At 36.9% G+C, this 72,089-nt stretch overlaps 1 protein-coding gene and 1 non-coding gene across 13 annotated transcripts; both read left to right on the forward strand.

Annotated features, from left to right (window-relative positions):
- Positions 1–28,346: 28,346 nt before the first annotated feature.
- LOC107622751 (mitogen-activated protein kinase kinase kinase 1) lies at positions 28,347–38,587 on the forward strand. 12 transcript variants are annotated; one of them, XM_088508698.1, is made up of 9 exons: positions 28,347–29,930; positions 30,633–30,717; positions 30,923–30,985; positions 31,965–32,122; positions 32,876–32,948; positions 33,079–33,138; positions 36,718–36,828; positions 37,077–37,322; positions 37,789–38,587. In XM_088508698.1, the coding sequence occupies exons 1-8, from the start codon at positions 28,756–28,758 to the stop codon at positions 37,287–37,289; spliced, it is 1,938 nt and encodes a 645-aa protein (XP_088364824.1). In that variant the 5' UTR covers positions 28,347–28,755; the 3' UTR covers positions 37,290–37,322; positions 37,789–38,587. The 12 variants fall into 12 exon arrangements, with proteins under 12 accessions (XP_088364824.1, XP_088364816.1, XP_088364822.1 ...); XM_088508690.1 differs by having other exon boundaries at positions 28,348–29,930; positions 38,106–38,587; XM_088508696.1 differs by having other exon boundaries at positions 28,367–29,930; positions 37,786–38,587.
- Positions 38,588–55,119: 16,532 nt separating this feature from the next.
- Positions 55,120–55,223, forward strand: LOC148580624 (small nucleolar RNA R71). The gene has a single exon (XR_015895960.1). It is a non-coding gene; the product is annotated as a small nucleolar RNA R71 (small nucleolar RNA).
- The last annotated feature ends 16,866 nt before the right edge of the window (positions 55,224–72,089 follow it).

Consider the following 72,089-nt stretch of genomic DNA (forward strand, 5'->3'; position numbering starts at 1 on the left):
TATTGGGATCAGTTGACTACATCTATCGGGCAGCTGACGTCGTCTATTGACCAGCTGAGGATAAAGCACTAGAATCACTCTACCCTCCTTCATCAGCTAGTGGAGGAGCAGCAGAGCTAGAGGTAAGAGTTGGAAGAGCTGAAGCTCTAGAGAGGATTCCCAGAAGGGAACAGCAACCAGGATTGATGTGGTTGGGTTTCATTATCTGTTGCTTTATTTATTTTCTATTTTTCAATATTTTATCATATTTTCTGTTATCTATTTAAGAGCCTTTGCATGATTATTAGTAGTATTTTATTTTTTTCGAGCTTAGTTGTTTAATTTAGTATTTATGTTTATTTTGAAAATCTTCTCATGTATTTCTCATTGAGCTTGAAAAATCAAAAGAAAAAGAAAAAAAGTAGTAAAATGCATGAAACTTGAGTTATATATTATGAGTTACTATGGTTACTTTGATGTGGTGGTATTATCTCTGATTTTGAATGTATGAACTAAATAGTGCATAATTGATTTTGAAGTCAAGAATGTTGATTCTTGAGTTACAAGAACTTAGAGAAATATTATGGATTCTATAAATTGAGTAAGACATTGATCCTTGAAGAAAATAAAAAGTAAGGTCTAAGACTATGAGCATCAATGGTTGGGAAGGTCAAATATGATTAAAAAATCAAAGAGTTGTTTTCCTAACCATATGCTTATGGTGTGAATGTGTCAAGTAACCCTTGAACAAAGCACTAAGAGTCGAGACCAAGTACAATTGTAGAGTACGCCAAAGGCTCTGAGCACCACTAACTGAGAGAAACTAAAAGAAAAAAGTCAAAACTCAAAGAGTCTCCCAATTAAGTGCTTGTGGTGTTTATGTGCCAAGTTAAGCTTGAGGACAAAACACTAAGAGTCACGGCTAGGCTCAAGGTGTAAAGCACCAAAGAAAAGATAAGAAGAAGCTGTGTTCAAGGATTAATTAGAGCTTAAAAAGAAAAAGAATTCATAATATCCTCCGGGTTCTAGTTCTGAGGGATATCAACATTTCTGAGCTTCAAAGGATAGTGAGATGCCAAACCTATTCAGAATCACAGTGTCATTGACCCCACTTAGTAATTGGACACGAACTTAAATAAACACTCAAGTTTTGGGCAATTTCTCTTTTCAGCCTTATACTGTTTTTAGTTGCTTGAGGACAAGCAATAGTTCAAGTTTGGTGTTATGTTGCGTGAGCATTTTTTCCTTATTTTCTGTTTATTTTAAGTTAGAATTTAATGAGTATTAATCCTATTTTAGTGTTTGAAACCTCTTCGGATGATACTTTGACTTGCTTTGGTGTTATAATTATTTTTGGTAAAGTTCAGATCAGTTTGGCAAAGTTTGTGTGCAAGAAAAGAGAAGAATTGAAAGCTGCCAAGCTGGCGCTAAACGCGGACTTGGGCGTTTAGCGCCAGCAGCTCAAAAGAACGAGAGAGCTCTCTGCCCCCTAGGGCGTTAAACGCCAAGACTGGCGATTAGCGCCAGCAAGCCAAAGATGAATAGGAGCTTTTTTCCCACATGGACGCTAAATGCTGAATCCGGCATTTAGTGCCAAAGATGCGGATCACACTTCATAAAAAGAGCATCTTTAGTTAGATTTAGCTTTTAATTATTGCATTTTAATTTATTTTAGTTATTTTTAATTACAAACAAAATCTTTTAAGTTTAAAATTTATTATTTTTATTTTAGTTTCAAATCAAATTAGGTTAGATATAAAAGGAAAAAGATTTAGACCTTCGGAGAATCTGCTCTCTTTAGCACTTTCACCTTTTCTGAACCCTAGTTTTCTTTCTGAGTCATGAGCCACTAAACCTCCTTGGTTAAGGTTAGGAGCTCTGTTTATTTCTATGGTTTAAGACTATTACTGTTCTATTTTAATTAATGTATTGATTCAGTTTCAAGGATTACTTTCGTTCTTCATCTTATAAATCTAGGTAGATCGGAAGAATAACCCTTATTCTATATACGTTCTTGTGATTCTTGGAAGAGTTATCTCACTTGAACACTAGCTTGAAAGTAAATTCCTCCTAAATTTCTAATTACTTGGATTTAACGGGATATGTGACATATAATCCTCTTATATTTTGGTAATTAGGAATTTTGTGGCTAATAAACTAGAATTGAACCTATCCCTCTAATCTATATTAAGTGACCATGACATTGGTGATTGATTAGGTTAGAGGAGACTAAATCACTAAGGAATTAGGGTTTAGTCAATTACAGTTTGCTATGAAATGAATCATGCATGATTAAAATAGTTGGTAAGAAAACTTAATTCGGAAGAATAAATAACTCTGAAACCTTAATTGTTTTCTCATATATATTTCACACAAATTCTACTGTTTGTTTTCTCACACTCTAAATTACTGTTTAATGCTTTTGAACCCCAAAACACAACCTTCTGCTTGCCTGATTAAGTGAGTCATTTGACTATTATTGCTCAGTCCATCAATCCTCGTGAGATTGACCCTCACTCACTTGAGGTATTACTTGGTACAACTCGGGACACTTGCCGGTTCAGTTATGAACATTCGAAATCCGCAACACACTCCTTGTTGATTCTTGATTATGAATTTATTGCTTCCTAATTATGAATTTCTTAAATTTGTTGAATTTTTAGTATGAATCTGTTTAGGTTAATTTCTTGAATTTCTTGAATTTGTTGAGTATGAATCTGTTTGTTGAATTTCTTGAATTTCTTGAATTTGTTGAATTTTTATGTCTTTTTTCTGATTATTAGTGTTTATAGTTGTTTTTGTTGATGTTGTTGTGAATTTAGGGTTGTTGAGTATGGAATAAGGAATAGGGAATAGTTGTTGTTTAATATCATTGCTATTCCATATTGTTTTAGAATGACTTCAGCGAATACACCATCAGAAACAACATTCTCGCAAGAACAAGGATTAAATTCTGATGCATCAATTAGAACCCCAAAAAAACAATAATAGAGCAAAAATCGATCTTGCATGGGGCCATTGTAAATAAGTTGTGGAATTTGAAAAAATCATTCTGTTATATATATATATATATATATATATATATCGTGAGAAACTTATTAGGGGTAGAGGAATTCATCGGTTTAAGCTTCATTTGGTCGGAAAAAGAGAAGATATTGAGTCATGTCGAAAGGTGCCAGCTGTAGCGAGATACCAATTCGATCAAAGCATTGAAGAGCTTCGAAGCAAGAAAAGAAAAACTCAAGAACAATATACAGAAAGTTATAATACTTGTGATAAAGTTAAAAGAGAATTTGACGAGATCAAACGTAATGGAATGCGACAACAACAAAAATCTAGAGTTCCAACACCTAGCACTAGAAAAGAAAAACAAGTCAAAGAATTACAATCCTTTTTTCCATCAGCAACAACACTCGGAGCTCAACCAACTATCAAAAGTGTTCTCCAAAGCAAAGAAACTGTGATATTGCTATTGCAAAATGGATGATGGATACCTTTGTGCCATTTAATGTGGTTAATTCAGCTTATTATTAGCCAATGATTGATGCTATTGCAAGCATGGGTGCAGGGTATAAAGGGCCAAAAAAAAAATCCAAGAGTCTGTGGGTATTTGTTAAGCAAATTGGTTGAGGATGTGAGGAAAATGATTGATGGTTATCGTGAGATTTGGAAACAAACTGGATGTACTATCGTGGCCGATTGATGGACTGATCATTGTAGACGTACTTTAATTAATTTTTTAGTTTATTGTCCTAAAGAAACTATTTTTCTAAAGTCATTTGATGCTTCTAACGTCTCGAAAACTGCTGATGCTTTGTTTAAGTTATTTAGGGATGTTGTATTGTTTGTTAGTCCTGAAAATGTTGTGCATATTATAACGGATAATGTTGTAAATTATGTTGTTGCTAAAAGGTTGTTGGAGTTTGAGTTTTCTAAATTGTATTGGTCCCCTTGTATAGCTCATTATGTTAATCTAATGTTTCAAGATATTGGGAAGTTACAAGAAGTGAGTGAAACTGTGTCATAAGCTTTAGTGATCACCAAGTATATCTATAATCATTGCTATCCGATGTTCTTGATGAGAAAATTTACAGGTGGATGGAAAATACTTCGTCCAGCTCCAACTCGGTTTGTCACTAATTTCATTGCTTTGCAAAGTATTTTGGCTCAAAAGGCTCCTTTGAGAGATATGGTGACCCCTAAAGAATGGACAAGCTCAGCTTACTCCAAAGAAGCAAAGCTAAAATATTTGTGGATCAAGTCTTGAATTCTAAATTTTGGATTCAATACGCTGATATTGTTAAGCTTACTGAGCTACTTGTTCGTGTTTTCCGTATTGTGGATAGTGAAGACAGAGCTGCAATGGGTTTTCTTTCTCAAGCTATTTATAAGGCTAGAGGAGAAATGGTGAAGAGGTTTCCAAAAAAAGAAGGTTGTTAGTCCTTATTTAAAGATTTTAGATACGCGTTGGAATTCACAACTTCGGAAAAATCTTCACGCCGTTGGTTATTGGTTAAATCTAGCTTTTCGATTTAATGCTGAAGAATTTGAAAAGCATAGGCAAACGACTTTTGGCCTGCTAGATGTCATTGGGAAATATGCTTATGGTGATCCAGATTTTGAATTCTAAGCTAACAAGTGAGATGAAGATCTTTGAGAATGCTAAACAAGATTTTAAAAGACCGTCTGCAATACTTGAACGAAGCACTGTTATGCCAAGTAATTTTTTTCATAAAATTAGTCTTTTATGATTGTGAAGTATTTATGATTTGATATTTATGATTGTGATATATTATTCTTTTTTTATGTTAAGATCAATGGCAGGAATCTTATGGTTGTGGAGCGTCAAATTTGCAAAAGTTGGCAATTCGTATTTTAAGTCAAACTTGTAGTTCTTCAGGTTGTAAGTATAACCGGAGTATTTTTGAACACACTCACTCAAAGAAGAGAAGACGGTTAGAGCATAAAAAATTTAATAATCTTATTTATATTCATTACAACTTAAGGTTACAACAAAAATACTTTTTTAATTATTGAAGTTGAAAGCATTATTTTAAAATTTTAATCATCATAAGAGTAACGAAGTATATTGATAACATAGGAACCAAATGAGAAAGCAAGTTTATGATCTAATTTGTCTTGATGCATTTGATGATCATTCGGAACAAATATTGAAAGATTCACCACTGGTGCACGAATTGTGAATCACACTTTTCACAATGCGTACCACTAACCAGCAAGTGCACTGGGTCGTCCAAGTAATACCTTACGTGAGTAAGGGTCGAATCCCACGGAGATTGTTGGTTTGAAGCAATCTATGGTTATTTTGTAAATCTTAGTCAGGAAGTCAATTATGTTTATCAATTGAATTGTGAGTAACCAGTAGAGCATAAATTAAAAGTTACTTGTTGTACAGTAATGGAGAATATGTTGGAGTTTTGGAGATGCTTTGTCTTCTGAATCTCTGCTTTCCTCTGTCTTCTGATTCACGCACACACGTCCTCCTATGGCAAGCTGTGTGTTGGTGGATCACCGTTGTCAATGGCTACCTTCCATCCTTCCAGTGAAAACTACGCTCACGCGCTCTGTCACAGCACGGCTAATCACTGGTTGGTTCTCGATCCGGTTGGAATAGGATTTACTATCCTTTTGCATCTGTCACTAACGCCCAGCCTTCAGGAGTTTGAAGCTCGTCACAGTCATTCAATCCTTGAATCCTACTGGTGCATGAAATTGTGATCTCCAGGCTCGAACAATCCCTGGTAATGGCTCCAAAGCTTGGTGCTTTGATCTTAATTCATAATTGTCACAACTCCGTTCAACTAACCAGCAAGTGTACTGGGTCGTCCAAGTAATAAACCTTACGTGAGTAAGGGTCGATCCCACAGAGATTGTTGGTATGAAGCAAGCTATGGTCACCTTGCAAATCTCAGTCAGGCGGATTTAAGCATGATATTTTATTAGATTAAAATAAACAAAAAAAAGGGATAGAGATACTTATGTAGATTTATTGGCAGGAATTTCAGATAAGCGAATGGAGATGCTTTTCGTTCCTCTGAACCTCTGCTTTCCTGCTATCTTCATCCAATCAGTCTTACTCCTTTACATGGCTGGCTTTATGTGATACATCACCACTGTCAATGGCTACTTTCGGTCATCTCTCGGGAAAATGATCCAATGCCCTGTCACGGCACGGCTAATCGTCTGGAGGCATCACCTTTGTCAATGGCTTCATCTTATCCTCTCAGTGAATAATCTGCTCATGCACCCTGTCACGGCACGGATATTCATCTGTCGGTTCTCGATCATGCTGGAATAGGATTTACTATCCTTTTGCGTCTGTCACTAACGCTCTGCAATCGCGAGTTCGGAGCTCGTCACAGTCATTCAATCATTGAATCCTACTCGGAATACCACAGACAAGGTTTAGACCTTCCGGATTCTCTTGAATGCCGCCATCATTCTAGCTTACGCCACGAAGATTCTGGTTAGGAGATCTAAGAGATACTCATTCTAGCTTAATTCATGTAGAACAGAAGTGTTTGTCAGGCACGCGTTCATAAGGGAGAAGGATGATGAACGTCACACATAATCATCACCTTCATCACGTTCTTGGGTGCGAATGGATATCTTAGAAGAGAAATAAGAAGAATTGAATAGAAAACAGTAGTACTTTGCATTAATCTTTGAGGAACAGCAGAGCTCCACACCTTAATCTATGGAGTGTAGAAACTCTACCGTATGAAAATACATAAGTGAAGGTCCAGGCATGGCCGTGATGGCCAGCCCCCTAAACGAGATCAATAGTCTCCTAAGATGAACAATGGAATAAAACTGAGACCAAAGATGATCAAAAGATGCCTAATACAATAGTAAAAGGTCCTATTTATAATAAACTAGTCACTAGGGTTTACATGAGTAAGTATTTGATGCATAAATCCACTTCCGGGGCCCACTTGGTGTGTGTTTGGGCTGAGCTTAAGTGTAGCACGTGCAGAGGCCATTTGTGGAGTTGAACGCCAGTTTCTGTGCCAGTTTGGGCGTTCAACTCTGGTTTTGGATCCTTTTCTGGCGCTGGACGCCAGGTTTGGGCAGAAGGCTGGCGTTGAACGCCAGTTTACATCGTCAATTCTTGGCCAAAGTATGGACTATTATATATTGCTGGAAAGCCCTGGATGTCTACTTTCCAACGCAATTGGAAGCGCGCCATTTCGAGTTCTGTAGCTCCAGAAAATCCACTTTGAGTGCAGGGAGGTCAGAATCCAACAGCATCAGCAGTCCTTTTTCAACCTCTGAATCTGATTTCTGCTCAAGTCCCTCAATTTCAGCCAGAAGATACCTGAAATCACAGAAAAACACACAAACTCATAGTAAAGTCCAGAAATGTGAATTTAACACAAAATCTATTAAAAACATCCCTAAAAGTAACTAGATCCTACTAAAAACATACTAAAAACAATGTCAAAAAGCGTATAAATTATCCGCTCATCACAACACCAAGCTTAAATTGTTGCTTGTCCCCAAGCAACTAAAAATCAAAATAGGATAAAAAGAATAGAATATACTATAAATTCCAAACTATCAATGAAACATAGCTTCAATCATATGAGCGGGATTTATAGCTTTTTGCCTCTTGAATAGTTTTGGTATCTCACTTTATCCATTGAGGTTCAGAATGATTAGCATCTATAGGAACTTCAGATTTCGAATAGTGTTATTGACTCTCCTAGTTCAGTATGATGATTCTTGAACACAGCTTCTTTATGAGTCTTGGCCGTGGCCCTAAGCATTTTGTTTTCCAGTATTACCACCGGATACATAAATGCCACAGACGCATAATTGGGTGAACCTTTTCAGATTGTGACTCAGCTTTGCTAAAGTCCCCAATTAGAGGTGTCCAGGGTTCTTAAGCACACTCTTTTTTTTTTTTGCTTTGGACCTTGACTTTAACCGCTCAGTCTCAAGTTTTCACTTGACACCTACACGCCACAAGCACATGGTTAGGGACAGCTTGGTTTAGCCGCTTAGACCAGGATTTTATTCCTTTAGGCCCTCCTATCCACTGATGCTCAAAGCCTTGGGATCCTTTTTATTTGCCCTTGCCTTTTGGTTTTAAGGGTTATTGGCTTTTTCTGCTTGCTTTTTCTTTTTCTTTCTATTTTTTTCTTTTTTTCGCCTATTTTGTTCTTTTTTTTTTTCTGCAAGCTTTGTTCTTTGCTGCTTTTTCTTGCTTCAAGAATCATTTTTATGATTTTTCAGATTATCAAATAACCTGTTTCCTAGTCATCATTCTTTCAAGAGCCAACATATTTAACATTCTTAAACAACAACTTCAAAAGATATATGCACTGTTCAAGCATACATTCAGAAAACAAGAAGCATTGTCACCACATCAATATAATTAAACTAAGTTCAAGGATAAATTCGAAATTCATGTACTTCTTGTTCTTTTGAATTAAAACAGTTTTTATTTAAGAGAGGTGATGGATTCATAGGACATTCATATCTTTAAGACAAAGTTACTAACTACTAATGATCATGTAATGAAGACACAAACACAGATAAGCACATAGAAAACGAAAAAAACAGAGAAAGTAAGAACAAGGAATGAGTCCACCTTGGTGATGTCCTTGAGCTCTTCTATGTCTCTTCCTTGTCTTTGCTGCTCCTCCTTCATTGCTTTTAGATCTTCTCTGATTTCATGAAGGATGATGGAGTGCTCTTGATGTTCCACCCTTAGTTGCTTCCAATAATTGTGTGGAAGAAAATGTATCCCCTGAGGTATCTCAGGGATCTCTTGATTTGCAGTCAAATGTTCTACCACTGAGCTATAGACCCTTGATGGAAGCTTTTGTCTTCCCTTTCCTCTTTCTAGAGGCTTCTCTGGCCTTAGGTGCCATCAATAGTTATGGAAAAAACAAAAAAGCTATGCTTTTACCACACCAAACTTAGAATGTTGCTCGCCCTCGAGCAAAAGAAGAAAGAATAGATGAAGAAGAAGATGTGGAAATAAAAACTAGGATTATGAGGAGGTAAAGTGGGGATCCTGTGGGGTCCACAGATCCTGAGATGATCCTGTGGTGTCCACAGATCCTGAGGTGTCAAGGCATTTACATCCCTGCACCATTAGGCATGTAAAAATGCCTTTGTACCCAACTCTGGGCGTTCAGCGCCAGGTTGGTGGCCATTTTGGGCGTTCAACGCCCATCAGTGTGCCATTTCTGGCGTTGAACGCCAGAACCATGCTTGTTCTGGGCGTTCAGCGCCAGGATGCTCCCATTCTGGGCGTTCAGCGCCAGAACTATGCTCTGTTCTGGCGTTTGAACGCCAGACAGATGCTCCTCCAGGGTGTGATTTTTCTTCTGCTGTTTTTGATTCCGTTTTCAATTTTTATTTTTATTTTGTGACTCCACATGATCATGAACCTAAGAAAACATGAAAAATAAGAATTAGATAAGCATTGGGTTGCCTCCCAACAAGCGCTTCTTTAATGTCAATAGCTTGACAGTGGGCTCTCATGGAGCCTCACAGATGTGCAGAGCTTTGTTGAGACTCTCCAATACCAAACTTAGAGTTTGGATATGGGAGTTCAACACCAAACTTAGAGTTTGGTTGTGGCCTCCCAACACCAAACTTAGAGTTTAACTGTGGGGGCTCTGGTTGACTCTGCTTTGAGAAAAGCTTTTTCTGCTTCCTCTCCATGGTTGCAGAAGGAGATCCTTGAGTTTTGAATACAAGGGAGTTCTCATTCCATTGAAGGGCTATTTCACCTCTGTCAACATCAATCACAGCTCTTGCTGTGGCCAGGAAAGGTCTTCCTAGGATGATGGATTCATCCTCTTCCTTTCCAGTATCCAGGACTATGAAATCAGTAGGTATGTAAAGGCCCTCAACCTTTACTAATACATCTTCTACTTGTCCATAAGCCTGTCTTCTTGAGCTGTCTGCCATCTCTAGTGAGATTTTAGCAGCTTGCACCCCATAGATTCCCAGTTTCTCTATTACAGAGAGGGGCATGAGGTTTATTCCTGAACCAAGGTCACACAAAGCCTTAAAGATCATGGTGCCTATGGTACAGGGTATTATGAACTTTCCAGGATCCTGTCTCTTCTGAGGCAATGTCAGTTGATCCAGATCACTTAGTTCATTGATGAACAAGGGAGGTTCAACTTCCCAAGCATCAATGCCAAATAATTTGGCATTCAGTTTCATGATTGCACCAAGAAACTTGGCAGTTTGCTCTTCAGTGACATCCTCATTCTCTTCAGAAGAGGAATACTCATCAGAGCTCATGAAGGGCATAAGGAGGTTCAATGGGATCTCTATAGTCTCTAGATGAGCCTCAGAGTCCTTTGATTCCCCAGAGGGAAGCTCCTTATTGATCACTGGACATCCCAGGAGGTCTTCCTCCTTGGGATTCACGTCCTCTCCTTTCCTCACAGGTTCGGCCATGGCGCTTATGTCAATGGCCTTGCACTCTCCTTTTGGGTTCTGTTCTGTATTGCTTGGGAGAGTACTAGGAGGGATTTCAGTGATCCTTTTACTCAGCTGGCCCACTTGTGCTTCCAGATTTCTAATGGAAGACCTTGTTTCATTCATGAAACTTACAGTGGCCTTAGATAGATCAGAGACTAGATTTGCTAAATTAGAAGCATTTTGTTCAGAGTTCTCTGTCTGTTGCTGAGTTGATGATGGAAAAGGTTTGCTATTGCTAAACCTGTTTCTTCCACCATTATTAAAGCCTTGTTGAGGCTTTTGATCCTTCCATGAGAAATTTGGATGATTTCTCCATGTTGAGTTATAGGTGTTTCCATAAGGTTCACCTAAGTAATTTACCTCTGCTATTGCAGGGTTCTCAGGATCATAGGCTTCTTCTTCAGAAGATGCCTCTTGAGTACTGTTGGATGCAGCTTGCATTCCATGCAGACTCTGAGAAATCATATTGACTTGCTGAGTCAATATTTTATTCTGAGCCAATATGGCATTCAGAGTATCAACCTCAAGAACTCCCTTCTTCATAGGCGTCCCATTATTCACAGGATTCCTTTCAGAAGTGTACATGAACTGGTTATTAGCAACCATGTCAATGAGTTCTTGAGCTTCTGCAGGCGTTTTCTTTAGGTGAATGGATCCACCTGCAGAAGTGTCCAGTGACATCTTTGATAGCTCAGATAAACCATCATAGAATATATCCAGGATGGTCCATTCTGAAAGCATGTCAGAAGGACACTTTTTGGTCAACTGTTTGTATCTTTCCCAAGCTTCATAGAGAGATTCACCTTCTTTTTGTCTGAAGGTTTGAACATCAGCTCTAAGCTTGCTCAGCTTTTGAGGAGGAAAGTACTTGGCTAAGAAAGCCGTGACCAGCTTATCCCAAGAGTTCAGGCTGTCTTTGGGTTGAAAATCCAACCATAATCTAGCTCTGTCTCTTACAGCAAAAGGGAAAAGCATGAGCCTGTAGACTTCAGGATCTACTCCATTAGTCTTAACAGTATCACATATCTGCAAGAATTCAGTTAAGAACTGAAAAGGATCTTCAGATGGAAGTCCATGAAACATGCAGTTCTGCTGCATCAGAGAAACTAATTGAGGTTTCAGCTCAAAGTTGTTTGCTCCAATGGCAGGAATGGAGATGCTTCTTCCATGTAAATTGGAATTAGGTGCAGTAAAGTCACCAAGCATCCTCCTTGCATTATTATTATTTTCGGCTGCCATCTCCTCTGCCTGTTCGAAAATTTCTGAAAGGTTATCTCTGGATTGTTGTATTTTACCTTCTCTTAATTTTCTCTTCAGAGTCCTTTCAGGTTCTGGATCTGCTTCCACAAGAATGTTCTTATCCTTGCTCCTGCTCATATGACAAGGAAGAATGGCCAGAAAAATGATAATAATAATAGAGATCCTTTATACCACAGTATAGGGATCCCTTTGTAAGTAGAAGAAGAGGGGAAGATAAAGGATGTGATGTAAAGGAAGAAACACAACTGTGAGGATTGGAATGTGAGATGAGATGTTAGGACATGAATGAATAAATAGAATGAGATGGGGGAGGAATAATTTTCGAAAATTATTTTGAAAAAGAGTTAGTGATTTTTGAAAATGGTTTTTGAAAAATGTTAGTAATTTTCGAAAATTTTTGAAATCAAAAATAAAAAATAAAAATAATTAGTTAATTAAAAAGAAATTTTTGAAAAAGGGAGAGATATTTTCGAAAATTAGAGAGAGAGAGTTAGTTAGGTAGTTTTGAAAAAGTTAAGAAACAAACAAAAAGTTAGTTAGTTAGTTAAAACAAGTTTTGAAAAGATAAGAAGTTAGGAAGTTAGAAAAGATATTTTGAAAAGATATTTTTGAAAAAGATAAGATAAGAAGATATTTTTGAAAAGATATGATAAAATTAGTTTTGAAAAATATTTGATTTTTAAAATCACAATTAATGACTTGATTCATAAGAAATCATAAGATATGATTCTAGAACTTAAAGTTTGCATCTTTCTTAACAAGCAAGTAGCAAACTTCAAATTTTTGAATCAAATCATTAATTGTTTATGTTATTTTCGAAAATTATGATATAAAATAAGAAAAAGATTTTTGAAAATTATTTTTGGAATTTTCGAAAATAACCATGAATTTTGAAAAAGATTTGATTTTTGAAAAAGATTTTGAAAAAGATAAGATTTTCAAATTGAAAATTTGATTTGACTCATTGGCAACAACTTTGATTTTTTTTTTAAAATTTTTGAAAAAGTCAATCCAAATTTTCGAATTTGATGAGAGAAAAAGGGAAAGATATTTTTTTTTATTTTTGAAATTTTTATGAAAAACATGAAAATTATGCAATGCATGAAATTTTTAGATCAAAACAATGAATGCATGAAAGAATGCTATGAATGTTAAGATGAACACCAAGAACACTATGAAGATCATGATGAACATCAAGAACACATTTTTGAAAAATTTTTAATGCAAAGAAAACATGCAAGACACCAAACTTAGAATTCTTTAATGCTTACGCACTAAGAATTCAAAAATGCATATGATAAATATGAAAAGACACAAAACAAAAATTCATCAAGATCAAACAAGAAGACTTACCAAGAACAACTTGAAGATCATGAAGAACACTATGAATGCATGATATTTTCGAAAAAATGCAAGATGCATATGCAATTGACACCAAACTTATAACATGACTCAAGACTCAAACAAGAAACAGAAAATATTTTTGATTTTTATGATTTTCTAATTTTTTTTTGGATTTTTATTTATATTTTTCGAAAATTTAAAAGAAAAAATAAGGATTCCAAAATTTTTAATATGAATTCCAGGAATCTTGCCATGTTAGTCTAAAGCTTCAGTCCAGGAATTAGACATGGCTCACTAGCCAGCCAAGCTTTCAAAGAAAGCTCCAGTCCAAAACACTAGACATGGCCAATGGCCAGCCAAGCTTCAGCAGGTGATCGTGGATCAACAGCGGGTAGATCAGGAACAGTAGCAGGTGGATTAGCTCCAACTAGCTTGCTCTTGATAACCAATTGCAAGCCTCAGTCCAAATGAATTTAGACATGGCTTTACAGCCAGCCAGGCTGCAACATATAATTACATGGGCTGGAGTGATTAGTTGAATACCAATCCCAAAGTAGTTTGGGTATGGCTTTACAGCCAGATATGATTCAACATATTTCATGAAACACTAGAATTCATTCTTAAAAATTTTTGAAGCCATAGAATAATTTATTTTTGAAAACATTTTTATAAATTTTCGAAAACAGATGAGAAAATTTTAGAAATTTTTTTTGAAAAATTTTTGAAAATAAAATAAAAAGAAAATTACCTAATCTGAGCAACAAGATGAACCGTCAGTTGTCCAAACTCAAACAATCCCCGGCAACGGCGCCAAAAACTTGGTGTTGTTGCTGGATCAAAAGGGAATCTGGTACTGATGTTACCGGACCAAAAGCTTGCCGAAAACTCAAACAATCCCCGGCAACGGTGCCAAAAACTTGGTGCACGAAATTGTGATCTCCAGGCTCGAACAATCCCTGGTAATGGCTCCAAAGCTTGGTGCTTTGATCTTAATTCATAATTGTCACAACTCCGTTCAACTAACCAGCAAGTGTATTGGGTCGTCCAAGTAATAAACCTTACGTGAGTAAGGGTCGATCCCACAGAGATTGTTGGTATGAAGCAAGCTATGGTCACCTTGCAAATCTCAGTCAGGCGGATTTAAGCATGATATTTTATTAGATTAAAATAAACAAAAAAAAGGGATAGAGATACTTATGTAGATTTATTGGCAGGAATTTCAGATAAGCGAATGGAGATGCTTTTCGTTCCTCTGAACCTCTGCTTTCCTGCTATCTTCATCCAATCAGTCTTACTCCTTTCCATGGCTGGCTTTATGTGATACATCACCACTGTCAATGGCTACTTTCGGTCATCTCTCGGGAAAATGATCCAATGCCCTGTCACGGCACGGCTAATCGTCTGGAGGCATCACCTTTGTCAATGGCTTCATCTTATCCTCTCAGTGAATAATCTGCTCACGCACCCTGTCACGGCACGGATATTCATCTGTCGGTTCTCGATCATGCTGGAATAGGATTTACTATTCTTTTGCGTCTGTCACTAACGCCCTGCAATCGCGAGTTCGGAGCTCGTCACAGTCATTCAATCATTGAATCCTACTCGGAATACCACAGACAAGGTTTAGACCTTCCGGATTCTCTTGAATGCCGCCATCATTCTAGCTTACGCCACGAAGATTCTGGTTAGGAGATCTAAGAGATACTCATTCTAGCTTAATTCATGTAGAACAGAAGTGTTTGTCAGGCACGCGTTCATAAGGGAGAAGGATGATGAGCGTCACACATAATCATCACCTTCATCACGTTCTTGGGTGCGAATGGATATCTTAGAAGAGAAATAAGAAGAATTGAATAGAAAACAGTAGTACTTTGCATTAATCTTTGAGGAACAGCAGAGCTCCACACCTTAATCTATGGAGTGTAGAAACTCTACCGTATCAAAATACATAAGTGAAGGTCCAGGCATGGCCGTGATGGCAAGCCCCCTAAACGAGATCAATAGTCTCCTAAGATGAACAATGGAATAAAACTGAGACCAAAGATGATCAAAAGATGCCTAATACAATAGTAAAAGGTCCTATTTATAATAAACTAGTCACTAGGGTTTACATGAGTAAGTATTTGATGCATAAATCCACTTCCGGGGCCCACTTGGTGTGTGTTTGGGCTGAGCTTAAGTGTAGCACGTGCAGAGGCCATTTGTGGAGTTGAACGCCAGTTTCTGTGCCAGTTTGGGCGTTCAACTCTGGTTTTGGATCCTTTTCTGGCGCTGGACGCCAAGTTTGGGCAGAAGGCTGGCGTTGAACGCCAGTTTACGTCGTCAATTCTTGGCCAAAGTATGGACTATTATATATTGCTGGAAAGCCCTGGATGTCTACTTTCCAACGCAATTGGAAGCGCGCCATTTCGAGTTCTGTAGCTCCAGAAAATCCACTTTGAGTGCAGGGAGGTCAGAATCCAACAACATCAGCAGTCCTTTTTCAACCTCTGAATCTGATTTCTGCTCAAGTCCCTCAATTTCAGCCAGAAGATACCTGAAATCACAGAAAAATACACAAACTCATAGTAAAGTCCAGAAATGTGAATTTAACACAAAATCTATTAAAAACATCCCTAAAAGTAACTAGATCCTACTAAAAACATACTAAAAACAATGTCAAAAAGCGTATAAATTATCCGCTCATCACCTACTCAGAATACCACAGACAAGGTTTAGACTTTCCGGATTCTCATGAATGCCGCCATCAGTTCTAGCTTATACCACGGAGATTCTGATTAAGAGATCTCAGAGATACTCATTCAATCGGATATAGAACGGAGGTGGTTGTCAGGCACACGTTCATGGTTTGAGGAAGGTGATGAATGTCACTGATCATCACCTTCATCACAGTTAAGCGCGGATGAACATCTTAGATAGGAACAAGCGTGTTTGAATAGAAAACAGAAATACTTGCATTAATTCATCGAGACATAGCAGAGCTCCTCACCCCCAACAATGGGGTTTAGAGACTCATGCCGTCAGAGAATACAAAGTTTAGATCTGAAATGTCATGAGATACAAAATAAGTCTCTAAAAGTTGTTTAAATACTAAACCAGTAGCCTAGATTTACAAAATATGAGTGGACTATGATGGATGATGCAGAGATCCACTTCTGGGGCCCACTTGGTGTGCTGGGGCCCACTTGGTGTGTGCTGGGGCTGAGACTTTAAGCAATTCACGTGCAGAGGCCATTTGTGGAGTTGAACGCCAGTTTTTGTGCCAGTTTGGGCATTCAACTCCAGTTTTTTATCCTTTTCTGGCGCTGGACGCCAGAATTGGGCAGAGGACTGGCGTTGAACGCCAGTTTACGTCATTTATCCTTGTGCAAAGTATGGACTATTATATATTTCTGGAAAGCCCTGGATGTCTACTTTCCAATGCAATTGGAAGCATGCCATTTCGAGTTCTGTAGCTCCAGAAAATCCAATTTGAGTGCAGGGAGGTCAGAATCCAACAGCATCAGCAGTCCTTTTTCAGCCTGAATCAGATTTTTGCTCAGCTCCTTCAATTTCAGCCAGAAAAATACCTGAAATTACAGAAAAACACACAACTCATAGTAAAGTCCAGAAATATGAATTTTTCCTAACTACTACTAGAAATAGACTAAAAACTAATTAAAACATACTCTAAACTATATGAAATTATCCCCAAAAATCGTATAAAATATTCGCTCATCACAACACCAAACTTAAACTGTTGCTTGTCCTCAAGCAACTAGACAAATAAAATAGAAGACTAATAGGTTGAGAGGCAATAATATCTCAGAGTTTTTGAATGAAGCTCAGATTCTAATTAGATGAGCGGGACTAGTAGCTTTTTGCTTCTGAACAGTTTTGGCATCTCACTTTATCCATTGAAGCTCAGAGTGATTGGCATCTATAGGAACTCAGAATTCAGATAGTGTTATTGATTCTCTTAGTTCAGTGTGATGATTCTTGAACACAGCTTCTTTATGAGTCTTGGCCGTGGCCCTAAGCACTTTGTTTTCCAGTATTACTACCGGATACATAAATGCCACAGACACATAATTGGGTGAACCTTTTCAGATTGTGACTCAGCTTTGCTAAAGTCCCCAATTAGAGGTGTCCAGAGTTCTTAAGCACACTCTTCTTTTTGCTTTGGACCTTGACTTTAACCGCTCAGTCTCAAGTTTTCACTTGACACCTGCACGCCACAAGCACATGGTTAGGGACAGCTTGGTTTAGCCGCTTAGACCAGGATTTCAGTCCTTTAGGCCCTCCTATCCACTGATGCTCAAAGCCTTGGGATCCTTTTTAGTTGCCCTTGCCTTTTGGTTTTAAGGGTTATTGGCTTTTTCTGCTTGCTTTTTTTTTTTTTTCTGCAAGCTTTGTTCTTTGCTGCTTTTTCTTGCTTCAAGAATCATTTTTATGATTTTTCAGATTATCAATAACATGTCTCATGTTCATCATTCTTTCAAGAGCCAACATATTTAACAGTCTTAAACAACAAATTCAAAAGACATATGCACTGTTCAAGCATTCATTCAGAAGACAGAAAGCATTGCCACCACATTTAACTAATTAGAATTTCTCTTATTAAACTCGAAATTTTATTGCCTCTTATTCAAAAGATCTACTATTTTATTCATGTTTGCTGATGATGAGAAAAATAGACTATAACTTAATTGGGGATAAAATCAAACTAGACACTAATTACTACTAATGATCATGTAATGAAGACACAGACATAGATAAGCACTTATCATAGAGAAAACGAAAAACAGAGAAAGTAAGAACAAGGAATGAGTCCACCTTAGTGATGATGGCATTTCCTTCTTGAGGCACCAATGATGTTCTTGAGCTCTTTTATGTCTCTTCCTTGCCTTTGTGGCTTGATTCCTAGTGATTTTTGGTATTTCTATCCTCAGTTGCTTCCAATAATTATGTGGAGGGAAGTGCATCCTCTGAGGTATCTCTTGATTTGCAGCCACATGTTCTACCACTGAGCTATAGATCCTTTACATAATTGTTTTACCACACCAAACTTAGAATGTTGCTCGCCCTCGAGCAAAAGAAGAGGGAATTGCACACAACTCTGGGCGTTCAGCGCCAGGTTGGTGCCCATTTTGGGCGTTCAACGCTCATTTACTAGCCATTTCTGGCGTTGAACGCCAGAATCATGCTCTGTTCTGGCGTTGAACGCCAGACAGGTGCTTCCTCCAGGGTGTGATTTTTCTTCTGCTGTTTTTGATTCCGTTTTCATTTTTTAATATTTATTTTGTGACTCCACATGATCATGAACCTAATAAAACATGAAAAATCATGAGAATAAATAAAAATTGGGTTGCCTCCTAACAAGCGCTTCTTTACTGTCCTTAGCTGGACTTTGCTGAGCTTTTAATCTAGCTTCAGCCTTGAGCATTCTTGCTCAGTGTTGCCTTCAAGATAATGCTTGATTCTCTGTCCATTGACAATGAACTTCTTATCAGAATCAATATCTTGAAGCTCCACATAACCATATGGTGATACACTTGTAATCACGTATGGTCCCCTCCACCGGGATTTCAGTTTCCCGGGGAATAGCCTGAGTCTAGAGTTAAACAACAGAACCTTCTGTCCTGGTTCAAAGATTCTAGATGACAGCTTTCTGTCATGCCACTTTTTTGATTTTTCTTTATATAGCTTGGCATTTTCGAAAGCTGTGAATCTGAACTCCTCTAGCTCATTTAGCTGGAGCAATCATTTTTCTCCTGCTAATTTGGCATCTAAGTTTAGGAATCTGATTGCCCAGTAGGCCTTATGTTCCAGTTCCACGGGCAAGTGGCATGCCTTACCATACACGAGTTGGTATGGAGAGGTCCCTATAGGGGTCTTGAATGCTGTTCTGTAAGCCCACAGAGCATCATCCAAGCTCCTTGCCCAATCCTTTCTACGGGTATTTACTGTCCGTTCCAGGATTCTCTTTAATTCTCTGTTAGAGACTTCAGCTTGCCCGTTGGTTTATGGATGATATGGAGTGGCCACTTTGTGGCGAATTCCATACCGAACCATGGCAGAGTAAAGCTGTTTATTGCAGAAGTGAGTGCCCCCATCACTGATTAACACTCTAGGGACACCAAACCTGCTAAAGATATGTTTCTGGAGGAACTTCAGCACTGTTTTAGTATCATTGGTGGGTGTGGCAATAGCCTCAACCCATTTTGATACATAGTCAACTGCCACCAGAATATAAGTGTTTGAGTATGATGGTGGGAAAGGTCCCATGAAGTCAATTCCCCATACATCAAACAACTCTATTTCCAAGATTCCTTGTTGAGGCATGGCGTAACCATGAGGCAGATTACCAGCTCTTTGGCAACTGTCACAATTACGTACAAACTCTCGGGAATCTTTATAGAGTGTGGGCCAATAGAAGCCACATTGGAGAACCTTGGTGGCTGTTCGCTCACCTCCGAAATGGCCTCCATATTGAGATCCATGGCAATGCCATAGGATTCTCTGTGCTTCCTCTCTGGGGACACACCTACGGATAATTCCATCTGCACATCTCTTAAAGAGATAGGGCTCATCCCACAAGTAGTACTTTGCATCAGTAATTAGTTTCTTTTTTTGTATTTTATTGTACTCCTTGGGTATGAACCTTGCAGCTTTATAGTTTGCAATATCGGCAAACCATGGTGCTTCCTGAATGGCAAATAGATGCTCATCAGGGAACGTCTCAGAGATCTCAAGGAAGGGGAGGGACGTCCCTTCCACTGGCTCTATCCGGGACAGATGATCAGCTACTTGGTTCTCTGTCCCTTTTCTGTCTCTTATTTCTATATCAAACTCTTGCAGAAGCAATACCCATCTGATGAGCCTGGGTTTTGAATCCTGCTTTGTGAGTAGATACTTAAGAGCAGTATGGTCAGTGTACACAATCACCTTTGATCCTACTAAGTAGGATCTGAACTTGTCAATGGCGTAAACCACTGCAAGTAATTCCTTTTCTGTGGTTGTGTAATTTTTCTGGGCATCATTTAAAACGCGACTGGCATAATAAATGACATGCAGAAGCTTGTCATGCCTCTGTCCCAATACTGCACCAATGGCATGATCACTGGCATCACACATTAGCTCAAATGGTAATGTCCAGTCTGGTGCAGAAATGACTGGTGCTGTGACCAGCTTAGCTTTCAGCGTTTCAAACGCCTGCAGGCACTCTGTGTCAAACACAAATGGCGTGTCAGCAGCTAGCAGATTGCTTAGAGGTTTTGCGATTTTTGAAAAATCCTTTATAAACCTCCTATAGAATCCTGCATGCCCCAGAAAGCTTCTGATTGCCTTAACATTGGCAGGTGGTGGTAATTTTTCAATTACCTCTATTTTTGCTTGATCCACCTCTATTCCCTTGTTTGAGATTTTATGCCCAAGAACAATTCCTTCAGTCACCATGAAGTGACACTTTTCCCAGTTTAAAACTAGGTTGGTTTCTTGGCATCTTTTCAGAACAAGTTTTAGGTGATCAAGACAGGAGCTGAATGAGTCTCCATATACTGAGAAGTCATCCATGAAGACTTCCAGAAATTTTTCCACCATATCAGAGAAAATAGAGAGCATGCATCTCTGGAAGGTTGCAGGTGCATTGCATAGCCCAAAGGGCATCCTTCTATAAGCAAACACTCCGGATGGACATGTGAATGCTGTTTTCTCTTGATCCTGGGGATCTACTGCAATCTGGTTATAGCCTGAGTAGCCATCCAAAAAGCAGTAATAATCATGACCTGCTAGTCTCTCTAGCATCTGGTCTATGAATGGTAAAGGAAAATGATCCTTTCTGGTGGCTGTATTGAGCCTTCTGTAGTCAATACACATGCGCCACCCTGTAACTGTTCTTGTAGGAACCAGTTCATTTTTTTCATTATGAATCACTGTCATGCCTCCCTTTTTTGGGACGACTTGAACAGGGCTCACCCAGGGGCTATCAGAAATGGGATAAATAATCCCAGTCTCTAGTAATTTGGTGACCTCTTTCTGCACCACTTCCTTCATGGCTGGATTTAGTCGCCTCTGTGGTTGAACCACTGGTTTGGCATTATCCTCCAATAGGATTTTGTGCATGCATCTAGCTGGGCTTATGCCTTTAATGTCACCTATGGACCACCCAAGAGCTGTCTTGTGTGTTCTTAGCACTTGAATAAGTGCTTCCTCTTCCTGTGAATTTAAAGCAGAGCTTATGATCACTGGAAAAGTGTCACCTTCTCCTAGAAATGCATATTTCAAGGATGGTGGCAGTGGCTTGAGCTCTGGTTTAGGAGGTTTTTCCTCTTTTAGAAGAAAGTTCAGAGGCTCTTTCATGTCCCCTGAATCCTCCAAATCAGGCTGAACATCTTTAAAGATGTCTTCCAACTCTGATTCGAGACTCTCAGCCATGTTGATCTCTTCTACCAAAGAGTCAATAAGGTCAACTTTCATGCAGTCTGTTGATGTGTCTGGATGCTGCATGGCTTTGACAGCGTTCAACTTGAACTCGTCATCGTTGACTCTCAGGGTTATTTCCCCCTGTTGGACGTCAATGAGGGATCGTCCAGTTGCTAGGAAGGGTCTTCCTAGAATGAGAGTAGCACTCTTGTGCTCCTCCATTTCCAGCACAACAAAGTCAGTGGAAAAGGCGAATGGCCCAACTCTGACAATCATGTCCTCAATCACGCCTGATGGGTATTTAGTGGAACCATCAGCAAGTTGGAGACATATCCGGGTTGGTTTAACTTCTTCAGTTAAGCCAAGCTTCCTGATAGTGGATGCAGGTATCAGGTTGATGCTTGCCCCAAGATCGCATAAAGCTGTCTTGGTGCAATCACCTTCTAATATGCATGGTATTAGAAAACTCCCAGGGTCTTTAAGCTTTTCAGGAAAGCTTTTCAGAATGACTGCACTGCATTCTTCAGTGAGGAGAACTCTTTCTGTTTCTCTCCACTCCTTTTTATGACTCAAGATCTCTTTCATGAACTTGGCATAAGAAGGTATTTGCTCAAGTGCCTCTGCAAATGGAATCTTTATTTCAAGAGTCCTTAGATAATCTGCAAAGCGAGCAAATTGCTTATCCTGCTCCTCTTTCGGGAGTTTTTGAGGATAAGGTATCTTGGCTTTATATTCCTCAACCTTAGTGGTTAAAGAAGCCTTTTTAGAGGGGTTGTTATCAGCACTTGTGTGTGTCTGATCCCTCACTGGCAATTGAGTGCCAGAGTCAGATGCTGGAGTGACGTTAGACGCCAGCTCACTGTCTGTTCCTGGCGCCTGAACGCCAGAAATGTGCCCCTGTTGGGCGTTCAACGCTGGATTCTGCCCCATTTGGGCTTTCAACGCCAGATTCTTGCCCATTTCTGGCGTTGAACGCCAATCCTGCCTTGTTTCTGGCGCTGAACGCCAGTTTTGGGCATGGTCTGGGCGTTCAGCGCCAGCCTTCCACCCATTTTCTGGCGTTTTAGTGCCAGAATTATTTTTTCCTGGGCTCTTACTGTCCTCAGGGGAATCTTTGGTGGGTCGCTCATTTCTTGAATTTTTGATGCCTTGAGGTGGGGTATTTAATGTTTTCCCACTTCTTAATTGAACTGCTTGGCATTCTTCTGCTAGTTGCTTTGATAGCTGCTGCTTTGTTTGCTTAAACTGTTCGTCCATATGTATATTAGCTATCCTTGTCTCCTGTAACCTGTCTTTGAATTCAGCTAGCTGCTTTGTTAGAAAATCTAATTGCTGATTGAATTCAGCAGCTTGTTTTACAGTACTGAATTCAGCAGTTACTGTTTTAACCTCTTCATTCATGGAAGGGTTGCTGCCTAGATACAGATGCTGATTCCTGGCAACTGTATCAATGAGCTCTTGAGCCTCTTCAATTGTCTTTCTCATATGGATAGATCCACCAGCTGAGTAATCTAGAGACATCTGAGCTCCTTCTGCAAGCCCATAGTAGAAGATGTCTAACTGAACCCACTCTGAAAATATTTCAGAGGGGCATTTTCGTAGCATCTCTCTGTATCTCTCCCAGGCATCATAAAGAGATTCATTATCTCCTTGTTTAAAGCCTTGGATGTCCAGCCTTAGCTGTGTCATCCTTTTTGGAGGGAAATATTGATTCAGGAATTTTTCTGTCAGCTGTTTCCATGTTCTTATGCTGGCCTTAGGTTGGTTATTTAACCACCTCTTAGCTTGATCTTTTACAGCAAATGGAAACAGTAATAGTCTGTAGACATCCTGATCTATTTTCTTATCATGTACTATGTCAGCAATTTGTAAAAATTGTGCCAGAAACTCTGTAGGTTCTTCCTGTGGAAGACCGGAATACTGGCAACTTTGCTGCACCATGATAATGAGCTGAGGATTCAACTCAAAGCTACTGACTCCAATGGAGGGTATGCAGATGCTACTCCCATATGAAGCAGTAGAGGGGTTAGAATATGACCCCAGAGTCCTCCTGGACTGTTCATTTCCACTTATGTCCATGATGGATCTATGGATATAACTTGGACTGATTTACCTTTTTATTTATTTTATTTTATAAGAAGTAAATACTTAAATAAAATAAAATAACTAAAAAGAATTTGAATTTTGAAGTTAAATATTTTTTTTTTTTCGTAAAAGAAAATAAAAATTAATTAGTTAAAAAATTTTTTTTTTTTTTTGAAAAAGAGGGAAGATATTTTCGAAAATTAGAGAGAGAGAGAGTTAGTTAGGTAGTTTTGAAAAAGTTAAGAAACAAACAAAAAGTTAGTTGGTTAGTTGAAACAAATTTTGAAAAGATAAGAAGTTAGGAAGTTAGAAGAGATATTTTGAAAAGATATTTTTTTTTTTTGAATTTAGTGAGGAGAGAGAAAAACAATAAGATAGTACAAGATTTAAAATTTTTAGATCTAATGCTCCTTGTTTTCGAAAAATTTGGAGGGAAAACACCAAGGAACACCAAACTTAAAAATTTTAAGATCAAGACACAGGGAAAACTCAAGAACACTTTGAAGACTCACAAGAATACAAGAACATGAAGGAAGAACACCAAACTTAAAATTTTTAGAAAACGAAACCAAAATTTTCGAAAATCAAAGGGAAATAAACAAGAAAACACCAAACTTAAAGTTTGGCACAAGATTTAATAGAAAAAATATTTTTGAAAAAGAAGGTTTTGAAAAGAGTATAAAAGATTCTAACCCAATTACCAAGAACACAGATTAACGCTCTAGCCAAATGAGTTATGGGACCTTCAAAAATTTTAAGAAAGATTATTTTTGAAAACACCAAACTTAAAGTTTGGCACAGGATTTAATAGAAAAATTATTTTTGAAAAAGTTTTTAAAAAATATGATAGCCAATTATCATGAACATAAACACCACGTTCTAAATAACTGAGCTATAAGTTTAAAGTATTTTAACAAGGGATAAATAATAAAAGACTCTAAACCAAAAAAAAAAAAGAAAGATTTTTCCTAATCTAAGCAACAAAATAATCCGTCAGTTGTTCAAACACGAACAATCCCCGGCAACGGCGCCAAAAACTTGGTGCACGAATTGTGAATCACACTTTTCACAACGCGTACCACTAACCAGCAAGTGCACTGGGTCGTCCAAGTAATACCTTACGTGAGTAAGGGTCGAATCCCACGGAGATTGTTGGTTTGAAGCAATCTATGGTTATTTTGTAAATCTTAGTCAGGAAGTCAATTATGTTTATCAATTGAATTGTGAGTAACCAGTAGAGCATAAATTAAAAGTTACTTGTTGTACAGTAATGGAGAATATGTTGGAGTTTTGGAGATGCTTTGTCTTCTGAATCTCTGCTTTCCTCTGTCTTCTGATTCACGCACACACGTCCTCCTATGGCAAGCTGTGTGTTGGTGGATCACCGTTGTCAATGGCTACCTTCCATCCTTCCAGTGAAAACTACGCTCACGCGCTCTGTCACAGCACGGCTAATCACTGGTTGGTTCTCGATCCGGTTGGAATAGGATTTACTATCCTTTTGCATCTGTCACTAACGCCCAGCCTTCAGGAGTTTGAAGCTCGTCACAGTCATTCAATCCTTGAATCCTACTCGGAATACCACAGACAAGGTTTAGACTTTCCGGATTCTCATGAATGCCGCCATCAGTTCTAGCTTATACCACGGAGATTCTGATTAAGAGATCTCAGAGATACTCATTCAATCGGATATAGAACGGAGGTGGTTGTCAGGCACACGTTCATGGTTTGAGGAAGGTGATGAATGTCACTGATCATCACCTTCATCACAGTTAAGCGCGAATGAACATCTTAGATAGGAACAAGCGTGTTTGAATAGAAAACAGAAATACTTGCATTAATTCATCGAGACATAGCAGAGCTCCTCACCCCCAACAATGGGGTTTAGAGACTCATGCCGTCAGAGAATACAAAGTTTAGATCTGAAATGTCATGAGATACAAAATAAGTCTCTAAAAGTTGTTTAAATACTAAACCAGTAGCCTAGGTTTACAAAATATGAGTGGACTATGATGGATGATGCAGAGATCCACTTCTGGGGCCCACTTGGTGTGCTGGGGCCCACTTGGTGTGTGCTGGGGCTGAGACTTTAAGCAATTCACGTGCAGAGGCCATTTGTGGAGTTGAACGCCAGTTTTTGTGCCAGTTTGGGCGTTCAACTCCAGTTTTTGATCCTTTTCTGGCGCTGGACGCCAGAATTGGGCAGAGGACTGGCGTTGAACGCCAGTTTACGTCGTCTATCCTTGTACAAAGTATGGACTATTATATATTGCTGGAAAGCCCTGGATGTCTACTTTCCAATGCAATTGAAATCATGCCATTTCGAGTTCTGTAGCTCCAGAAAATCCAATTTGAGTGCAGGGAGGTCAGAATCCAACAGCATCAGCAGTCCTTTTTCAGCCTGAATCAGATTTTTGCTCAGCTCCTTCAATTTCAGCCAGAAAAATACCTGAAATTACAGAAAAACACACAACTCATAGTAAAGTCCAGAAATATGAATTTTTCCTAAAAACTACTAGAAATAGACTAAAAACTAACTAAAACATACTCTAAACTATATGAAATTATCCCCAAAAAGCGTATAAAATATCCGCTCATCAACCACCATTTTTAACTCCTAAAGAAATTGATGCTTTATGAAATGATCTTGCAAATATGTCTCTTCAATCACTTTTAGATGATTTAGGTATGCTTTCTTTTATTTATTTATGAATTATGATCAATTATGATTTTGATATACTTTATAAGATATTTTATATTATTGTTTTGTCTTAATTTGTAAAAATATTATCTATAATGCTAGATCAATTAGATTTAGAAGATGATCGGAATGATAACAGAGTTAATAATTTTGTGAAAAATGCAAATCAAAATGAAACTAATCAGAATGTAACTCCACATTTGTCAAACGAAAAAACATATTCCGATTTTGAAATCACTCCTTAGATATAGTTTATGAATTATTATCTTTATTGTGTCTAATTAAAATATTATTGTAATAATACTAATTAATTTCATGTCTATTTTTATATTAGTTATCTTTAAAATTTAAAAATTAGTTATTCTTAAAATATTGATAAAAATATGTATTTTAAATCTTTTAAATTTTTGACAATTTTATATTTTTTATTTACCTAAAACTAATTTTATCAGTCCAATAATTTATCGATTAAACTAATAAACCAATAAATTAATATCCTAATATCAGTTCCATTTTTACAAGAATGAACTACCAACTCGGCCCCTTTTCATTTCTCAGAATGACAACGCGACCCCTCACTATAAAAACGTTTCACTTCAGTCCCTATCTTTTACTTTCGTGACCCAACGCGGTCCCTGTGGGTGTTTTTCCGTCAACTCTGAACGAAAAATGCTGACGTGTCAGGTTCAAAAATGGATAAGGGCCTAATTGTCTCTAAATTTAAATTGGTTAGGGGTTTATTTGTCCCTATTCATTAAATAATATTTTTTAAAATTTTTTATTCATCATATTAATATTCTTTTTTTTAATAAATTATTGAATATATGGTATAATAAGTACAAACTAATTAATAAATTATTCAAATTTAAAAATATCATTTGTTATAAATAATTCTCAAATATAATTTATATATATATAAATAATAAATATTAAAATTCGGTTAATACATTAATAATAATAATCCTATGATATACTATTAATATTATGATCTAAATAATTTTCACAATAAAATAAAAACTAATGAATACATTATTTGATATATAGTAAAAACTTTTTGAGTAATAACAAATTTAATTTTTTTTATCTTTTTAAACTAAATTAATAATTCTATTTGATATCTTGGCACTAAAATACACTATGAATAGGCTACTAATAGTCTAATACTAAATGAAATAAAACATAATATATATATTATAGAGACCATTTATAAACTCAGCAAACTCAAAATAACAATAATATTATTAATCTATGAATAATATTTTGAGTAAAATATATGTAACATTTAATTAAATTTTAATATACATAAAATTTAGTTAATCCATATTATTCTTATATTGATAAATCTTTATGGATCTATACCTTATGAGAATATGTATTATTCATAATATATATATATATATATATATATATATATATATATATATATTATGTTTTATTTTATTTAGTATTAGTAGCCTCCTCATGGTGTATTTTAGTGCAAAGATATTAAATAGAATTATTAATTTAGTTTTAAACCGAGAAAAACTCAAAAAAAATTTATTATATATCAAATAATGTGTTTATTATTTTTTATTTTATTGTGAGAATTATCTAAATTATAATACTAATATTATATTATAAGATTATTATTATTAATGTATTAACTGTATTTTAATATTTATTATTTATATATTTAAAAATTATATTTAAAAATTATTTATTTAGTTTTATAATAAATAATATTTTTAAATTTAAATAATTTATTAATTAATTTGTACTTATTACATCATATATTCAATAATTTATTAAAAAAAGAATATTAATATAATAAATAAATTTTTTTAAATAATATCATTTAAAGAATAAAAACAAATAAATTTTTAATCAATTTAAATTTAAAGATAATTAGGCCTTTATCCATTTTTGAATTTGATAGGTTAGTATTTTTCGTTTAAAGTTAACGAACAAAGAAGTAAAAGACAAAGTCAATGAGTAATAGTTCAAATGGCATAATCTCTCCATACTCAATTAAGAGGTTGCGAGTTCACGTCTCCTATCTTTCGTTAAAAGAAAAAAAAAAAAAAAAGTAAAAGACCAAGACCGTAGTGCATTATTTTTATGGTGACCGATCGCATTGTCATTTTACGAAATGTAGAGAGGGTTGGTAGTTTACTCTTTTTACAACTACATTTGCATGCACAGAGGGAAAACTGGACGCCAAGTCGCCAACCCAAGTCACGCTTTTACGGTAAACGTGGCACCGCGTTTTCTCTCTCCCCCCAGGCCCTCTATCTTCATCGCCGTTTACCATTATACGCATACAGTCTCTCGCCACTGAAACCCCCTTTTTCTCCATTTGCAACGCTTTTTCCTTTTTTTTTTCTCTCTTCCTCAGCGCACGAAACCCCGATTTCGATCAAAACGCTTCGCAAAAAAACATTCGAAATCCAAAGAAGAGAAACTATTCAAAACGCGAAATCCCATCAACAACACTGTTTTGAGTTTTCATTAGATGGATTTAACTCGCCATGAATCACTTACCACGATTTTTAGGCCGTAGGAATAATAATAAGAAGCAAGACGGCATGGGCGTGGATCCCAAGAAGGCCCGAATGTCGAAGCCACGTCTCGAGCGCCGCAACGCCGCCAAGCACTTCGATTACGACGCCGGCTCATCGTCTTCGTCGTTCGATGACTACTCCACTTCCTCCTCTTCCGGCGGCGGCGTTTCGGTGCTCTACACGCGCTCGATGGAGTTCTACGATCACAAGAGCTTCAGAATCGAGGGCGTCGAGGGCGAGTTCGACCGGATTTGTCAGAGCCTCGGCCTCTCTGGCCCAGAGGACTTCGCAATTCCCGCGGCGGCTTGGGAGGCCATGAAGGTTCGGTCTTCTTCGGATATTCTTCCGAGGTTGAAGCTTCGCGACTTGGATGAAGTCAAGGAGAGTGAAGAAATTGGGATGAAGGAAGGTCAATTTGGGGATAGTTCCCAACCTAAGGCTCCTAATCCGGTTTCGGTTTCTGATCAATGCGTTCAAGAGATTGCTTGCAGAAGTTGCTTCACTCTCGGTGGTTGCGTTGGCGGAGATGATGGAGTTGAAGTTGGGGATAATTGCGAGGATAGCGTTCCGGTCTGGGCTTCTGATGAATCTGTAAAAGACGGCGGTGATCGCGGAAACTACAACACTACTGTAACTGCTGATAGTGGCCGCAGCAGTGGCAGTGGCAGTGGCGGAGGTATCAAGGGCTTTCGGCCCCCTATGCTGAAACCAGCGCCGGGGAGTAGGGTTTCGGTTGTGGACAACGCGTCCTTCACATGGGACCTGTTGAGGGATTTTGCTCCACAAGGTGAAGGGAAGGAGAATTTCGTGGAATTCAGTGATTCAGATGATGATCATCGAGGATTGCATGGTGAATTAGAGAATAGAGAAAAAGAGGAAGAGGAAGAGGAAGGAGGTAGAGGGGGTGATGGGAAGAAAGAAGAAGAAGAGAATGCATTGAGATTCGCAGAGATTGTTGCGGAGCTTACTGGGTCATGTTCTTTCACAACTTCGAATGGAGATGATTCTTCTAGCACTACCACGGATCCTAGGTCCAATAATATATCTCCTAATGGAAGATTTAAGCGTATTATTACCCACTGGCAGAAGGGTGATCTTTTGGGTCGCGGTTCCTTTGGGTCTGTCTACGAAGGAATTGCAGGGTGAGTGTTCTCAACTCTTAATCATATTAATTGGTTTATCATTATCTGTTTCTGTTTTTACCACAATAACAACCTTATCTATAATCTGTTGTGAAGAGTTGTGCTATGTTTCCCTTCAATGGAATAGTTAGTTAGGATTCCAGGGAATATATTTTTATCAAAATTTTAGATTTGTAAACCTTTTTACTGCTTTACGATTTGCTCTAGTATGCGACCTTCATATTGAAGTTTTAATATAATGTTAATATGTTATCCATTTAGAATGTTATAAGTAATTTCTATTATCCATCTATTGCTCATCCTGAATAGGAAATTTACAAGAATGATGACACTGGTTGAACTGTCACATAGTTGTAAATTTAGTATAGTTAAATTAATGCGCTGAACATAGGTGACTTCAATGCCAGCAAAAAGTTTAATGGTTTGCCTCTTATGTATTTAAAACCATAGGTATGGGAAACTATTGAAAATATAAAAGTACTGTTTAATCAGATTGACAAAATTTCTTGAAAGGCATTCATCCTACGAGCTTATTGTGATTTGTGAGGAATAAATATAATGTAATGAGTTTTCACATGCTTCATCTTTTGATTTTGTTTATGTATAGAGCTCTTAAAATAAATGGAGTCTTTTTTTTGCACAAATTCTAAGTTACATAAGTGCTACTTACATGATTTTCATACCTTCTGATTATCAATGTAGGGATGGGTTCTTCTTTGCTGTAAAAGAAGTTTCACTGCTTGATCAAGGGAATCAGGGAAAGCAAAGTGTCTATCAATTGGAACAGGTACAATAGGCTTGCTCTCTCTCTATTTCTTTATCATTTTTGTTTTTATGGTTTTCTGTTCCACCTCATGCCTTATGGAATTCATTAATGCAAAATAAAAAATTAAAAAAGATGCGAAAGTTTTCTAACCTAGTTTGTCTACTGTCACTAATATTTGTCCTGCTATATTTTTCCCCTCATTGTGCTCTTTCTTCCTCTGTCCCAGGAGATTGCACTTTTGAGTCAGTTTCAACATGAGAATATAGTTCAATACTATGGTACAGAAATGGTACTTCTCTTTCTATGGTTTCTTTTTCCTTCTGTTTCTTTATATGTTCAATTTGTTATTTCGTTGTGTACCATTATTGAATCCATGTTGAACATTTTAATTACAGATTGTTATGAAAATATAATAACTTAGTCTTACTTGTAAATCATTTTAACTGTATGCTTGCAAGTATAGTGGAAAAATTGCTGCTAGGGTGAGAATTAGTTTATATTCTGGACAATGCTTTCCCCTCGAGTAAACATATGGGTCTATTATGTTATGTCATGATAGGCCATGAGTTTTACTCTTCACAAGGATCCACAATACTGAAATTAGGGGTGGAGGATGGTATCATTCTCATACCATTTTGAGATTTTGGAGTTTAGAAAGAGAAGGATAAAAGAGAGAATATAGTTGATGAACAGATTGATATGAATAAAAAATTTGATGTCACCGGATGTTTTAAAGTAGATACTAGATAGCATTTAATCCCTAGTTATAATAGTACTATTAAGAAGGTGAGCCTTGGAACAATGCTTGAGTTGTCTCTAACCTCAAGGTCACAGGTTCATGTTATGTAATCAACCATTGATACTTTTATTAGGTTATGCTACCTATGTTACACTGTTTGGGTGCTGCCCTTTCTATAATGGTACTATTATGGAAATAATCATGAAAGAAAAATAAATATCAATACTAATCAATCTTAAGAGATCATATATGATATTCCTTGATTTTTAAGGTATGCTGGTTGAAAAACTATATAGATAACTAGGATCCCAATACCATCAATTGGTTTCATGAGTAAAGCTTTAGTTATCATTCTGGCTGTTGTCAAATTCAGATTCTGAGTTCATCAGTTATGGACAAGTCTAGCTAAATCTTCACTGTCCTATTGTATATTGATCTTTTTGTTTTCGTTAGCTTGTATTGTCACCCTATAACTACAGTCTTGGTTATATTGTAGTTTGTACCTCAATTTGCATGCCATTTATTGCAGGATGACTCAAAGCTGTATATCTTTCTTGAGCTTGTAACCAAAGGTTCTCTTGCAAGCCTCTACCATAGGTATACCCTTCGAGATTCCCAAGTATCTGCATATACCAGACAGATTCTGCACGGCCTAAAGTATCTTCATGATAGAAATGTCATCCACAGGTGATCCCAGAATTTATTTTATTTATTTTTTTTGTGGTGTAAATAACTTTAGTGTAAGGTAGTCTTGGCCAAGAGTCATGAGTCATGTTTGTGGTCATTGACTTCCTTGCTTCAAAGAATCTTGTACTTTTGCTTGCTGGTCAAAAGTGCAATATAAATATTCTTTTATTGTTATTGTTATTGTTGTATTTGTGTTTCTTTTTCTTCTTGTTATTGTTGATCACTTACTCTGGACTACAAATTGTTCCATATATTAAGCCAAACTAGAGAGGAAGATGAAAGTTTTATGCGGTAGAAAATGTTTTTCTCATTGAGTTGTGCTTGCTATCCTTTCATTTCCCTAGACAAAAATACCCTTATATGCTAATATGCATTATACTATTTTTGGAGGACTAGTGCTTTTACAATAATTGATTACTTCAAACTTTTCTTGAGTATTTATTTCTTAAAAAGGCAAAATCCTTTCCATCAATGTAGACTAGGTCAAGGTTAACAAATTTGAGGGATTCACTAAATGCAGAAGCCTTGAGCTGATGATGTAGAGTATAAAGAACATTTCCACTTGTCATTGAAACTTGAAACTGCCTAACATAAAAGTCATGTGAAAGGAGTTCCATTTTTTGAAAATTTGATGAGTACTTGAGTAGAGTTGTATCATTGGGTTAAACCCAATTTCTTTAACATCTTGATTGTGTTTGTGTCATTTATGTCCTCTTTGTAAGTGTAACTTAATCATTTTCCTCTGAATCAAAGGGATATTAAATGTGCAAATATATTGGTGGATGCAAATGGATCTGTCAAGCTTGCCGATTTTGGATTGGCAAAGGTTACCTTTTCAGTTGATGCTCCTCTCTTCCTTTTCTTTTTCTTTTAGTACTTTTTCTTTCAGATATCTGAACAATTTTCATTTCCAAATTATTTATGTTTTCTAAAGCTGTTTTGTGCCTCGTGTTTAGGCAACCAAATTGAATGATGTTAAATCAATGAAGGGAACAGCATTTTGGATGGCCCCAGAGGTTTGCCTTTAATCTTGTCTAATGACACCTTTTGAATGAAAGTAACGTGTCATACAACTATCATAAGCTAGGTGGACTTAACATGTTATTGGAGTATATCCTTGCTTTGCTCATATGTGAATTTTCAATGGTCTTCATCTAATTAAACTTTTGTGAACATGATGTCTAATATGATGACATGATTTTTTGCATTACATATGACACTTGTATTATCACATAAGATAGGGATCTTGGAGTACCTTAGTAAGTAGTTCTCAAGTTGATTTTTGATCCATAGGACTTGTTTGCAACAACTTGTGGTAGCTACATACTTTGCTTTAGCAGTTGATAGTGCAACAGCATTTTGCTTATTGTTTCTGCAAGTAATAAGACAATTTACAAAGAAACATCAACTTCCACTAGTGCTTTTTCTGTCACCCTTATCTCCTGCAAAGTCAATTTCTGTATATCGCATGATCTTAGTACATGTATCTTTTTTATACCATAGACCAAGATCGGTAGTATCTTTCAAATATCTCAAAATCCTTTTAACAAAAATAAAATGAGATTGTTTAGGATTTGATTGAAATTTAAAACAAATACCGACACTTATCTTGATATTGTAAAGGAAGATGACAATACGGTTAAATAGAGTGGGTTATGATCAACGACTTTCTAGAATTAGTAAGCTGTTAGCTAGTGGTTAGTTGCTAATCAGCTCTGTGTATTGGTGGTCTAGTGTGCTATGTATACTAGTGTATCAATAATTTAAGTATACTAATGTGCTATGTATTGGTGGTCTAGTATGCTATGTAATGGTGATCAACTACTTTATGTCCACTTTTTATATATTAAATATATGCTAAAACATAATAAAAATAGAATTAGTTGTCATGGCAAGCTTTTTATAAGTTAGCTAAAATGTCTTGGGTTCAAGTCATTGAAATAACAATAATTTTTTTAATAGATTATACTTAATGAAGGGTATTTTAGGAAAGAAAGTTGGACACCAAACTACTCCAATATCCTCTTTATATAATATATATAAAAGAAAAAGATAAAAGATAAAAGATAAAAGAAGAAGAAGATAGAAGATAATAGAAGACGAAGATAGATACTGCACTACTATTGTGATTAATACACAGATTGTAAACACAATACTCAAGTGATATTGAATGTTCATACTCTTCGCTTTTCACTCATCTTCCTTGCGCTCTTTCTTCTACCAGCTCGGTTGCTTTTAGTTCTTCGTGTTCAAACAGATCATTCAAGGTCTGTTATTGGTTCCATCTCAAGCTCTTCCATGGTATGAAGAGCCTCAATTTTTCTTTTTTGTTCTTGATACTAAACCTATGTCCCTCACTCTTGTTGATTCCTCTGCCAAAACATCCATTGCTCCTATCAGTGAGAAATTGGACGATAACAGTTTCTCAACATGGCAACATCATGTTTTCTTACTTTTCAAACTGTTAACATGGAGAAACACACTTATCCATCCAAGATTCGTCCACAGTTTTCTACAGATGCCGAAAAGGTAGCAAATACTGGATCTGCTACCTTTAAGGAGCGGAAACAACATGATCTCACACTCATGAAAACACTATAAATTATTCTTATTAAAATTGCTTCAAGAAAGAAGTTATGAAAACATTTTACAGCTTCTGAAATTATTGTTTCAAGATATATCACAAATATGAACTATCTTAGATTTTGTTTGTAAATCTGGTGCATGATGAAACTATGTTTAACATATATTACAAACAAACTTAAAAGACTATTGAGGTATGAAGAGTTCACAAAAAATGAAGAATGATGAAGAACTCATGTTTCAACTTTGAAAACAAGTCAGCAGTAATTCGTTTTTTAATGGATCTTTATGTTCTTCATAGGGTCCTTCATCTTGTATTTAGAGTGTTCCTTGGTAAAAGGGATGTTGGAAATCCTTTCTTCATAACGGACAGCTTGATTTTTTAAATTGTGCAAGTAGTACAAGCTTCTTTTTGGCTGGTATAGTCCTTTTAGCAAATATGGTAGTCCTTTCTGTACATGTAGAAGATGAGTAAGAAATAATTTCTTTTCAGTGTTTTAGCTCACTGAGCAAGTTCATACTTTGGAGCCAAAATATATCTGTTGAATTTAAATGCTTTTCTGAGGTCTAGTTGTGTCCTTGTATCCTGCATCTGAGGTCTAGAAATCATGCTTTTGTAGCCTTTGAGATGTGTATTGAAGTGAGATTTATGTTCTTTTGTTCATTAATTACACCATTTTCAAGTCTTATACATTTCTGATTTGCAATTAATTACTTAAGAGATTGAGCGGATCATTAGAAATGAATTGATGAAATTTTAAATTTATATTTGTCATTTGTTAATCATCAAAATTCAAAACATAATTTGAGATTCGGAACTAACAAGAATATGATTGTTTCAAATGGAAATCCTACTATACAATGTCGAACATGGACGTTGACTTATTTTGCACTTATTGAAAGGGTTATTAGAAAGTTAGAATTATGGAACGATGGAGCATAGCATCAAGATCTTGTTATATTACAAATTTACAAGGTTTTGCACATATAGAAAAGCATCTATTCACATTGACTGTAAGTTTTCTCCAGTTGATTTAGTAACATCAGGGCTATTCTGGACAGTCCTAGACTATTACCGAATTTCACATTTTTCTGTTTTTCTATTTGTATTTGTTTTTTTTTTTTTTTTTTTTTTGTGTTTTGTTTAGTTTCTTGTTTTAAATTCATATTAAGTCTTGACCATTGTGATGAATTAATGGACATAGTTCATGGCAGTGGTTCTGTATTTATGTTTCTTTTTCAAGAATTCTTTTCTGTTTGTAATTTGATAGGAACTGAGGTCTAGCAGAATTAGGGATTTTATTGATTGACTAGGGATTGTGATCTTATTGAAGTATACTGTTGGAACCAACTCTGGAGAGAATTTCCCTCTCCTGAACTAACAAACTGAACAGATTTTTCTCTAACTGACTAAAAGTAACTAATCCTTAGTATTTATAGGCAGCAGCTAGGTCTAGCCCTACTACTCATAAACCTGCTAAACTAGCTTAAAAGGAACAAACAACTTGTTTCTATCATAATTAATAGTGTTTGTGCCTCATCACATAGAGATAAGGCCTATATATCCTTTGGGAGCCTGGACATCCTTTATCTCATGAGTTAGCTTTTAGGGTTGAGTTAAGATTACTCAATTCTAATATGGTATCAAAACTTATTCTATGTTTGTTATTGAGCTTCCAGTAGATGCCCAAAGTCTTGGAAACTTCATGCTTCAGATTTATAGTCTTGAGCATGAGAGGGTGTGTTTAGAGTTTCCATTTGCCTAAAGATAATATGTAGGTAGCCTTTATAAGATCTTGGATATCCTTCACGCCTTGAGCTATCTTTTAGGGTTGAATTCGATCCACTCAATTCTAATTTAAAGTCATTTATTTTGCCTTTGGGAATAGAAACCTTGAACATATTGGGCAAGCCTCCAAAGTAGAGGGGACAAAAATCCTGCTCTTTCAGATGTTCATTAGTGGTTTATTCTCTTTCATTAGATGGCTATTGATTATTGTTGTAATATGCAGGTTGTGAAAGGAAAAGCCCGAGGTTATGGGCTTCCAGCTGATATATGGAGTTTGGGGTGCACTGTGTTGGAGATGTTGACGGGGAAAATCCCATATTCTCACTTGGAATGCGTATGTATCCTATTATGATTACCACTTTCATTCCCGTCACGGTTTCCAAATTCAATGGGTATACATATAACCCAACATTGTTTTTCTTCTTGCTTTCCCCCTTTCTCTCAATGGAACTACCGAAGTTTTCACAACCTGATTTTAGGTTTAAATTCCTGTTCTTTTACCTGTAACAATTTCACAGTAAAATTGCATTGCTGGTGGTTAACTTTTGAGATTTGAATATTTGACGAATCTTGTCGCAATAGATGCAGGCACTGTTTAGAATTGGAAAAGGTGAACCACCTCCGGTACCTGATTCTCTTTCAAGAGATGCAAATGATTTCATCCTGCAGTGCCTAAAAGTGAATCCTGATGATCGTCCCACGGCTACTCAACTCTTAACCCATTCATTTGTCCAACGGTCACTTTCTCAGTCATCTGGCTCTGCATCTCCTTTCATTCCTAGAAGACGGGGTTAAACCTGTGATGTCCAACTATGAAAAATACTGAAGGTAAAGATTGTTAGATCAGATCTTATTTTTCTAATTTGTATCCCCCCTTGTTCTTTTCTTTTTTGTTTTCAATAACACTTGAATTCATGTTGAAAACTATTCTGATGGATATCCGTCCTTTCAAGAACTTCGATTCATTACTCATGATTTATTTACTTATTTTATTTTAAGGATGGGGCAGTAAACCATGTTCTAAAAGATTTTACTCCTGACAATAAAAATCTTGAAAGATTGAAACAACAAATTAAAAGACCCCACGAAGATAGTAAAGTTTAACAAAATAATCCACTCACGTTTCTTTGAATAGAAAATACTGACATGTCATCATACATGTTTGCCATGCCAGCATTTTCTGTTAATGGAAATATGGCAAGCCAATGGCTAGTCCATTGTGTCTAACTTTTCCATCATTGGTAGTTTGTCTAATATTTCCATCTTTTGAGGTCCTTTTCGTTGGTGTCAGAAGCTTTCAGAGTCCATTTTGATGGTTTCCTGAAGGATGGGGACAATGTGAAGATCCTTGAAATTTTAGTCTGTGTCTAATCAGATGCACATATGATCGCAAAAGCCTTGTATTAAGTTGTGTGGGGGACCAAGCTTGGTATCATTATTTGCACCAAATCATCTTTCTGAAAAATAATTTCGGAAATGGAATAAAGTCTTTCTAACTTGTCTTCTGTGGAATTCCCAACATCAAAGCTGCATTGTTGCATATTACTGCAGCATAGGTCGATGTCATCTTCTCCATTGTTCTATTCTATTCTCTTTTTCTCTTGGTGACAGATCTGTCCTCCATTGGATTTTAAATATCTCCAATGTTCAGTCTTCATGTTGCTGGAGTTGGCGTAGGATGCATTGTAGTAGAAACTGATGATCGGTTGTGCTGTTCAGAGTTTGTTTACTTGTAACTTCAACCATTATTTTAAGCACCCTTGTGGATCTAACCTTCATATAGCTCTCCAGAGAAATATCAATTTGGGTATCATTTTTTGAGAATTATGCTCCACATGTGTGTAACTAATTAATCGATGATCATTTATATACGTCGAGCCGTACCCAGGTGTTCCTATTTATTAGTTAACAGGTGGGAGAGCTTGAAGGCTAAACTTCTGGGAGGTGTGAGTAATTTGTAAAAGTGTTGACCTATTATTTGTACATAGTCATTACCTTCCATTAACGAGCTTTTCTATAATGTATACATATAAATTCTCAATATTGTTCTAATTCTCAACATATTGTATGCAGTTGTTTCTTCTCTTCTATCTTAGCTTCTCTGATGCTTATTTATGTAATTGCCAATTATTATAGCTGGTATTTAATAGCATGAACTGAGTGGTGGATGGTGTGGAAGATTTAAATATCAACCAATCGTGATATTTGTATCTCACGGAGCAGAATACTTGTATCATGATATTCCTTAGTTTATTAATTAGGTAATTGATGTTTGTCTCTCACACCATAGTTTATAAATTGTGAACTATTATTGATGGTGACACTAAACTAATTGAAGTAAAAAATATTAATATTAAACCATAGCTGAGTCATTAATTAACATGATTTTGTTATGACTAACCAATAACTAGCTTGTCATGTGATGGTTACACTATGTTAGCGGTACACAAAAGATTAATTATCAAATTATTCATTCATATAGAAAATATGTTATAATATAAAATATATATTGAAAATGAGTTAAATAATATATATATATTGGATTTTAGTGGCTAATTTTTTTTGTGTATTTTTGTAGGTATAATGATATATTAGAGGCCGTAACTATGTAATATTACAAAATAGACTCGGTTACAGGTAGTTTATTGAAATTAGTTAACGGTGCACGAGGGAGCTTGAATAGTGCATACACATTCTCCTGAAATACGTGAACTGAAAATATTTGTCTAAGTCTTATGACTTTGTATGCAGTCGAGTTTATTAGTATTTCAATTCAAGTCATTCTTCGCGAGTTAAAACAACTTTTAAGGTCACTGAAAAGAATATAACTTCTCAAGAATAAGAGTTGTTTCAACGAATTGTGAAGGATCATTTATTCATTTTTAAAACAAGGTTTTACTAGAAGATTTTTCAGGTCTTTAATAGACTTCAGATCAGTTGAAATAATTTTTGAGATATCTACAAAACTTGAACAAATTAAGATCTTTTAGAAGAAAATAAACACAATGCAAAAGATAAAAGATAAGACTTAAGATGTACTTAGCAATATAAGAAAAGTTATGAGTTCTATTAATAAAATAAGTGTCTACTGATAATTCTTTCCATCAAGTCTTCCCAGGCTATAGCTTTGACTTACACTGAACTGAAATTCAATATAAGAAATTTAGATATTATTTTCTCAAGCTATTTTAGGCAACAATTTTGACTCAACCTGAACCACAACCTAATCTAAGGACCTTTAATATTCTATTGACCTTTCCAAAAAAGACTTGCATTAGATCCCACCAACTTAAGAACATTAAATATTATTTTCTCTAGTCTTCTTAAGATTGTGAAGTGACTTAGACTACCTCCTCATCAATTTAAGAATCTTAGATATTCCTTCCTCAAGCCTTCTTAGGCTAAGAAGTCACTTGGATTGAATATCTTATGAACCTAAAAAATTTAGATATTCTCTAACCTTCTTAAACAAGACTCTTATTAGACCATGGCTAAACCTAAGAACTTTAGATTTTCTTTTTCTTAAACCTTTTCAAGGCTAGAAATCACTAACAGATCAGGTTATAATGAAAAATTGTTGAGTTTAAGAACAAGAGTGATAACCAAGATGATAAAGAATTCACGAACTTTACAACGTAGTTGCGAACCCTTTTCTTGGTGCTCTAAGACTGTTCAAGAATGTTATAGATGAACACAAACTAGTTTAGGTTTACCAGAATGCAATTTGATCTAAGATGTGAACATACAAATCGTTTAAATTACAATTTGAAAAAAAAAAAATCTTCATAGAAGAATGAATAAGAAATACATTTAATTTGTCAAAATGATGGTGAATGTCAAAATGCTTTTTGTATGTGTCGCCCCCTTTTCCACTTTTTGGTAGCTTCATAGTATGCTTTAAGCAAATGAGAGAGGAGGCTTCTCCGAACAGTTTGTTTTGTTGAGCACCCTGAAATTTAAGCGTTAGAACCAAAACATATAGTTTCATTAATGTCTTTCTGGGGTAACTAGTGGCTCACCTTCAAAAGATTTGCAATTGGGAATGAGAAAATTGTGTTTTTAAAGTGTGCTATAATGCTTTCAAGGTAGCATGACTACTTCTGAGGTAGTCTTGTTTACTCAATTTGGCTTCTGATATGTCCTTTGATATTTAGACTTTCTCATATTTAGAAGACACCTAGATTACTTATTTTACTTAAGGAAAATTTCTTTAGTACATTTGATACTTGAACAAATGTTCGATAGCACTTTAATGGAATTATTAAATTATATGAGGAGTTATTAATCATGAAACTACATTCTGAGATATTGTGGAGCTAACAATCTCCCTCTTTTTGATGATGATAGAACACGTATAACTTTAAATATTTCATTAATTCTCATATGTACCTATGACAAAAACTACAACAAGAACAACCATACAACTCATATCTCATATATCAGATCATAAGATATACACGATAAACCATGATATGCAAGTAGAGCAAATCAAAACAAAGAAATGGTCAAATTTTTTCCTATTCACATGTCTTCCCCTGATTTCTAGAACCCATCTGAGGTGGACATGTTAGACTTGGAGTTCATGGTGTTTGAGAGGATGAAGGGTTTTATCTGATCTTTCTATGGCCTATCTCCCAATTCTCTAAACTTTTGCTTTACTCCCCCCTTTCCCCTTTTATCATCGGAGAAAAAAGAATATCACAGACCATCTCCTGCATTGTGTTCGAGAACATTAAGGATTTGAGAGAGCCCAAGAGCACTTGAATATAAACCAAACGTACTAGACTGCCAAAAGCGTACTAACTTTTCAGGATTCTCTACATGGAACTACCATAAATGTTTAGTTCCCACATGTCCTAATGATCTAAATATTCGAGTAAGGTTCTTCCTTCTTAAAATAGACTTGGACTAATTGTTGTTGATAATCCTAATACAAAGAGCCTAGTAAGCCAAGAGAGCCTCCTAGGCTCCTACAAGCAATCAGACCCAAGTCGGGTCACTTAGACCCAATCTGAAGCTCCCCACTATTGCAAATCCTGCTCATACAAGAGGGTAACCTCTACCATGTGAAACTACCTCTTGCATTAGGGGGATACTATTATATGACTTGGGGAAAATATTCTCCACTCTAAAATGACCTGTTGCCTCAGATAATCAACAAATACCTATATACCTCAAATAATTTGATTCAATTTTGACACATACTCCCCAAAAATACCTGCTATCTATGGCATTAGAGTCCACTGCAGGTACTTCTCAACCGTCATCTCAAGAGTATGTGAAGAAGCTTCTAGGAGCTTCAGTCTACGTTTTTTCCGAGCCCAATCTTTGCCAATAGTTCTGGTAAGAAAATTGAAACATTGATGTCATTGTTGGGGACTAAGAGATCAACCATCATACACAGGTAACACCCTAATTATCCTAAGTCTTACCTCTTGCCGTAAATCAAAGGATAACTAAGTGGCACGACAGTTCTAAGGCTTATACGATAAATAATAATACAAGAAGCCCGATGGAGAATTATAACTCAAAAACAGAAACAGAAAAGCGCAAACATTCACACGATAACTAAAAGCGTAAAGGATAAGAAACAGGTACAAGATAACCGAATATATGTTGATATATAAGCATATTAGTCATAGAGTACTAGCCGTAGCTCGCAGAGTTTAGACTGACTAGATATATACAGATATAACAGAATTTTACAAAGGTACAAACATAAACAACCTGTCTCTCAAGTTTAGTCTCTAAGGCATCAAAGTAATAAGGATACAAAAGTGAGAGTACTACAACAAAATATCCAAAATAAACCTAAAAGAATGATAAAGATCCTCCGCTCTATTACCGTCTCGCAATTCACCAAGGTGGGTGACGACCTGCATCTAAAAAAAATAACAAAATATGGTATGAGAACCGGAGGTTCTCAGCATGGTAACAGTGTCCAAAATGTAAGATATAAGGTTTTGGGACGCCAAAGGCAATTCTAGTACTTCACATCAAACTTGAGATTCAAACTTAAGGCAATACTAAATGTAAAATCATAACTTAAAATCATAATGAAAAAGGGTAATCTAGCTTAGGAAATTTCTAACAAAATGAACACCATAATCCCATACCCTGCACCATCCTAACCTCCACGCGACCCTATCGCCACCACCTACTGAACCTCCTCAACACCAGTACCAGACACAAAAAGATACAAACAAATAATTCACAAGTAATAAGACATATACAGTAAGAACATAAAGAAGCATATATATATATATATACATGTTATATAATTAGGCAAACAATGCAAGTAGGCAAAACAATACAAACATATAGGAAATGCACATGATGAATGCCTGTCCTATTGATTGCGATATCATATTGTTGGTTCAAATGCCAACCCGACACATTCCCATGGGAATGTCGCTTTCGAATATGTTTTAAAATGGGAACCCCCTAGGATATAGTGTCTGGCACACTTTTCCTGAAATATAGTGCTCGACCATTCTTATAACCAAAAGTATGTGAGTGCGACTTTAACCACAACCCTCACACCTCAGCATAGCGGGACGAGCCCCACGCCCTATGCCTACAACTCAGCCTAAGCGGGACGAACCACTGCCCTTATGCCTACATCTTATCAATATTATTCAAAAACAGTTTCAAATAAGTTCATCATTCAATACCGAGTCAATGACTTGTCATAACCATTAGGAGTTCTCAAATCCTCAATGTCATCATTAATACAGCACTGCGTCACTAATACCCTGCTAGTACTTCAGAAAACCTAAGCCTCTGTCTTCTAGACTCATTACTAAAAAATATCTACTTTACTCATTTATTGTATTCTCCTAGGTTTTAAAGCCTAAAACAAGCTAAAGGATCCTAAACAAGGGTTATGAAAGTTTACAAGCTTACTAGAAAGGTAAAACGATTGAAAATAAGGTTTTTATTTGAAAAACAGGCCTTGTACGTACGCATAGGGTTGTGTGTACACACACACCAGAAGAGTTTTCTCAACTTGTGCGTACGCATAGAGGTGTGTGTACACAGGGTAAAAGTTTTCCTCTTGAGCGCACGCATGAATATGTGCGAGCACACTCAACAGGGTGTGCGTGCACAGACCCCTCGTGCATACGCACTGATGCACGGAAATCTGTCTCTCAACAAATCTCCCTCGGCAAGTATACCGAATTGTCGTTAAGTAAAAACTCACAATAGAGTGAGGTCAAATCTCACAGGGATTGATTGGTTGAGCAACTTTAATTAGAGGAGTTTTCTAGTTGAACTAAGCAAAGTTGGGTTGAGAGTTGCAGAAAGTAAAATGGCGGGAAAGTAAATAACAAGAAATGTAAATGACGGAAAGTAAATTGCAGAATATAAATTGCATGAAAGTAAACTTGCAGGAATTTAAATGGGAATGGGGATGATGAGCATAAATATAAATAGCGGAATTAAAGAGAATGGGTAAGATCAGAGATAGGGAAATTCATTGGGCTTAGGAGATGTTGCATTCTCCGGATCAAGTTCATTCTCATCTCTTCCTCAATCTATGCATTCATTGATCTCTTGGAAATCTTAGGTAATTGAATCCCAATTCCTTGGCAATCCAATCTCTCTAAGCTTGAACAATTTCCCAATTCCTTGATCTAATTGCTCATGGAAAGAGATGAAATACAGTCACTAATTATACCACATATTTTTTTAGATCAAAGCATTGGTAGGATTATATATCATAGTATCCATCCAACCCCCTATCCAGTCCAACATGAGAAAGCATTTCTAGCATGATTTTCTCATTCCTTTTTCAAGGTTCAAAGGAAATCCAAGTATGAGCAATTTCTCTTCCGAGACAATTGCTCAATTGGATGAAGATCGAAAACTTTCAAGTAAATCAAGAGAAAAGAAAGAAGAAGAAGAATGAAAACTACAATTGATCCATTAAATTACAACGGAGCTCCCTAACCCAATGAAAAAGGTTTAGTTGTTTATAGCTCTGGGAACGGAAATTGAAAATGAAAAGTACATTTCAAAATAAACTGAATTACAGAGAAAGTACAAATACAGAGTGTTTTAAACCTGGATCCCCCCATGTGCTAATCTTTTTCTAGTTCTAAACTACCCCTATATATACTACACTTCTGATCTTCAGTTAGCTCTGCAAGTCTCTGGATGTGGGCCTTTAAGCATAGTTGAAGCAGTTACAATTTTAGTTGGCTTAGCTCTGCTTGCCGGAAGAGTTTGAGTCAGGTATTTTCACGTTAGTCAGGCCATTGGTGTGGTTAACGTCAAGTGTAAATCTTGGTTCGAAGACGTTAGTGACACTAACTTTGTCACTAACTTTCCCAAACCCTTTTGAAGCCACGTTAACCCCACCGTTAGTGGTACTAACGTTGCCATTAACGTAGCCTTTCCTTAACATTGATAACGTTAATGGTGTTAACTACACCATTAGTGTCAAATCCATCTTTTCCTCCACGTTAATGGCCCACGTTAGTGGTGTTAACGTGGCCATTAACGTGGGCATACAATGGCTCGAAGACGTTAGTGGTATTAACTATACCACTAACGTTGCAAAGTTTCTCCTCTTCCACGTTAGTGCCCAAGTTATTGGCACTAACGGGGCCACTAACGTGGGCTTCTTTGGTCATTCCTAACGTTAGTGGCATTAAGAATGCCACTAACATTCCAAAGCCCCCCTTCTTCCACGTTAGTGCCCACGTTAGTGGCATTAACGGGGCCACTAACGTGGGCTTATATGTCCTTCAAAGATGTTAGTGGCAATAACCATACCACTAACGTTGGAAGCCTTCCCCTTTTCTATGTTAGTGCCCACATTAGTGGCACTAACAGGGCCACTAACAAGGGCTTATATGTCCTTCGAAGACGTTAGTGGCATTAACTATACCACTAACGTTGGAAGCCGTCCCCTTTTCTACGTTATTGGCCACGTTAGTGGCACTAACGTGGCCACTAACGTGGCTCTTCACTGCTTCTTGTTACTTGAAACCAAACCAACAAAGTACATCAAAGTCTTGCTCTTAATCATGAGATGATGCATCATGCATTATATCATTCAATTCTTGCATTATTCTCATGAATTTGTTTAGAATTCATAATGTTTGCTTGAATCAAGGTATGGATGCATATTCAACCAAATACTTGCTTATTTCCTAAGAATATACATGAAACTAACCTAAAATATTCAAAAAATGGCTAGTAAAACTAGCCAAGATGCCCTGGCATCACAACACCAAACATAGATCTTGCTTTTCCTCAAGCAAGTAGTAGAACATAAGAAGAATGAATGAAAATACAAGAGATACATGTCCTTATTTAGAGAATTCGAATCCTTGGTTCATGGAGTTTCATGCATAGCATGTTCTTGCTGGTTTTTAGGCTATAACATGCACTTGAACACTCACTCTATTGCCTTCTATGAGACCTCTATTCATTGATCCTTATCTTGGCTTTGTTTTTGATTTTTCTTTTTCTTTAGAGCTTACTGCTTTCTTAGGCTAAGTGCTATGTGTTGAGACAACTCTTTAGGGTAGGCTTTCAACCAACACTCCCGAACCAGTTGGTTCAAGGTGCTAGGTGTTGAAACACCCCTAAGGACATAATCACCCAAGTCTCTTCTCAGTACAGACACACCATAGGCATATGGTTTGTTATTTATTCTTGAGACCTTGGTGTCCATCACCTCTTTGGGTTGCTAAATGTCTTGTAACAAGGTTGCTCTTGATAGTGGATGATACGCGGAAAACTTATCTTGCAACAAATTTCCTTCGGCAACTGTATCGAATTCGTCGTCAAGTAAAAACTCACAATAGAGTGAGGTCGAATCCCACAGAGATTGATTGATCAAGCAACTTTAATTAAAGGAATGTTCTAGTTGAGAGAACTAGAATTTGAGTTGAGAATTGCAGAAAATTAAATGGCGGGAAAGTAAATAGTGGAAACAGTAAATGCTAGGAATAAAGAGCTGAATGTAAATGGCGGAAAGTAAATTGCAGAATCTTAAATGGGAATTGGGCAATTGCTCATAAAAGTAAATGGCAGAAATTAAAGAGAATGGGTAAGATCAGAAATGGGGAATTCATTGGGCTCAGGAGATGTTGCATTCTCCGGATCAAGTTCATTTTCATCTCTTCCTCAATCAATGCATTCATTGATCTCCTTGGCAATATTAAGTGATCGAATTACAATTCCTTGTAATTCAATCTCTCAAATCTTGATCAATAGCCAATTCCTTGGTCAATTGCTCATGAGAAGAGATGAAGTATGGTCACTGATTATACCACATGCATTTCCCAAATCAAGTGTTGGAAGGGTTATAGTTACATATCCATCCAAACCCAATTTGGTCCAGCATGAGAAAGCATTTCTAGCATGATCTCTTCATTCCTCTTCCAAGATTCAGAAGAGATCCAAGTATAAATAGCTTCTTTTCCAAGATAACTACCCAATTGGATGAAGATCGAAAGCTTTCTAGTAAAATCAAGAGAAAAGATAGAAGAAGAAGAATGAAAACTAAAATTGATCCATCAAATTACAACAGAGCTCCCTAACCCAATGAAAGGGGTTTAGTTGTTCATAGCTCTGGAAAATGAAAACAAAGATGGAGAATACATGCTGAAAGTAAAACTAGAAGTCTAGAGAAAGTAAATACAGAGAGTAGTTCTATGCCCAAAGGCTCCCTAAAGTTTTCCCAGCTCCCCAACTAATTCAAAGCTACTCCTATATATACTACTCTTCTGATCTTCTAGTTGGCTCTTCAAGTCTTGGGTATGGGCCTTTGGATCCTGAGTTTGAAGCAGTTATCTTCTTCATTGGGCTTAGCTTTGCTTGCAGAGAGAAAGTGTGAAGTAGGTGGGGACTTTTAGCTCAAGACGTTAGTGGTGTTAACGTTAAGTGAAAGTGTGGGTTCGAGAACGTTAGTGACAATCACCTTTTTCACTAACGCTGCTCACCCAAGTATGAGCCACGTTAACCTCAACGTTAGTGGCACAAACGTTACCGCTAACGTTGCCTCTTGGTCCTTCGCACACGTTATTGGGACTTACCTTTCCCAATAACGTTGATAAGCTTCCCCCTTCCCTACGTTAGAGTCCACGTTAACTTAGTTAATGTGGCTCTTAACGTAAGCTTGCCAATCCTTTGAGAACGTTAGTGACACTTACCTTTGTCACTGACGTTCCAATGTGCCCCTATTTCTCACGTTAGAGTCCACGTTAACTAGGTCAACGTGGCTTCTAACGTAGTCATGCTAGCCATCTCCAACGTTAGTGACAAAGGTGAATGTCACTAACGTTGGCTTCCCTTTTGCTTCTTAACGTTAGAAGCCACGTTAACTAAGTTAACGTGGCTAATTATGAGCTTGGTCTAACGTTAGTGACAAAAGGGAGTGTCACTAATGTTGGCCTTATTGTATTCTTCCACGTTAGAGTTCACGTTAACTTAGTTAACGTGACTCTTAACGTGGGCTTATGATGGCTTCGAGGGCGTTATTGGCGATTACCTTTCTCATTAACTTTCCAAGTTAGCACCCATTCCACGTTAGAGGTCACGTTAGTGGGACTAACGTGACTGCTAACGTGGTTCTTCTTTGCTTCCTTTGTCCTAAAATCAAGCAACAAAATGCATCAAAGTTCTAGTCCAAGTCATGAGTCATGCATCATCCAATTTATCATATAATTCATGCAAAATCCTCATGAAATCATGTAAGGTGCACAATGTATGCTTGAATCAAGATGTAAGTGAATATCTACCCAAAACTAGCTTATTTTCTAAGAAAAGGCATGAAACTACCCTAAAAACAGTAAAGAAAAGGTCAGTGAAACTGGCCAAAATGCCCTGGCATTAGTGGACTTTCAGTTAACAATCCTGGGTTAGTTAACCCAAGTTGTCAAGTGATAAAGCACTCTTAAGAACTTACTTATCCAAGCAGATCCTTGTACAAAAACACCACAGACACATGCCTCAAGTTTCAAACTATTGGTGCCTAGCCTTATTTCTTGCTCTTTTCTTTTCTTTTTCATTCCTTTCTAGGATCTTATTGATCATCTAAGTCTCATAGAATGCTTTTGAAGCTTATACTCAAGAGATATTCTAGCCTTAAACCTTATTGATGAACAAACTTAGCTTACAAACACCACCACAAACACTAGAATTTTATTCTTCAACATTGGATTTCACTCTTGTTTTTCTCAACATTTTCTTATAATTTCTTTTATTGAACTTAAAAACAGGCATACAATCATAAGCATTGGTGCAATGGCCTAAGCAACTAGGCTAGCAAGCATAAAGGTAAACTAAATAACTAAATGCCAAATGCAAATGCACATAACTTGTCTAACAACTTAAAGATAACTCAAAGAAACTAAATGCAAAAACTGAATTGAAATTCCTAAACTACAACGGAAGCATGTTCTATTTCATACATGATTTTCCTTATTCAAAACTAAAGAAAAAAAACTCCACCACCTTTCACTCTTGGGCATGCTTTCCCTTCTTGTTTCTCTCCTCCTCTTGGCCTCCTTCCTTTTGTCTGCTTGTTCCACCCTGCATTCATGCCATTCTAGCTTTCTTCCAATTTTCTAGTACTTTTCTCACTGATTCATGGTTCTATTTTGCTCTTTCTTTCTCCATCCATGCTAACTCTTCATGAACTTCTTCATACCTTCTAATTCCTGGATTCAGCACAGGTAGTTTTCCTACCAAGTAACCAAGCCTAGCTTGAGTATTTATATCATACCCAACTCTGCTCAGATAAACCCCTTCTTGAAATGCCCTATACTCATCAAATGCATCCGTATGATCACGTTGCTTCCGGTGCATTTCATGGATATGTGCACCTTGGTGAGCTTGCATGTGGGTCAATTTTTGGATGGCTTCTTGTTGTTGGGCTTGCCTTTGATTCATCATGTTGATGGATTCACTAAATTGGCTGCCTTGTTCAAGCTGCTGCTCCCTCAATTGCTTTTGTCATTCTCTTTGATGATCCATCAATTGGGAGTGTAAGTCTTCTTGTCGGTTCATCATTTGTACTTGAAAGTTTCTCTGTTGCTCCTGACTCTCTAGGTATTGCTTTAATAGGCTAGCAATGGCCTCTTAGACTTGGCTCACGTCCAAGGTGAATGGGGCTTGTTCTCCTAAGGCTTGTCCTTTAGAGGATTGTGGCATTTGTCTTTTCTTTCTTTGAGTTTGAGTAGGCGCAACATACTTCATTCGTCGAGGAGTGATTGGTTTACCAACTGTTACCTACTCAGTGTCATTATCTTCAAACACCACCCTAGCCCTCTCACACAGGCGAAAGATAGTGCTAGGATAGCCAAGTCGAGCTTCAGAATCATTTTTCTCGGCCGTTTTTTGAGTGCCTTGGGCTATAAGCTCGTGAACCTTGGTTTTCCCTCTTTTTATTATGCATTTCACCATTGTTGCTCTCCTAATATTAACCTCTGAATTGTTTGAGCTAGCAAGAATAGACCTCCTCACTATCTCGAACCAACCTTTGGCCTCCGGGATGAGGTCTCCTCTTTTAATAAATTTAAGTGCTCCCTTGGAGTCCCTTATCCAATTGGCCCCTGCAACACATAATTTCCTCATGGTTAGGAGCATTACTTATCCTTGATTGGTAGCTAGCTTCTTCAAATGGCACATCCGGTAGCTTAAGTACTCTTATGATGGACATTGGACTAAAATCCACCACCACCCCCCTCACATAACTCTTGTAGGAGTCATCATTCTTATCTTCTCTAACTACATTTGCGTAGAATTCCCTGACAAGGGTTGCACTCACTCTTGTGACTGGATCACAGAGGAGCTTGATAAACCCATATTTTATGATATATATTGTGCTCAATTTAAGTGATTTATTCAACCCTTCACCCACTTATTCATGTAAATTGCATGGTTTCACTTTCCCTTCCTTATTATGTGATATACGTGAAATACATGTTTCCTATGCTTTGAAATTATTTATTTTGATTACCCTTTATTACCATTCGATGCCGTGATTTGTGTGTTGAGAAGTTTTAGATCTTCTAAGGCAGGAATGACTTAAAGGATGGAAAGGAAACATACAAAAATGGAAGGAAAGCACAAAATAGAGTTTTTGAAGAAACTGGCAGCAACGCGAATGCATGGACAATGCGGTCGCATGCCCAGCGCGAAAAGGCAGCGACGCGAATGCGTGACTGACGCGGACGCGCGCCATGAGCAGAACACAGATGACGCGTACGCGTGACTGAAGCGAACGCGCGACAGGGAAAACTCCAGATGACACGACCGCGTGACCCACGCGGACGCGTGACAGACGCCACGTACCAGAAATTACAGAAAATGCTCCCAGCAATTTCTGAAACCTTTTTTGGCCCAGATCCAAGTCCAGAAGGCACAGATTAGTGGTTATAAAGTGGGGGAATGCATCCATTCATTATCATGTCTTCAATTATTCACTTTTCATAGTTTAGATGTAGTCTTAGAGAGAGAGGTTCTCTCCTCTCTCTTAGGTTTTTTAGGATTAGGATTCCTCTTAAAGGATTTAGAATTTCAACTCTTCATCAGGTTCAACATTCCTTTTACTTTATATTTCTCTTTTACTTTCAGATATTTTAATGCTATCCTTTAATTACTTATGTTGCCAGATTGGCTTATGAACTCTTTATGTTTAAATTGATTTTCTCTTATTAATGCAATTGAGGTATTTCAGATCATTGATTCTTATTTAGCTTTTTATGTTATTGGCTTTAATTGATTAACTAGAAGCTCTTGAGTTATCAACTATCCATGATTGGTTGTTATGTCGGCTAAATTGACTGGTATTCCACTAACTCTAGTCTTTCCTTAGGAGTTGGCTAAGACTTGGGAATCTAACTAATTAGTTCACTTGACTTTCCCTTGTTTTCATAAGGGTTAACTAAGTGGGATTAACTTCCTTCTTATAGGAGTAACTAGGATAGGACTTCCGAATTTTCATACCTTGCCAAGAGTTATTTTATAGTTGTTTATTTATTTTACTTGTTATTTAAATTACCTGTTTCTCACTTTCAAAACCTCCAATTTACAAAACTCATAACCAATAATAAGAACATACCTCCCTGCAATTCCTTGAGAAGACGACCCGAGGTTTAAATACTTTGGTTATCAATTTTTAAGGGGTTTGTTACTTGTGACAACCAAAACTTTTGTAAGAAAGGACTTTTGTTGGTTTAGAAGCTATACCTGCAACGAGGATTTATCTGCGAATTTCTAGACCACACAAAAGTTCTCTCTTCAGAGCTCCCACCTTATCCTTTAAATTTTGTCCCTAATTTCTGGGCACTCATTCTCTCTGAATTGAAAGGCTAGCTCATGTACTATCTCCTCATCTGTCATCCATCTGAATTGTAGTGCATGGTGCAAGGTCCTAAATTTCCTTTCATCAAAGGGATGTTGCTCCATAGGTTCTTTCCCCTTTCTTTTTTTGGAGCTTGATGGTTCCATGGGTGAAGAATCGAATACACAGGTATAAAGGAGTATGGTGAGTCTAGTGAATAAGGTGGGTTGAGGTAGGGAGTCAATTAGTGATCAATATGCTAACTAGGAAAGAAGGGAGTGAAGGTTTGATGGTAGGAAGTAGCCAAAGTGGAAAGAGTATGCAGATGGCTTGTAATGCAATAAGAAGTAGAGTGTGAAAATAAGAGATGTTTTCGGTTATAGAAAGTGGAGGTAATTTGTATTATGAGGTGGTGGGTACTTGAATGGTAGAGATTGATTTTGGAGGGTGAGAATGGATGGTGTATAAGTGAAGTGATGTGAGCATAAGGATCACCACTTTATGGAGTGGTTGGATTTGGTCTCCAAGGTTAGAAGTTATGACACATTGATTCCTCCAATGCTTGCATGGCAACTCTTCCCAAAGAGCTCTATTTGAAGACATGTGCCTAGTCCTTCATGAAGTAGCCGAACCTCCCTCCTTGTCTTATCTTATCATTTCCATCCAATGCTTTCCTTTATTTCCTATGCAAAACAATAAAAGAAAAACCAAAGTTAAAGCTTGTGTGGTGGCGGGAAAAATTAAATATACTTAACTACTTTTTGAAATTTCACTAACTAACTAAACAATCTAAACGTTACACATGAAATTGAATCACTTTGACTTCCTATGAGTTATGCGTTTAACCTTAATGAACACCAAACTTAGTTTGTGATCATATGGTGCAACGAAAATTTCTTTATCAAAGCTCCTAGGATGTACATAGTATGAATATTATGCATCATCCTAGGTGTGTCACAACACCAAACTTGTTGTCCACTATGCGCTACACACAAAAAATTCAATTGAGTGCGTGTCAAACTAGAATCAATCTTCATGAGTGCTACTTTATTAACTACAATCAAAGCTCAAACTGAAAGGATATAAAACATGGGTTACCTCCCATGAAGTGCTTCTTTAACGTTATTAGCTTGACGGTTGGCCTTTGTCACGGTGGTTGGTAATGTCTCAGGTCTTCTCCTTTCACAGTGAATCTATCTCCACTTGCTTCTTTGACAATCTCTACATGCTCCAAGGAAAGAATTCTATTGATTGTATACACTTGGGGCAGCTGAGATGGAATTATAGGAAGATGAGGTGGGATTAGTGGGTAATGAATAGATATCACTTTGTCCCATAGAGAAAAGTCTTCTGTAGGGATCTTCTTGTTTTTCCATCTCTTTGGTACCTTTTTGCCAATTCTTTTTTCTCCTTCAAGTGGTGCTTCAGTGATTCTTGTGTAAGGAGGGTTCTGGTTGATTGTCCCTTGTAAATCTTGTGGTTTCTGCTCCTCCTTGGACTTCTTTAGTTGCTGTATCACTTGAACTTCTTGCTCTTCTTCCAAGGATGTCTTCAGAGGCTCTGCTTGTGATTCATTGCTTATTTCCTCTAAGAACACTTCCTTGTCCTTCAACTTTTTGTTCTCTTGTTCAGCTTCATATGAGGGCTTGAAGACATGAAAGGTGAGTTGTTCATCATGTATTCTCAATATCAACTCTCCTTGCTCAACATCTATGAGTGCCCTGGCTGTGGCTAAGAATGGTCTCCCCAGAATGATTGGTGAAGATAACTTTCTTTCATCTCAAGAACAACAAAATCTGTGGGGAGGAAGTACTTTCCTACCTTCACTAGCACATTTTTAACCACTCCTAGTGCTTGTTTCTGGGTTTTGTCAGCTAGTTGAAGGATCACATCTGCGGATTTTAACTCATTGATTTGCAGCTTCCTCATGAGAGATAAGGGCATTAGATTTATGCTTGCTCCAAGATCACACAACCCTCTGTCAATCATTGTGTCCCCTATAGCACAAGGGATGTAAAAACTCCCTGGATCCTTCTTCTTTGTGGGTAGCTCCTTTTGGATAAGTGCACTACACTCTTTATTCATCACCACTGTTTGCTCACCCTTCAATGGGCTTTTCTTGATTAGTAACTTCTTCATGCACTTGATATATGATGGCATCTATTGAAGGGCTTCAATAAAGGGGATATTGATATGAAGAGACATGAATGTGTCTAGGAATCTAGAATATGTCCTCTCTTTCTCACCACTCCTGAGTCTTTGAGGGAATAGTGCCTTTGGTATATATGGCTGGCTTCAGGATTTCCTTCTCCATGGACTCCTTCCTTTGTGTAAGGTTAATTCCATGATCTTCCCCTTCCAAATTCATCTTTGGATCTTCTTGGTTGTGCTTTGTTGGCTTGTTAACTTCTTCCTCTCAACTCTCCTCACTTCTTAGGGTGATGGACTTGCACTCTTCCTATCTTACATTCCTTGTTTCCCCTCTTGGATTCTTCTCAGTGTCACTTGAAAAGCTATCAGTAGATTTGGGAATTTGTTGAGAAAGATGTCCTACTTGGGATTCAAGCTTCTTAATGGCATCCCCTTGGTTATTCATACTAGATCTCACTTCTTCCTTAAATGCTTTATTGTCCTAAAATTCCTTGTATAGATCTCTAAGCAAGGCCTCGATCCAGGATAGTCTATCCTCAAATGGTGATGGTGGGTTGGAATTGAAGGTTGAGTGTGGTTGTTTTGTGTTTGATATGGAGGCTGGAAAGAGTTATTGTGTGGGGTTTGGTATGGTCTTTGGTTAGTTTATTGGTAGGTGGAATTGTGGTAATGGTTGGAGTTTTGGGGCCTATGGTCTTGAGTTTGGTTTTGCTAGTTTTTCCACCCAAATTTGAGTGGTTCTTCCAACCAGGATTATAGGTTTTGGAGTGTGGATCATAGGGTTGTCTTGATGAGTTTCCAATATAATTGGCTTGCTCCCAATCACCTTCTTCCTCTGCATTCACCCTTTCTTGAGCTTGTGGTTGAGTATGGACTACTGCAACTTGGTTCATTTCCATATGCTTGGTGAGGTCAGCCAATTGCTTGGTGATCAACTTGTTTTGAGCTAGCAATGCATGCATGTGATTAAGCTCCATCACCCCTCTGTTTGAATTTCTATCAGAGGTATAGAAGTACTCACTGTTGGCCACAGTTTCTATGATGTCAATGGCCTCATCAATTGTCTTCTTCTTGTTGAGAGAGCCTCCTAAAGAGTGATCTAAAGCCTTCTTTGATTCTTGTGACAAGCCTTCATAGAAGATGTGCAACTGTACCCATTCATTGAACATGTCCGGGGGGCATTTTCTTGTCAACTCCTTGTATCTCTCCCATGCTTTATAGAGAGTTTCACCATCTTGTTGTTTGAATATTTGTACCTCATCCCTCAACCTGTTAACTCTTTGGGGAGGGTAGAATCTTGCCAAGAATTTGTTCACCACCTCTTCCCAAGTTGTCAAGCTCTCCTTAAGAAATGATTCTAGCCACTTTGCTGCCTTGTCCCTGAGAGAAAAGGGGAACAACAACAGTTTGTAGGTGTCAAGATGGACATCATTGGACTTCACTATATCACATATTCTCACAAATGTGGTTAGATGTTAGTTGGGGTCTTCCTGGGCACTTCCTCCAAATGAACAATTATTTTGAACAAGGGTGATAAGTTGAGGTTTTAACTCAAAGTTGTTGGCATGAATGGTTGGTTTTAGGATGCTACTTCTACAAATCCGAGGATTGGGATTGATATAAGAGCCTAAAACTCTCCTCTCTTGCCCAACATGATTGGCTGCACCCTCTCTAAAATGATTATGCACCTCTTCTTCATGATGGTTTTCTATATCATCCTCCATATTTATATCCAGGTCCTCCTCTTCTTCCTCTGTACCAACAACCCTTTTTCCTCTTGCTTCCCTCCTTAGTCTAACGAAGGTCCTCTCAGGTTCAGATTCAAAAGAGGTTGAAGCTCCTCTTCTTCTACCTGTCATACAATCAACAAAAACACACTAGAAAGATACAAGTAAAGGACTCACTCTTATTGAGAATTATGCTTAGGATGAGTAGTGCAATTGATCAAACAGTTAGTGGGTTAGTATGCTGAAATGTAAATAAGCAATGGAAAAATAAATCAAAGTGCTGAAACTGAAAGTAACTAAGCTGAAATGAACAAATCAACAAAGAAAATAAAATTTTCAATCTAGTTATCCTCTAATTTAATCATTGTCAATGCAAAATCAATCCCCGGCAACGGCGCCATAAACTTGATGCCAAATCTCCCTCGGTAAGTATACCAAATTATCGTCAAGTAAAAACTCACAATAGAGTGAGGTCAAATTCCACAGGGATTGATTGGTTCAGCAACTTTAATTAAAGGAATTTTCTAATTAAATTAAGCAAAGTTGGGTTGAGAGTTGCAGAAAGTAAAATGGCAGGAAAGTAAATAACAAGAAATGTAAATGACAAAAAGTAAATTGTAGAATATAAATTGCATGAAAGTAAACTTGCAGAAATTTAAATGGGAATGGGGATGATGAGCATAAATGTAAATAGCGGAATTAAAGAGAATGGGTAAGATCATAGATGGGGGAATTCATTAGGCTTAGGAGATGTTGCATTCTCCGGATCAAGTTCATTCTTATCTCTTCGTCAATCAATGCATTTATTGATCTCTTGGCAATCTTAGGTGATTTAATCCCAATTCTTTGGCAATCCAATCTCTCTAAGCTTGAACAATTTCCCAATTTCTTGATCTAATTTCTCATGGAAAGATATGAAATACGGTCACTGATTATACTACATATTTTTCTAGATAAAAGCATTGGTAGGATTATATATCACAGTATCCATCCAACCCCCTATCCAGTCCAACATGAGAATGCATTTCTAGCAAGATTTTCTCATTCCTTTTTCAAGGTTCAAAGGAAATCCAAGTATGAGCGATTCTCTTCCGAGACAATTACACAATTGGATGAAGATCGAAAGCTTTCAAGTAAATCAAGAGAAAAGAAAGAAGAAGAATGAAAACTACAATTGATCCATTGAATTACAACAAAGCTTCCTAACCCAATGAAAGGGGTTTAGTTGTTCATAGCTCTAGGAATGAAAATTGAAAATGAAAAGTACATTTCAAAATAAACTGAATTACAGAGAAAGTACAAATATAGACTATTTTTAAACCTGGATCCCCCCAATTGCTAATCTCTTTCTAGTTCTAAACTACCCCTATATATACTATTCTGATCTTCAGTTAGCTCTGTAAGTCTCTGGATGTGGGCCTTTAAGCATAGTTGAAGTAGTTACAATCTTAGTGGGCTTAGCTCATCTTGCAGGAAGAGTTTGAGTCAAGTATTTTCACGTTAGTCAGGCCGTTAGTATGGTTAACGTCAAGTGCAAATCTTGGTTCGAAGACGTTAGTGACACTAACTTTGTCACTAACGTTCCCAAACCTTTTTAAAGCCACGTTAACCCCACAGTTAGTGGCACTAACGTTGCCACTAATGTAGCCTTTCCTTAACATTGATAACGTTAATGGTGTTAACTACACCATTAACGTCAAATCCATCCCTTCCTCCACGTTAATGGCCCACGTTAGTGGTGTTAACGTGACAATTAACGTGGGCATACCATGGCTCTAAGACGTTAGTGGTATTAACTATACCACTAATGTTGCAAAGTTCCTCCTCTTCCATGTTAGTGCCCACGTTAGTGGCACTAATGGGGTTACTAACGTGGGCTTCTTTGGTCATTCCTAACGTTAGTGGCATTAATTATACCACTAACGTTGCAAAGCCCCCCTTCTTCCACGTTAGTGCCAACGTTAGTGGTACTAACGGGGCCACTAACGTGGGCTTATATGTCCTTTGAAGACGTTAGTGGCATTAACTATACCACTAATGTTGGAAGCCTTCCCCTTTTCTACGTTAGTACCCACATTAGTGGCACTAACGGGGTCACTAACGTGGGCTTATAATGACGTTAGTGGCATTAACTATACCACTAATGTTGGAAGCCTTCCCCTTTTCTACGTTATTGGCCACGTTAGTGGCACTAACGTGGCTCTTCACTGCTTCTTGTTACCTGAAACCAAACAAACAAAGTGCATCAAAGTCTTGCTCTTAATCATGAGATGATGCATCATGCATTATATCATTCAATTCTTGCATTATTCTCATGAATTTGTTTTGAATTCACAATGTTTGCTTGAATCAAGGTATGGATGATATTCAACCAAATACTTGCTTATTTCCTATGAAAATAAATGACACTAACCTAAAACCTACAAAAAATGGCTAGTAAAACTAGCCAAGATGCCCTAGCATCACGCACGAGTCATGACACTCGTTCTGCTCAGTGCGTAGGCACAGGTGTGTGCGTGGGCACACAAACCAGAACTTCAAATTTTCTGTAACATCACAGATTGCATATTTTTGACCCAAACTTCCAACTTTTATATAGTTTTCCACAAAATCTATACTGTTTTAAAGCTCCTTAAATTATCTTTAATTTGATTCAAGATCCAATCAATTTAAAAAACTGAGGCTCAAGATATGATCCGCCAAAGTTGGCAGAAAATCCATTTTTACCAAAAATATTTAAAACTCAATTTTACGCAAAAATCTTCATTCAAAACCAATTGTTCTACATCCTATCAAGTTGATAAACCACTATTTTTTGGTTTATCTTGTGCTAATTTGAGTGGTTTTTATCAACTCTTTACTCACTTATTCATACTATTTGCATGATTTTACAATTCCTTCCTAATTATGCTCTATGATTGAAAACTTGCCTCCTAAGCCTTTAAATTGTGTATTTTTAATGTCCCTTCATACCAGTCGGTGCTGTGATCTGTGTGTTCAGTGTTTTCAGGCTTTACAGGGCAGGAATGGCTTAGAGGATGGAGAGGAAGCTTGCAAAAATGGGAAGAACACAAGAAACTAAGGAGACAACCAGCGAGAAGCGACGCACACGCATGGCTCACGCGTGTGCGCGATTTGGAGAAATTCACAGCAACGCGTGCGCGTACCTGACGCGTACACGTGGAAGCGAGTTTGTACAGCGACGCGTGCGCGTACCTGACGCGTACGCATGACACGGGAAAATGACCAGCGACGCGTATGCGTAACTGACGCGTACGCGTGACTGATGCGTACGCGTGACATGCGCGATCTGCAGAAATCACAGAAAATGCTAGGGGCGATTTCGGGCCGAGTTTGGATCCAGTTTTCGGCGTAGAAACATAGAATAGAGCCAGGGAACAGTAGAGACTCAAGAAACATTCTCATTACGCTTAGTTTTAGTTTAGATTTTGAATCTTAGAGAGAATTCTACTCATTCCTCTAGGGTTCTTCACATTCATAGTTTTTAGAGTTTCATGCTTTTGCTTTTGGATACTGAGAAAAATCATTACCTCCATTGAAGTTTCATTATTCTAGTTTGTTTTCTTATTCCTTTACTTTTTACTGCCCATTAACCCTGTTTGGATAAGTATGTTGCATTTTGGGATTTATTAATGTAAAGAACCATTTTTACTTTTAATTAATTTTTAATTATTGTTTATCATGTCTTCCTTTTATTCCCTTTTTAATTCTGTGAAGTTTATATTCATGTTAATGGAGTAGTCTCCTAACTTGATTGGGAGTTGATTAAAAGGAGAACCTTGAGTTGGAATACTTAAGTGTTAATCCTATTTGGTAGTTGATGACTGATAACTCTAGTCTCTAATTCTAATCCTTTCTGAGGAGAGGATTAGGACCTGAGAATATAGTTGGTTAGTTAGTTACTTGACTTTCCCTTATAAATTAAGGGATGACCAAGTAGAGCAACAACCTTTTATTATTACACTTGAGAAATTCCAACAAGGATAGAAATTCCAATTAATCTTCTCCTGGTCAAGGCTTTTAATTGAATTATATAAATTCTCTCGTTAATTTCCGTTGCTCAATTTTACAATTATTTATTTTTCTGTTTCTCAAACTCAAAAATCTCTTGGAAAAACCTCTGACCTATAAGCTGCACTCTTTTTGTCAACTTGTTGGGAGACGACCTGGGATTCATACTCCCAGTATTTTATTCTTAAATCTGTCATAACTCTTCTAAATTGATAAGCGGACTTTTGCTGGTTGAGGACTGTACTTGCAACATATTTCTTATATCAAATTCTTAATCGGCCAATTTATGCCACGTCAATTTTTGGCGCCGTTGCCGGGGAGTTCCAATAGTGTGCTAATTTATTGATTGAAATTTATTTATTTGCATTTTTTATTTTATTTTATTACCATGAGCTGTATGTTTCTTTTGTTGAATGACGTGTTCACTGCCTGATCCGAGCTTAGTCGCATTTGATCTTGAAATTGAAAGAACTCTTTCACGTATTAGGCGAGCTCGGCGTCGGCTAGCCTCTGAGGGTGGTGAAGTGGTTGTTGCCAATTCACCAGTCTTATCTGAGAGCGAATCTGAAGCGGCATTTAAGGAAGAAACAAGCTCCTCTACTACTAATTCAGTTGATTTACGTGCAGGTAACATGACAGCACCCAGGAGGATTACTCTCCAGGAGGCAGGAGCCCCAAACTTTACTCTACAACCGTATCAAGAGCGTCACCCAAATCTGGCTGCAGATTTTGAACTGAAGACTGCGCTAATCAACTTGATACCTAAGTTTCATAGCTTATCGGCTCAGGAGCCTATCAAGCACCTCAAGAATTTTTAGACAGCCTGTTCTACTGTTCGGCGTAATGGTACAGATGAAACTTCTGTTTTGCTAATCGCCTTCCCATTTTCTCTTGAGGGAAAGGCGAGGGAGTGGTATTACTCCCAACCTGAAGCAACTGTTACCAAGTGGGACACGCTCAGGAGAGAATTCTTGGAAAAATACTTTCCGGCTGAAGTTACAGACAGACTAAGGAAGGAGATTTCCTGCATCGTCCAAGGTGAATCAGAAATCCTTTATGAGTATTGGGAGCGCTTCAAAAATCTTCTGGATGCATGCCCCCACCACATGATTGACAAATTGGTATTGATCAGCTACTTCACACAAGGCATGAAGCCTCAAGATAAGACTATATTGGATGGTGCTAGTAATGGTTCTCTGAAAAAGTACAAGATCGCAGATGAAGCGTGGCAACTGATCAGTGACCTAGCTGAGTCCACCCAGAATCACAGGCACAGGAACAGCCACCCCAAGGTTATTGCAGAGGTTTTCTCTAGCATTGAGACTACTGCTCTTACACAGGGTCTGTGTGAGATGACTAACCTACTGAAGCAGATAAATCTGAATCAACAACAATCTCAACCTCCCTCACCACAACATAGTCAACAACTAGTTTCTCAGAGAGTGTGCGGGATATGTGCATGCTATAGTCATTACACTGATGAGTGTCCGCAGCTCCAACAAGAGGACAACACCTTGGCAGCTACTCACAATTTCTATAACCGCCTAAATCAAGGCTCATATCAACAAGGCGGCAACTACAACCAAGGTGGTAACTATAACCAAGGATGGCAAGACAACTCCAACCAGGGCTGGAGAGATAACTCCAACCATGGTTGGAGGGACAACTATAATAGAGGAGGCAGAGATAACCAGAGAAATCAGAGGTGGAATAATAACAACAATCAGTAGAACCAGAATCAGCAGAACCATTCCTATCAACAGCAGAATCAGAACTAGCCTTACAGAGCACCTCACCTAAGGTAGTCCCAAGGACCTCAGCACAACCAACAACAGGTCCCTCAGATCACTTACCCTCCTTCCTCATCTAATGACGAGATGCTTCGTTCTCTTGCACAAGGACGACAAGACATTCAAACTACACTGAACTCTACTTTAAATGGTCTGAATGCCACTTTACAAGCTCTTGTCTCCCAGATAGATTCATTACCTACTCCCACCAACCAGCCTTCAAGCTCCAGTGGAATTCCTTTTCAACGCTTACCCAACCCCAAGGGTGGCATAAATTCCATCACTTTGAAGTCCGGAACCACACTGCAAGAGAGGAATCAGAAGGAGCCAAGCCCACAAGAGCACACCCCAGATGAAGACATGATTGAAGTGGAGGATGCTGAAGAGGAAGATGAAGTACAAGACATGGTTGAAGAACAAGTAGCTCCACCAAGGAACAGAGAACCAAAGGAAGCTGAAGCTGTAAGAGACACCGTTCTTATCCCATTTCCACACCTTGCAAGGAAGTCCAGAAAGCAGATGGAACTTGATCCCAAGATGGTAGAAATCTTCAAAAAGGTTGAGGTAACTGTACCCCTTTTTGATGTTATTCAGCAAATACCTAAATATGCAAAGTTTCTAAAAGATTTGTGCATACAAAAGGATAAGATTAATGAATTAGAAACTATTCCTTTAGGTAGTTCCATATCTGCTTTAATGGGGGATATACCTGAAAAATGTAGTGACCTAAGTCCATGCATGGTTAACTGTACCATTCAAGGTGTAATATTTTCTGACTGCATGTGTGATTTAGGAGCGTGCGTGAGTATTATGCCTTTGACTATATATGATACTTTGAGGCTCCCTCCCTTAAAAAGGTCGGCAGCTCGTTTTGTGTTAGCAGATAAAAGCATTATTATAGTGGTTGGAATTGTTGAGGACGTGCTGGTGAGCATCAAGGGGCTCATATTTCCCATTGACTTCTATATCTTGGAGATGCCCAAAATGACTCAGGAAGACTAATAAGCGGATAATTTATACGCTTTTTGGCATTATTTTTAGGTAGTTTTTAGTATGTTTTAGTAACTTTTAATTATATTTTTATTAGTTTTTGTGCAAAAATCACATTTATGGACTTTACTATGAGTTTATGTGTTTTTCTATAATTTCAGGTATTTTCTGGCTGAAATTGAGGGACCTGAGCAAAAATATGATTCAGAGGCTGAGAAAGGACTGCAGATGCTGTTGGGTTCGAAGTGGATTTTCTGGAGCTACAGAAGCCCAATTGATGCGATCCCAATTGCTTTGGAAATTAGACATCTTGGGCTTTCCATCAATATATAATAGTTCATACTTTTTCCGAGATTTGATGGCCCAAACTGGCGTTAAACGCCAGCCAGAGACCCTTTTCTGACGTAAAACGCCAGAACTTGCACACTTGGCGTTAAACGCCCATTTTGGCATCCAGGGTGGCGTTTAACTCCAATTTGAGGTATATGCACGTGAAAGCTTGAAAGATCAGCCCAAACACTCACCAAGTGGGCCCTGGAAGAGGAATTCTGCACTATCTACACCTAGTTACTCATTTTGTGTAAACCTAAGTTACTAGTTTAGTATAAAAGCTACTTTTAGAGATTTATTTTGAAACTCATGACATTTTACATCTCATATTATATTTTCTATGGCATGAGTCTCTAAACCCCATAGGTGGGGGTGAGGAGCTCTGCTGTGTCTCAATGGATTAATGCAATTACTATTGTTTTCTATTCAATCACGCTTGATTCTATTCTAAGATACTTACTCGTTCTTCAATATAGAGAATATGATGATCCGTGACACTCATCATCATTCTCAAATTTATGAACGCGTGCGTGACAACCACTCCCGTTCTACCTGAGCTCAACGTCGTCATTGGGCGACAGCTTGAGTGCGTATCTCTTGGTTCTCTAATCCATGGACCGAGTCCGTGAGATTAGAACCTTCGTGGTAGAGGCTAGAATCAATTGGTAGCATTCCTGAGATCCGGAAAGTCTAAACCTTGTCTGTGGTATTCCGAGTAGTATCTGGAACGGGATGATTATGACGAGCTTCAAACTCACGAATGTTGGGTGCAGTGACAGTGTGCAAAAGGATAGAGAGATCCTATTCTGACACAAGTGAGAACCGACAGATGATTAGCCGTGCGATAGCTTTATCCGGTATTTTTCATCCGAGACGAGAGATCTGACAGTTGATTAGCCGTACAGAAAGCGTGCCTGGTATTTTTCATCCGAGAGGACGGATGGTAGCCATTGACAACGGTGATCCACCAACATATAACTTGCCATTGAAGGAAGCCATGCATGTTTGGAGAAGAAGACAGTAGGAAAGCAGAGATTCAGATGACAGAGCATCTCCAGAACCTCAACTTGTTCCTCATTACTAAATCACAAGTATCATTCATTTTATGTTATTTACTTTTCATAAACAAAATCATTTTTATCATTAATCTCCTGACTAGGATTTACAAGATAACCATAGCTTGCTTCAAGCCGGCAATCTCCGTGGGATCGACCCTTACTCACGTAAGGTATTACTTGGACGACCCAGTGCACTTGCTGGTTAGTTGTGCGGAGTGTGAAAAGTGTAATCACAATTTCGTGCACCAAGTTTTTGTCGCCGTTGTCGGGGATTGTTCGAGTTTGGAGAACTAACGGTTCATCTTGTTGCTTAGATTAGGAAAAATTTATCTTTTTGGTTTAGAGTCACTAAATTTGAGTCTTTAATTTTCTTTTCAAAAATCTTATTTTTCTTTATTAATCTTTAATTTTCCTTTGAGTCTTTTGTTTGACTTTAGTTTCTTGTTTTAAGTTTGGTGTCAATTGCATGTTTTTATTTTCATTCAAATTTTTCGAATTGTATGTTCTTTTTATTCTTCATATTTTTGAGTTTTATGTTCCTTGTTCTTTCTTGATCTTCAAGTTGTTCTTATTTATTTTCCTTGTTTGATCTTTAGTTTTTCTTGCTTTGTGTCTTTCCTTGTTTTTCTTGTGCATTTTCAAATTATTAGTATCCAACGTATAAAAATTTTCAAGTTTGGTGTCCTTTATTTTTTTATTTTCCTAAAGATTTTCAAAATTTGTTGTTGGTGTTCATCTTAATCTTCAAAGTGTTCTTGGTGTTCATCTTGACATTCAAAGTTTTCTTGTTTGTTTTCTTTGTTTTGATCTAAAAATTCTAAGTTTGGTGTCATTTTATTGTTTTTCTCTTTCCTCATTAAATTCAAAAAATAAAAAATATCTTTTCTCTTTATTTTAATTGAATTTTCGAAATTTATATTAAAAAAAATTCAGATTTTTATTTTAAAATTTTTATCTTATCTTATCTTAGTTTCAAATTTCAAAATTCAAATCTTTTTTAAAAATCATATCTTTTTCAAAATCTTATCTTATCTTATTTCAAATTCAATTTTCAAATTTCAATTAAATTCCAAAATTCAAAATTCAAATTTCAAAATTTAAATTTAAAATTTTAAAAATCAAACCTTTTCAAAATTTAAATCTTTTTCAAATCTTTATGTTATATTGTTGACTTTTTCAAAATTCAAAATTCAAAATTTAAAATTCAAAATTTAATTTTCAAATTTAAAATTTAAATTTCAAAACTTTTTAATTTAAAAACTCATCTTCTCTTAAAATTCCTTATCTTCTCTTACCTAACTTATCTTTTCTAATCTCAAATCTTAAAATCAAATATTTTTTAAATCTTTTTCTTTTCTTAATTTTCGAAACTTGCATCATTTTTTCTATTTACTTTCTTTTAATTTCTTTAATTTCAAAAAAAAAAAGATAGAGAAAAAGAATAAAAATTTTTATTTCACAATCCACATCATCTCCCTTTCTCTATCATGGACCTAAGTGGAAATGAACAGTCCAGAAGGACTCTGGGGTCATGTGCTAACCCCACTATTGCTTCATATAGGAGTAGTATCTGTATACCCCCATCAGAGCCAGCAATTTTGAGCTATACCCTCAGATCATTATGATGGTGCAGTAAAACTGCCAGTATTTCGGTCTTCCACAGGAAGAACCTACTGAGTTCCTGGCACAGTTCTTACAAATTACTGACACAGTACGTGATAAGGAAGTAGATCAGGATGTCTACATATTATTACTATTTCCATTTGCTATAAAAAATCAAGCTAAGAGGTGGTTAAATAACCAACCCACAGCAAACATAAGAACATGGAAACAGTTATCAGACAAATTCCTGAATCAATATTTCCCTCCAAAAAGGATGACACAGCTAAGGCTGGACATCCAAGGCTTTAAACAAGAGGATAATGAATCCCTTTATAATGCCTGGGAGAGGTACAGAGGGATGCTAAGGAAATGCCCCTTTGAAATGTTTTTAGAATGGGTGCAGTTAGACATCTTTTACTATGGGCTTACAGAAAAGGCCCAAATATCTCTAGACCACTCAGCTGGTGTGTAACGACCCAATTTTCAGTATGTCTAGATCATACCGAAAACTGAGTGCTACTAATTTGTCTTCCTAATTATTATCTATTATTTATCATATGAGCCTGATTCGTTGTTGAAGTGTTGTTATTTTGCAGGGTAAATTTTTTTTAAAACATTTAAGTTGTCAGGCACGAACATACATAGATGATATCATAAGTAACAGTAAGATAAGCAGTCAAAAGTAAACACACATTTATATAAATTCATACATCTCAAACAACTGACATCATTCAGTCATCCAGCCTTTATTAGATCATAGATCTTTAGTTAGAACACCCCTAGATATAGCTAAATAATAACCTTATACATATATATATATATATACATACAACATCCCAGGCCCTGACCTGTTCAAGGAGTCCATAAGCTGGCGCCCAGGCTAGCCTAGACTCTTCACTCACCTAGTCCCTCTAAACTACTAATGTGAGGGAAAGTACATTCTAGGTCTTCAAAAATCAAGTCAGGTAGAGCGTTATCAGTAAACTACAGAAGGGTACTCATGCTTCCATCTGAAGGGAGAAGGGAGAGAGAAGGGGTAAGAACTGGGGAGTTCTTAGTAAGGTCGGTTTACACCCTGCAGCCCGACATTGCCTAGGAACTAGTCCTAGATATGGCGTTATCTCTGTAGGTGAACTTCGGCCTACATAAATAGCACTCCTGTAAGTGAACTTCGGCTTACAGGAATAGTTCAATCACAACACAACAACTTTCTATAGGTGAACTTCGGCCTATAGAAATGGAACCTCTGTAAGTGAACTTCGGCTTACAGAAATGGCACTCCTGTAAGTGAACTTCGGCTTACAGGTATCACAATTCTCTGTAGGTGAACTTTGGCCTACAGGAGCAACACCTTGAGATACACAATTGATATTCACTGTAGGTGAACTTCGACCTACAGGAATAACAATGCTCTTAGATGAACTTCGGCCTACAGGACCTCTAGGGCCAATAGAAAAGCAGCAGATGAACATACAATAGAATATCATGCCATAAGACTTAACTCTTTATCTTTATCCTCTTTTCCTCTCTTCTCTTTGACTTTTGATTCTGCACTTGTTATCTTCTTTATCATCTTTCCACAATCATAAATCAAGCATCACAATATCTCAGTGATCTCATTTCATAATTCTCTGTATACATCACAACATTAGCTTTTAATTCCCTCTCTTTCTAACATGATTACAAGCTTCTAAATCTTGTTTCATTACTTTATATACTTCTATACCCTTTCTTATACCTTTCCTTAGGTATTTAATTAAGAGAATGAGGAAATTCTAGACTCAAAACTGCTTTCCTAAAGCTTTTAGAGAAAACTGCCTTTTTGTCAATATTTTATTATTATTAATAAAATAATATTATTAATAAAATAATAATTTTAATATTTTAATATTAAAAAAATAATATTTTATTCAACTTTCAAAAATTGTATTTTGACCCCTGAACTTTTTAGAAATTACATTTTGACCCCTTAAGTTTTAATATTTGCACTTTGGTCCCGCAACTTTCCATTAATTAACTTTCAACCCCAAACTTTATAATAATTATAACTTGACCCCAAAATCATCAAAACCAACATTTTTCTTGTCCTTCATAGACCAAAAACATTTTCCCAAAAGTTCATCAGATTTCAGCTTGATTTTCAACTAGTTTTTCAATCTTTTCGGTAACTGATTTTTACCTGATTTTGACCAAACCAAAGAGCAACGTTTCAGCCATCAAATGCACATCAAAAAACATCAAATATCATGAATTTCATGGCTGGAAAGCCACGTTTTCCAGTAGCAACAACAACAACTTCAGAACCATCAAAAACATGATTTTCAAGCATTAAACAACAATATCTCATGATCAAACCATCATAGAAACACTCAAAATCAAGCCTCAAGAAACAATATCTGATTTAACACTTCAAGAACATAGCCAATCATTGATTAATTTACCAAACCTTACCTCCTTTGCTGCTGCCAAAAGTTGAGCCAAAAACAAGCTTCCAAAAGCACTTTTACGCCTATTTAAACATCAAAAACAACTTTAGAACCATATGAACCATGAAGGCTGAAGCTTCATGATGATGAAAAGAAGGTTATTCTCACCTTAAAGCAGCTAGAAATCACATTTACTTAGAGCCTATGGTGGTTGAACAAGAGATCCGAAGAGAAAACATGAAGAAAACACCATTAGCTTGAGTTTCCACCATGGCTGAAACTTCAAGGAGGAGGAGGAGCCATCATACCTTGATTTACTCCTTAAAAATTGTCATAGAAATGAAGAGGAGGAAGAGATGAACATTTTGGTCGGATTAGATTTTTGATAGGGTTTTAGTTTGAGAAAGAACGGAGGTTGAAGCTCAGGTGTTCATGGAAGTTCTCTTGGTTTTCTCTCATGGAATTCTAGCTTGTTTAGGAAGAAAAATGATAGTAATGATGATGCCTAGGAGACCGTGGGTTAGGATAAGCATTATTCTAAGTTTGGTATAAAAAAATATCTCAAGAAAGGATAATTACTAAAACTAGATGTATTAGAATACAAGTGTTTCTTACTTTTTCCTTAAGAAAGTTTTGCTTGGAGAGAAAGAAAGGAAACATGTGGTGGCTAACTCTGGGAGAGCCACGTGTCACTGGGTGCTAACTCATCAGAGTTTAAGAATAAAATATCATTCTGGAGATAATTACTAAAACTAGATACATCAGATTACACTACTAAAGGATAAGCATGAGCTTTACTAATATAAATGATACTAGTAACAAGATAATCATGAGAATAAAAGATATATGATGAAGCATTAGCATTGCTAAGTTCATCTAAGAATTCCGGTATTATCCATTACTGGTAGATTTCTAGCTCAGTTATTATATTACTAAACATAGATCAATATTAACCACAGCAAAGGAAATAATAATATAATATTCCAAATAAAATAATAATATATAAATATTATATTAATATAATTTTTCTCTCAAAATTCGTGACCGGCTCGTCACATAGAGACTAACCACGAAAATCAGAATTTTGAAATTCGGACTCGAAGTGGCTCAAAAACGCAACTTTTCACGACATGCTTACTTAGATCAGGAGAGGTGTCTGGTGCAGTCAAGCTGCTGACTCAGCAGCTTGATGACACAGCACCTGTGCAGCAGAGGTGCTTATATGCACTAAAATTCCTAAAAATTCCATAAAAATTTTGTTTGATCCCAAAAAAGCGCTGTTTCTTCGAGGCTTAAAGGTAGGCCGTTACATGGTGGATCTATACATATGAGAAAGATAATTGAAGAGGCTTAAGAGCTCATTGATACAGTTGCTAGAAATCAATATCTATACTTAGGTAGTGGGTCCTCCAAGAAAGAATAAGCTAAAGCAGTATGCACTGAACTTAGTCCTCAAGAACAAGTTGCTGAACTCAATCAGCAATTGCTTATTATAACAAAACAGTTTACAGAATTCAAAGAGATGCTCCAAGACACTAAAAATGCTAACCAGAATATGGAAGCACAATTGGATCAGACAAGACAGCAGCTATCTAAACAGATAACAGAAGAGTGCCAAGCTGTTCATTTAAGGAGTGGGAAGACATTGAATATCTCAACTCAAGGCAGCAGAAAGCCAAGAAAGGAACAACTGACAGAGGATGACCAAACCACTGCACGAAATCCCTCTGAGGACAGTAAGAGCTCAGAGAGGAATAATTCTGGCGTTCAAACGCCAGAAAAGGGTGAAAAGTTGGCATTGAACGCCTAGTGGATGGCTAATTTTGGCGTCCAAACACCAGAAAAGGGTAGCAACTTGTTTCCAATTCGATTTTTTTTCAATTTTTCATGTTTTAATTCATAATTTTTTGCATCAAACATATTTTAAATGTTCAAATTTCAATTTCTATTTTCAAAAATTAATAATCTTTCCAATTCTTTTTAATTCTTTTTCAATTCTTTTCAATTCCTTCCAAAACGTTTTCGAAACTTACATATCTTTTCAAAATTCTTTTCAACTCTTTTTAATTTTTCTTGCATATAGTAATAACTTTTTAAAATTAATTGCATCATTCTTCTTCTACTCCTTTCTATTTTATTTTGCTTGAGGACGAGCAAAGCTTTTAAATTTGGTTTGGAGAAGCTCAGCTTTTTGCTTTCCATAACTATTAATGGCACCTAAGGCCGGATAAACCTCTAGGAAGAGGAGCAACAAAGGCAAGGAAGAGACATAAAGGAGCTCAAAAACTCCATTGGTTCTTCAAGAGGAAGAAGAAGCCTCCATCACTAAGGTGGACCCGTTCTTTAATCTCCTTGTTTATTTTCTTTTCTATTTTTGGTTTTTATGCTTTATATTTTGACTATGTTTTTGTCTTTATTACATGATCATTAGTGTTTAGAGTCTATGTCTTAAATCTATGAATGATTCCATAAATCTCTCACCTTTCTTAAATGAAAAATATTTTTATTTGCAAAAGAACAAGAAGTGCATAATTTCAAAATTTATCTTTAAATTAGTTTAACTATTTTGATGTGGTGGCAATACTTCTTGCTTTCTGAATGTATGCTTGAACAGTGCATATTTTTTTATAGTGAAGTTTATGAATGTTAAAATTGTTGGCTCTTCAAAGAATAATGAAAAAAGAGAAATATTATTGATAATCTGAAAAATAATAAAATTGATTCTTGAAGCAAAAAAAAAACAGTGAAAAACACAAAGCTTGCAAAAAAAAAAAAAAGAAGCAAAGCAAAATAAAGAAAAAGAAAGAAAAAGAAAAAGTAAGCAGAAAAAGCCAATAACCCTTTAAACTAAAAGGCAAGGGTAAAAAAGGATCCAAGGCTTTGAGCATTAATGGATAGGAGGGCCCAAAGGAATAAAATCTTGGTCTAAGCGGCTAAATCAAGCTGACCCTAACCATGTGCTTGTGTCATGAAGGTCTAAGTGAAAAGCTTGAGACTGAGTGGTTAAAGTCGTGATCCAAAGAAAAAAGAGTGTGCTTAAGAACTCTGGGCTCCTCTAACTGGGGACTCTAGCAAAGCTGAGTCACAATCTGAAAAGGTTCACCCAATTATGTGTCTGTGGCATTTATGTATCCGGTGGTAATACTGGAAAACAAGATGCTTAGGGTCACGGCCAAGACTCATAAAATAGCCGTGTTCAAGAATCAACATACTAAACTAGGAGAATCAATAACACTATCTGAATTCTGAGTTCCTATGGATGCCAATCATTCTGAACTTCAATGAATAGTTTTGGCATCTCACTTTATCCATTGAAGTTCAGAATGATTGGCTTCTATAGGAACTTAGAGTTTAGATAGTGTTATTGACTCTCCTAGTTCAGTATGATGATTCTTGAACACAGCTATTTTATGAGTCTTGGCCGTGGCCCTAAGCACTTTGTTTTCCAGTATTACCACTGGATACATAAATGCCACAGACACATAATTGGGTGAACCTTTTCAGATTGTGACTCAGCTTTGCTAAAGTCCCCAATTAGAGGTGTCCAGGGTTCTTAAGCACACTCTTTTTTTGCTTTGGACCTTGACTTTACCCGCTCAGTCTCCAGTTTTCACTTGACACCTACACGCTACAAGCACGTGGTTAGGGACAGCTCAGTTTAGCCGCTTAGACCAGGATTTTATTTCTTTAGGCCCTCCTATCCATTGATGCTCAAAACCTTGGGATCCTTTTTATTTGCCCTTGCCTTTTGGTTTTAAGGGTTATTGGCTTTTTGCTCTTGGCTCTTGGTTTTAAGAGCTTTTGGCTTTTTCTGCTTGCTTTTTTTTTCCTTTGTATTTTTTTTCGCCTATTTTATTTTATTTTTTTCTGCAAGCTTTGTTCTTTGCTGCTTTTTCTTGCTTCAAGAATCATTTTTATGATTTTTCAGATTATCAAATAACATGTCTCCTAGTCATCATTCTTTCAAGAGCCAACATATTTAACATTCTTAAACAACAACTTCAAAAGACATATGCACTGTTCAAGCATTCATTCAGAAAACAAGAAGCATTGTCACCACATCAATATAATTAAGCTAAGTTCAAGGATAAATTCAAAACTCATGTACTTCTTGTTCTTTTGAATTAAAACATTTTTCATTTAAGAGAGGTGATGGATTCATAAGACATTCATAACTTTAAG

Source organism: Arachis ipaensis, chromosome B10 (genome assembly GCF_059453495.1).
Source record: "Arachis ipaensis isolate K30076 ecotype BB chromosome B10, ASM5945349v1, whole genome shotgun sequence".
NCBI lineage: Eukaryota > Viridiplantae > Streptophyta > Magnoliopsida > Fabales > Fabaceae > Arachis > Arachis ipaensis.

Coding starts and splice junctions, on each gene's coding strand:
- LOC107622751 (XM_021113771.2), top strand. CDS start 28,756: ATGAATCACTTACCACGATTTTTAGGCCGTAGGAATAATAATAAGAAG. Junction 30,986..31,964: donor AATACTATGGTACAGAAATG/GTACTTCTCTTT, acceptor CATTTATTGCAG/GATGACTCAAAGCTGTATAT. Junction 32,961..33,078: donor TGGCAAAGGTTACCTTTTCA/GTTGATGCTCCT, acceptor CCTCGTGTTTAG/GCAACCAAATTGAATGATGT.